The sequence below is a fragment of the Rutilus rutilus genome, assembly GCF_951802725.1.
Source record: "Rutilus rutilus genome assembly, chromosome: 1".
Taxonomy (NCBI): domain Eukaryota; kingdom Metazoa; phylum Chordata; class Actinopteri; order Cypriniformes; family Leuciscidae; genus Rutilus; species Rutilus rutilus.
Window position 1 is genome coordinate 59,086,883 of NC_140209.1, and position 72,089 is coordinate 59,158,971.

Here is a 72,089-nt window from a genome sequence, read left to right on the forward strand (position 1 = left end):
GCAAAAGAGCCCCATGACAAAGCCATTTCCTGCTGTTTGGACGGCTCATTGTAATCAGCTCTAATAACGCTGTTTAACATGTTGCTCATGAGATGCGTTTCAAATTAAGGACTTCCAAAGTCTTAAATCTGTGAAATTAAAGTAAAATTTAAGGTAAAAAAAATGGCAGCTGTGGTTGCCAGAAATGTACAGAAAAAACATATTTCATTATCTGGTATAATGTTAATTTACTGACCTATTGAAGTACTAATATCTGTTTTGTACCATTGTAATACACGGACATCCACCAATCACAGTGGTGATGAGAGTCACATGATGAATCAAAGCTCATCCACAAGCAGCTTTTACACAAGAAAGTTAATACTAGTCTATAGAAGCTGCACAGTGTCCTTCACACAAACACTAAACACACATGCAATGTTAAAAATGCAATAAACATTAATTTAACATTAAATGTAACATAAAACCCTAATGTACATTACTGATTAGAAAAAAAAAAGAAAACCTATGAAGAAACAGTTATTTCAACAACAAAAATACATCAAATGTGAAATGTCAATTTACGTTTTTTCACTGTAAATTATACAATGACTTGTTCTTTTTCACTTAATTTAACAGTATTTTACTGTACAATGTATTAAATGTACAGTTAGATCTATCACAGTTATTTACCGTATATATTATGGAAACTAACCAATTAGTATTTTTTCACCGTAGCATTTTTTCAGTCTTTTACTGTTAAAATCACGATAATTTTTAAAGGGTGTCGGTAAGCCCAATTTGATTTAAGTTTTTATTTCTGTTTTAATTCATAACAATCTATAAAGAAATAAGTAATAAGTAGAAACATTGATCATTGGAAACAGCATGGATCATTAGACACATACGAACTAAAGTGTAGTTTACACTAACTACAACAATTAAACTTCAAGGTTTTTTTAAAATGACTGACAATTAAAAATTTCCATTTTTTCCCATTTCTAAACATGACCAAGTTTTTTTTTTTTATATAAGCATAAATAAATAAACAAACAGCTATAGCTAAAAGTTTCTCCATTTCTTCACAAACTTATGAAACTTATGAAATTGCTTTTCTGGGTCGCACTAAAAATATGCACCAATTACAAGACATTAAAATGGTGAATTTGGCCTGTCCCTCCAACTCAGATCTTGAATCATTTCAATGTATTTTAATAAAAATCATTAAACAATCTCAGAATTTTGGCACAATCTATTGAAGTGATATTGAATTACATGTTCCAAAAGCTATTGTCACTGTTGCAAGGAAGCACATGACGGAGGAGAATTTAATCTTTAATCCAACAATGAAACACAGGAAACAACCTCTTAATACTGACGAGACAGGACAAAGAACTGAACAAAACAGGGAGCACTTACACCAGAACTAAAGGAGGGAACTAATGAGTTAATTAACCAACAACAGGTGAACTGAATGAAACTGAACTATCAAGACAGGAACAAACACAATGAAACAGAGCATATACTCCTGACAATTATTAGCAGTTTAGTTTCAGTAAACTTATCCAAGAATGTTCTGCATAATATAAAGTAACATCATGGACTTGCCATGGGTTAAGTTTTGGTTTAGGCTTAGTATCTAGTTATTAAGCAGTTATTACTATAGTAATGTAGAATACGACTGTAAAATTGTGGTCACACTAGGGTCCAATTCTCACTATTAACTAATTATTAACTATGACTTTTGCCTAATTACTGCATATTACAGTTTTTATCAATAAATCCTCCCTCATAGTCATCTAATGCCAGACTAGTTGTAACACCCTTGTTTTAAATACTTCCACACATTCCAGCATGACGAAACTTAGTGTATTTACTATTTGCCATAAAAACACTATATAGAGAAAAAATTGCGCCAAAAGTCGGAAATCTTTGGAAGATGTCACTGAACATTTATTTAACCGTATAGCAAAAGTAAATTTCTTACTTATGTTAATCTTCCATCTCTATTTTTGGTGTTTATTTAAAATTAGACAAATCTGATATTATTTTAATCTCCAATATGTTATTTAACAGTTCTTTAATGCTGATCTAACCAGCAGAAGACACTGGCCGGGTTTAAATCCCAGTTGTGCAGGTGGGAAACGTTGTAACACCATATGCTCCTATTAGAACTATATATTCTATTCTATACTTTTATGAATTCTATTGAGAAACCATGAGAAAAAAGGGTGAATAAAGACAGAGTCGATGTTCAGAAATTATTATTATGTTTTGAACTATGTTGTGTAGTTGTGTTTTCCGGTGTGTTTAATATGAAACAGTTAATAATTGTATTTTATTGAGAAATTTGTAATTTGTATTTTATTGAGAAAATATTTTAATTTGTCTTGATTAGATCAGATAGCATTTTAAGCTGTCATATGGTCATGTTACAATGTACCCTACATATGGGGCATGTTGTCACATTTCATTTCCATTCTTTCGGGGTATATCAAGAAAAAAGTATACACTGTATTAATGAAACAACACCACATAATTGTTTCCACTTGGGTAATTGTGTGCTAACTGAGCTGAAGCTGTGCTGACTTGAGTGAAGAATATTGAATGCCAGTGCTTTCTAAATGACAACATGGTGTAGGCAATGAGAAATGAAACATTTGTGTGTAAAGTTTGGCAGTGACAGTTCAACAAATCTGACTCATGTGTCAAAACAGGGGAATAGTGTTTATAGTTTAGGGAAATTGGTGTGCTTTTTGATAAACGGCGTTATAGTAATAAAACCTGTAGTTCAAAAGTCTGGTTATAGTGTAAAAAAGCAATCGAGAAAACCTGTAATAGTTAGTAAGGTAGTTTTAAGGGATGCAGAATAAGGCATTAATGTGTGCTTTATGAGTAGTAATAAACAGCCAATATCCTAGTAATATACATGCTAATAAGCAACTAGATAATAGGGATAATTGAACTGCAATTGATCAATAACTAAACACTTGGTCATTGCTAGTACATTGAGTAACTGCCTAATATATTTTAAAAAGCAAATAAACATGATTTTATAAGTACGAATAGCATAACAGTTTATGGGGAAAGAGGCATTTCTGCATAAACCACTGTTGTTTGGATTTTATTATTTGTGTGTGTGTGTGTGTGTGTGTGTGTGTGTGTGTTTTGTAAGTTGTGTATACTAAAAATAAATAACATTTTGAAATAAAGGATCTTTATTAGCATTGATGGTCTCATGAAGAACCTTTAACACCCATGTAATCTTTCCAATCCATATAGTGGAAAAGTGTTATTTGGATTATTAAAATGTTCTCACACTAAGAAAATAAATAAATAACTGTTCACTGAAAGGTTCTTTGGGGAACCAAAAATGCCATTGCTTTGGGAACCTTTATTTGTAAAGACATTGGAGTGTTTATGCTACATTTTGTGTTGTTAAGTTAATATTAATTGCTTGATTTTAATGTCATGTATGTTATTTGGACAGTAAATGAGAATTATGTCTTATTAACTTATAACTGGGATTATGAAGTAATCAAATGCGTTGTAAAGCTAAATTAGCCTGTAGGGTATTGTTTTCTAAGGACATTTCTAGCCTGTGCGTCTACCGTAGTCACAAAGGCACCATAATTTTCTTCAAGAGAACTATACATCTCATTCATTTTGCATTATACTAGCCTAACCTTCCATTGCAAGATCACGACAATAGCAACAATCAGACCTGTCGCACGTAAGCAGCGGGTAGCCTATACTTTCAGGAACAGTTCATGGCAGTTCGTGCTCTGAATGGCACCTTCAGGTACAGGTTCGGCGGCTCAAGGTTATTCAATCTCGAAGGTGTCAAGGATAGAAGCTTCTGTTGTGGCGACCATGAAACAATGCAGCCGCTAAACGGGACACGTTTATCACATACAAAAGCAGGAAGAGAAGAGCTCACCTGACACCTGATCTCAAGAGAGACCTGAAGACTGTCCCTGAGAGAGGGAATTACAGTGACAGCGAGAAAAAAACAAACATAAACAAGGCCCACGGTAGCCAGGGAAAGACTGGCGGACGCGGCTCGACCTTGAACTGGCAAGTCCGGACCTGCCTTTGAATGCTGGGTGGGAGACGCACCAAGCCGACTGCAGGACTTGGCTACACTCAATGAAAAGAAAAAAAAAAGCCTACTTTAAGCAAACAAGAGCATAGTAAACTCTTTCACCCTACTCCATTTTTGCATTTACTTCTTTTCTTTCGCTGTCGCCTCCTCATTGCCAGGGCCTTTTACTATGGCTACTCATGGAAGATGTCCCCTTCTGTTGTTTTCCCGAATAAACCTTGATTTGATTTCTTTATTTCTTTGTTTGTTTCCCAGTGGAGCAAAGACTTGAAAATGACGCTGCTTTACATATCTGAGGCGCAGCCTTCAATAGGTGAGCTGCCGTGGTGACAAAAACCTGACAAAAGCCCCAATGCTGGATCCAAATTGGGACCCCCTCATAGACTGGCTCGGCCAAGGCATTCTCCGATGCCACTCTCAGTTTTCCACCCCCAGCAATAGGACCCGCTGTTAGTGGCGGCTTCTCCCATTAAATGACTTGATTGGAACAGATGGGGGATGAAGTGAAACACAGACTTCTCAAGCAATTTCCCACAGCCCCTTCCCTTTCCAATCAACACTGATACTGTTTTTGAAAGGCGAAGTGTGTAATTCCTTTGCCACTAGTGGCACTAAACGGGATTTTTAGAGAAGCCAGTAGTTTGTTTGAGTAGCCAGACTGGGTCAGACATAACAACACTGGGACGTGCTTAGAATAGCTCACTATTTCTGCAATATATAATGTGTATACTGTGTATATCCGTGTTGGGGAAAGTTACTTTTGAAGAAAAAAAGTGTTATAGTATTGCGTTACTCCCTAAAAAGTGCTTAGTTACTTTTAATGGAAAGTAATGGGTTACATTAACACCCAACAACCAGCCAAATGCGTGTGTATTTCAGCAGTGTAACGCAGTAACTCCTACTAGCCACTTTGGTGGGTTAATATATCATTTTTTTATATTAAATAACATCTGAATAATGAACTAAGTGCAATGTAGTGTTGTCAAAAATATAGATTTTTCAATACATATCAATACTGAAATATCTGAAAGGCTTCCAATACTCGAAACAAGATACCAGCTGCACTTCTCTCTCTCTCTCTCTCTCTCTCTCTCTCTCTCTCTCATCTCTCTCTCTCTCTCTCTCTCTCTCATCTCTCTCTCTCTCTCTCTCTCTCTCTCTCTCTCTCTCTCTCTCTCTCTCTCTCTCATCTCTCCGACAGCGAGTGACACACAAACCCGCCTCTCCTCACTCACTCGCTTCATTTGATCCGGATGATTATTGTTGCTGTTACAAGGCTTGAATTTCGCGTATTGCACATCATTTTACTCATTCCTGCAGATTTTGTGCTCACACCCAAAGTGCACTAACATAAAGCCGCCTCTCAGCACTAAACTGAGTTCTTTTTCGCTGCTTATTGACATTAAACAGTTCAAATACACACAAAATAATGTCAAAATGCCAGTCTTGGTGAGTATTCACGTAAACACAGTCAGTTATGTTTTATGTGAACGTAAACCGTTGAGAAAGAAAACGCATGTGTAACAGAGTAATGGATCAGTGTGTCGGCTCTTAAAGTGACAGCAGCCAATTAAACCTGCTGCCAAATCATGAGATAATAATACAAATATCAATATGCCAGTTTTTCCCCATGTTATCAATGTCAAAGCGAAAATGCTGACTGGAAAACCACTAGCCACAGCGGCTGGTGAGCAAAAAAGGTTAATGTCAAGCCCTGGTTATGTTACTTTTGCGTGAATTTTTTCTCACCTGGGCTGGGCTTGCTTGTTTATTTTTTAATAACAAAAAAGTTCTACTTTTGGCACATGTAAGGGGTCTTTTACACCAAAAGTGAAATGAATAAGCCTCAGGCTGAAGTAAATGCAAATTCACGTCTGTACAGTAGAGGGCGCTGCTCAAACAAGCCGTTTAGCTGTGCTGCTGTTCTGGATTGCAGAAGAATAGGAGCCAATCAATAAATAGGGGGGAAAAGTAACTTGCGTTACTTAATTGAAGAGGTAACTCAGATATTTTGTTGTAAATTTAAAAGTAATGCATTACTTTACTTGTTACTTTAAAAAAAGGTAATTTGATTACGTAACGCAAGTTACTTGTAATGCATTACCCCCAGAACTAGTGTACACTACAGCATGCAAATGTTCTGTAAATACCCTGTAACTTTTAGCAAAATGTGCAGTTTATAACATGTGAGGATTATGTGAGTATCTATCCCACAATGCAATGCACTGTGAAATGAACGAACCAGAAGATCTGGGCTGTCAAACGTAAAAGTCCAACATGAAAAGTCTGCTATCATGTATTCTCTCTCATGTCATTCCAAACCTGTACAACTACATGGATGCCAAATTAATGAATTAAACATGCAAATGATGAGGTCATGTGACAAATGTAGTCACAACAATGTGTCATACTTTTTTTTTATTGTTGGCAGTGTATACTCTACATTGTGCTTTATGCTTGTTTGGTGCTGGTCTAGGAGGCAAAGTTTTTTTTTAGTTACGCAAGTTAAGAAACCAAAACACAACATATACAGTAAGCTGGCCTTTTGAACCGGGTTGAAAGCTAAACGTACCGTCAAAGTGAACGTATGTGTGTGTGCTGGCATGCAGACAGGTCACGTGACCCACTGCGGTAGATCTGATCTGTGCTGGTCCCCCGGATATTATCATGGTTAATGGATGAGCTGAAGGCCCATGAAATTTATGACACTCATTAGCTTAGCGTCCCTCTCGCTGGCTCTTTCACAGCGAGGCGTGGGAGGGGCCGTGTGTTTGCGTGGGGTGATCTTTAGCCCCTGCTCTGGGATCAGACAAACACTTATTAACTGAGAGGAATGCAAACACACCGGAGAGAGAGAGAGAGAGAGGGGAAGAATCTACCCCCATCCACACACACACACACACACACACACACACACACACACAACAAAATTAGCCATGCAGGGAATCAGCTAGAACATTCTAGAAGCGTGGAATCTCCCCGAGGGTGAATAGACTAGGACACTGTGACCTTGAGGAGGAAAGTAAGCTGCCCGTATGCCATATGCACACATTAATCAGCTCATATCTGGAGTCACTGGAAGTTTATGAACACTGAATACAACAATAATTGTTCTGCCTTGACAAAGCCTTCAATATGTTGCTGCACAGACTTGACATTCTGACTCTAACTCTTGCTAGAGTGTTCAAGTTTTATCAACCAATCGGTTGATGGTGTTCCTGTAATGGATGATCACATATTTACATTTAGAACTCAGTTCTTCAGATGGTTTGACTTATGATGTATTGTTTCTGACTGGACTCTCCCATAACAATCCAATCCAAAATCTCAAAAATGACAGACTTTTTATTGTGAAAAAACGTATTTCCACTTTAGACATTCTACTAACTATAAGTATCTTTGCAACTACATGTCAACTAGCAGTCATTAGAGTATTAGACTGTCTGCTTAATATCTGCTTACACTTTATTTTGATGCTCCACAACAGACATTCTACTGACTGCTAATATGTTTAATAATTATGTTTTCAACTAAATGCTTATGCATTTTGGCCGTTCGTTTACACGACAACGGCGTTTTGGGTGCCTGAAAACGCAAACTTTTGAAAACGGGGTTCAAAGTGCAAGTTTTTGAAAACGGTGTCCGTGTAAACGACAAAAACGCGAATCTCGAAGACGATGACGTCTTGCACATGCATATTTCGTGTTCAGTCTATAGTGTATCATCGCCATGACGCCATCTAATGGCCTGGCAGCAGAATACAGCGTTTTTAGTCGTTTTCGCGGATCCGTGTGAATGGGGATCATTTTGATAACGGTGACGTCTATACGCGGAAAACTCGAAGGAAAAACTTCTCCTTTTTAAGCGTATTGTTGTCGTGTAAACGTACCCTAAGTAACTTTACAACTACGTCAACTTATTCTACTAACCCAAACTTCTACTACAGTGTACTAATACTCTAATGAGAGACATGTAGCTGCAAAGTTCCTTATAGTTAGTAGAGTCTCCAAAGTGGACCAATGATATAAAGCGTAACACTTTAAAATAACATAAGGAAACACTTTATTTTTGTGTCCTTGTTACACATGTAGTAACTGTAGTAATAACTATGAAGAATTGCATGCATCATTACATGCAACTAACCCTAAACCAAACCTTAATCCTAACCCTACAGTAAGTGCATTTAGTTAATTAATGTTACGCAGCACTTAAATGTATAATTACACCGTAACGAGGTGTGTGAGGGGCCGTGTGTTTGCGTGAGGTGATTTTTAGTCCTATTTTTCACAGTTGATTCAACTGATACAATGTTTAGAGTCTGTCTCAAAGTGTCCTTGATTTTGAATCTGTCTGTCATGCTCAAACAGCCAGCCCAGGACACCAACGCAAAAGTAACCTCAAAACATCACAAAGCTTATAACCGCAAATATTCTGTCCAATTGTTCAAACTAACAGACTTACAAGGCCGTCAAACTAGCCTTGTTTAAACCTTCTAAATGAGTCTTTATGAAGGAAGTCTGCCTTTGTTTAGTAGACTTGATCAGCTGGACTGAAACGTTAATGCCATTAGCATACAGTAGCAGCCTAGAGGCTCTGGACATGTTTAGGACTACAGGCTACATGTGGCAGTGTTGCGTCGAGTGGCATCGCTGACTGAATGTGCAGGAGTGTAAACAAAGCGGGCCGATTAACAGATTAGTGCTGAAGGAAGCAAAACTACCGGATGAGTCTGTGATGCTATGAAGGTAAATGATTTGTCCTTAGCGTGGCTTTGTTTGCTAATAGTTTCAATGGTGTCAGCTTCTGCACCGCAGACCTGTTTGCACAGGATCGACCCTTTAAAGGGACTGAGAGCCCTTTGATTTTCAGAATACTAAGAGGTTTCCTTTGCGTTGAAACTCACTGAAATAAACTGAAATTGATTCTATCAGATGGCAGCAGTACTTGAACCACCAACTGTTTGTTTTTGTAACCAGAGAGCTTGCAAAAAAATGGCCAAATCCATAATGAAGTGGATATTTTAACATCATATGTGATGCGATCTGGGAAAACCCACCACATGGTGAAATTTTACCTATTACAGGTTTTGATATCATATTTTTTTGTTTTTTTATTTATATCTGTTTTTCTGCACTAAACAAGGGAATTTTGCCAAGATATTTTCAGAGATAAGAGAAAAGATGTTATAGAATAATAATTTAATGGAAAAAAAAATTTGACAAAAAAACTGACATTCAAACTATTTTGGAATTTACTGAAAACGGCCCAGCGCGACATCCGACGGGTTTTCCCAGATCGCATCACATATGTATTTATATTCTGTATCTTTTTGAATAAAATCATAACATTTTATGCAAGGCATCAGGCATTTCCATCACACGAAAAGATCGACGCTACACTCGTTTAGGTGACTCACATCACACCTGCCCTGTATGTTGCTTTGTATAAAATTAAACAATATACAGCACAACAACGAATTTATATGAAATAAAAGCCCGCGATAAATAACTCAATCCCTGGGTTGTTACGTCTGATCCAGGATCTGGGTAACACAAGAAAACTACCCAAACACTGGGTTGTTACGTCTGACCCAGGATCTGGGTAACTCAAGAAAACTACCCAAACACTGGTTGTTATGTCTGACCCAGGATCTGGGTAACTCAAGAAAACTACCCAAACACTGGGTTGTTACATCTGACCCAGGATCTGGGTAACACAAGAAAACTACCCAAACACTGGGTTGTTACGTCTGACCCAGGATCTGGGTAACTCAAGAAAACTACCCAAACACTGGTTGTTACGTCTGACCCAGGATCTGGGTAACTCAAGAAAACTACCCAAACACTGGTTGTTACGTCTGACCCAGGATCTGGGTAACTCAAGAAAACTACCTAAACACTGGGTTGTTACGTCTGACCCAGGATCTGGGCAACACAAAAACTACCCAAATACTGAAAAATAACCGCAAAAATATGACCCAAAAGGCTCAACCCATGATTTGGGTAGAAAAAATAACCCAAGATTTTTTTAGAGTGAAGAAAAATGACACAAGATGTGCTTGAATGGGAAAGGATTTAAAATAACAAAGTAAGTCTGAGAAACACAAATTTACCCAAACTCTTTTCTTAATAAGACTAGAGTTGATAATCAAGTTAACCTTTTAATATGACCTCTCTGGCAGTCTGTTTCACCACAGTGTTTTGCACATCAACGGTCTACACAAAAAGCGGGAAAAAAACCAACAGCTCTGCTGATTTTAGATGAGACAGACCCAATTCAGTGCATTAACCAGCGGATTAGAGAGTCACATACTATGAAAGACCTTCACACATCCCAGGACCCGGCAGTTAAGCGTTCCTGAATGGGCTGAAGAGAATCACACACAAAGCTTCAGCGTCACTTTTGGATCGGCGCAGGCGTTGTTTGACGTAACTGACCACAAATCTGTAAAGAACTGTATAAAGAACCATGTAAAATCTTTACACTGCCCATATTGCCTAAGTATTTCATGCAGCTGTAAATGATTAGATATCATAGGTTTTGCTTTGACACAACATTAACTCTGGGGCTCTTTTTCAAAAATTTTACCTCATCGGAATGGTATGAAACTTGGAAAAGATTTTGGCACTTGCTATGTGAACACACACACACACACACACACAAAATCATGGACATGATTCGAAAAAGTTAAATGGTCCTGAAAAAAAAATATTAAAAATGTCTTATCAAAAATGACGGCATTGGAAATGAATGGGAGTATATATATATATATATATATAAATATATATATATATATATATGTTTTTTTTTTTTTTTTTTGGACACGTGAAGAGCACCAGAGGGTTAAAACTATTCTTGCGCAGTAACACTGTTTTAAAGTGACACAAACATAATTCATCAAATGCATTGTTAATGAGTACTGATATTTTCCAACCGTAAATGTGATGAATCACTTTCTGGAAGATGATGTCATTAAGGAAGGGGACATTACAAAAGACTAAAGTGAAAAACTGATTATTTAAAACAAAACCGAGATAAACATTTCAAACAGACCCTTAAGCGCACTTTAGCATACTTTTTTACAGAAATATTATACTTTAAAAGAATATACTTAAAGCTGCAGTCCGCAGTTTTTCCTCTTTGTCGCCATCTCTGTTCGGAATCTGCAATTGCATTTATTTGCGGAACTATCAACTTTACATGGGTTGTGCCTTGGCACGGCACAGCGCGGATGAATACAATGTTTTGAGGAGAATGTGCGGCTGTCAGTCACCGCCGGTCTGGATCCTGTCTTTCTCAATCACAGATTCTACTTTTTGGAAGTATGACCAACATAAGAATTTTCACCGGAAAATGTCGTCTAAACAAGTAACATCCACTTTTGTTCTGACCAACTAAGGGAAAAAAAGCATTGCAGTAAATCGCGCCGATTAAATCTAACGATCGCTTATCATATCACGTCAAACCGTGCACATTATACTTTGTTCTCAAATGGTTAATGTTCACAACATCAGCATTGCGTGACTATACATTTAATGCCCTTCCGATATTTGTCCGTGTTTTCGCATGGGCCGGTTGCAGTCTCTTTTTTTCTCCGAAGTCCGAAGTCTTTTGCATTTTACAACGGGTGAATCTCCAGTTGTCACTGATGATTGTCGTTTGAACCTTTCTGGATCCGCCATCAAATTGCTAAGTTTAATCATATCAAGTGCTGTGAGAAAAGGCTATAAATCTCCTCCTCCAACATCCTCACACTCATAGCCTACTCGCCAAGACTCCTCCTTTATGTGGACTGATGTGACGTAATGACGCAAAGACATGCTCGAATTTCCAGCTTTAAGTGCGAACTGAATGTAATGTTTTCGGACACAAATAACTGCATGTTAATTGCCATTAAATGAAAATGGGTTATAGTTTCGCTTTTATAAGTCAATTAGTTGAACTTAAGAGTGCTTATTTGACCCACTTAAGTACATCATTACATGTGTTTTCATAATTACATGTCTTTGAAATATGGTTAAGTTACTGCTGAATGACAATCATTTATGGTAAACTAAAATATACTTAAATGCAATTTCTGTTGAAACTTGTAAGTCATGTAACTGTATGACAATTTAGTACATTTAAAATATATTAACTTCAAATGTAATATCAAATAACATCTGATTCTGACAAACAATATCTTTAGTATGTTTGCCAAGACATCAGAATAAGTGCACTTCTTTATAATGATTTAAAATGTACTGTAATGTGAAACGTTTAATTTGACATTATTTAAAAGTGTGTTAGTCATGAAAGTGTCTCTCTCTTTAAGTGCACTCCTTTTATTTCACTAAAAGCCTATTATATAAACCGCAAGTTGTTTAAAAATATACTTTTAAGATTTGAAGAACACGACGAGTGCACACTAAATGCTTCTTTTTCACAAGAGGAGACCAGGAAAAATGAAGAAGCAACTTGAATACTTATTGATAAATATTCTTTATCTAAAGCAGTTTTTCATGAAATGAAGTTTTCTCAACTTAAATTATCACGTTTTATCGTGAAAAACGTGATAATTTAAGTTGAGAAAACTTCATTTCTTTAGGTGTTACCAAATTAAGTAATTTTTTTAAGTTGATCCAACTGTTCACTTTTTACATTGTATATGACCCTGGATCACGAAACCAGTCACAAGTCGCACAGATATATTTGTGGCAATAGCCAACAATAGATATGGGTCAAAATTATCGTTTTGTTTTTTTAGTAAGTAAAGATCATGTTCCATGAAGATATTTTGTACATTTCTTACTGTAAATATAAAAAACATGTATTTTTGTGAGTGAATGCAGCACAATCGCCAACATACATGGACAAATTTAAAGGCGATTTTCTCAACGTTTCTATTTTTTTGCACCCTCAGATTCCAGATTTGTAGTTTTATCTCGGCCAAATATTGTCCTATCCTAACAATTTATTTGTTTGAATCATTTTTCTATTAAGCTTTCAGATGATGTATAGATCTCAATTAAAAAAAATTTACGCATGTGACTGGTTTTGTGGTCCATGGTCACATTTCATATATATATATATATACGTACAGAAAGTGTCATGCTGAGCCATGCATTTCTCTGCATGGGTGGCCTCGTTTGGTCAAGAGAGACACCACTGTCAGCTCAAGGCGTTTGTTTCCATGGCGAAGGGTAGGACTTGGGGAGCTATCTGGCTTACTGGAAGCGTGGTTTATTGTTGACTTTCAGGAAGGGGGTGGAGGAGCTGTGGTGGTGGTGGTGGCGGCAGTGTTTTGGTTTGTGAGGTGTCTATCTCAGGTGCCTGAGCTGTGTGTGCCATTCAGGTCAAACAAAAGACAGCTGGATGTGTGATACGGACAAACACACGTCACCCTTCACACCTTTCACCTGATACCCCTGACAGCACTTCAGAGACCAGCCATAGCCAGTGCGCTTCATCAAAGAGTCAGGCACTGTGAACAGGCCAACAGAAATCAAGTGATGAAATAGTTAGTCTAAAAAATAGTTCACTCTCTTGTTGCATCATTGTTGTGGGCCATAGAAAGATAACTTTTACAGCTTTTTTCCACAAAAGTTGATCTGTTAAACTAAGGATTAGTTTACTTCAGAATTCAAATGTTCCTGATAATTTACTCACCCCCACGTCATCCAAGATGTTCATGTCTTTCTTTCTTCAGTCAAAAAAGAAATTAAGGTTTTTGAGGAAAACATTCCAGGATTTTTCTCCATATAGTGGACTTCAATGGGGTCCAACGGGTTGAAGGTCCAAATCTCAGTTTCAGTGCAGCTTCAAAGCCTCGACATGATCCCAGTCGAGAAATATGGGTCTTAGTGAAACGATCGGTCATTTTCTAAAATAAAATAAAATTTGTGGTTAGAATTCGTATATAAATGTTTTTTATTTTTTAAGAAAATGTTCAGAGAACATTCAGAAATGGGATTACCTTAATGGGAACGTTTTTTTTTTTGTTAGCTGGGTTTTTGAACTGTAGGACTTCAGTGGCTTACTTCTTTATATGTCATTTCATAATTACTTCTATTGTCTGTCGTTTCCAGGTTTTGGACTAAATAATAGCACAGCAGCATCCCTGCAGCACTCTCATGTGTCATTTAATATGTTAATACTGTACTTTAACCGTCTGTTTCTGTTTGTAACTTTCATCTGATTCTTTAACAAAACAAAACACCACGAACAAATATGTAGCAGTCTATATAGTAGCTATATGTGCTGTGCTGCCATCTATTGGTAAAGGCGCACAATCGCATGTATAATCTACATTGATTGTATTCCTTGCGCACTAGGACCCCGAAACAACACAGGCAGCAGTAAACATGGCAGACAGAGACACATCCACAGATGCTCACAAACTCAATGTTTACCAGGAGCTGCTCAGGTAACTGTCATCGTTTATTCATTGTAAAAACAGTTGTTTATTGTTTGTGCCGATATAGTTCATTTATTTGTTCGTGATCTGCAGTAACACAAGTGATGATTACCTCGCCTCGCGTCAATGTGCTGAAACCGAAGCACAGAACATGCGCTAGACAGCAGCAAACACCAGTGAAGCTTTCTAAACACACACACACACACACACACACACTTCGTGAAGCTTTGAAAACATTGCGAATCATTTATTTCGAATCAGTGATTCGTAGCAGCTAAGTCACGTGATTTCAGTAAACGAGGCTTCCTTTCATCATACATGTTTCAAAGTTTCAATTGGCTCTCCATAAAACAAACAAAACAAGCCCTACAATTTAATAAAATGACTCATAGGCTTATTATAATGCCTTTATAATTAATGGTATTTCATGATGAATTGATCGTTCGTATGTCATAGAACACCTTCCATAAAACAAAAACATATGCAATTAGTTTGAGTTTTAGTGAGAGTTTTCCTTGCATTTACACCGTTTTTTTTTTTTTTTTAAGAAATGTTTGTTTGCTATTTTGGGAGAAACGAAACTGTTCAAAACTTTGAGACCAGCATGTGGCGCTTGGAGTTCTTCGAAACAGCGAATCATTATGAATCATCACTATTGATTCAAAGTTTCGAACAGTTTCGTTTCTCCCAAAACGAGCAAACAAACATGCAAAAGTTAGATCATGTGACACCTGGATATGACAGAAGATGTTCTCAGTTTAGAGACATTTCTTTGTTTGCAGAATTTTACTATGACTCTGAATATATGAGGAACTCACATTTGTTTTCGTCCGATCACATGTTATGTCGCCCATATTCATGGGTGTTTCAGCTATGAACATTAAAATCCCTTAAAAGACATATTAAACATTACACTATTTATTAAAAAAAAAAAATCCAATAGTGGATATATGCATTACAGTAGAATTATGTCTTTCTTCTGAACCACGATGAACGAATGTCATTTCCCCAACGCCTCAGATAATGCATGCGATGTAATCATTGTGGTGTAAATTACATTGCTAACATTTAGAAATGAAGGCAGTACAAGTTATCACTCTGTAGTCTTGTTAAGGCTAATTGCATTGCTATAATAGGTGCATATCTTAAATGTGCACAAATAATATTTTCACCTTTAATTACTGCTTGATTGAAAATGATGCACAATAAAAATATTCTGATCTGAAATATTAACCTTATTTGTCTCATATTTCATTTTAAGCATGTTCTGGTGGAAATTACAGACATGGTAGTCATAATTTTTACGCAATCAGTATTGAAGTGTTTTTATTGTTTCAGTTTCAGTCTTTACTGTTTTATTTTTTATTTTTATAAAGTAAACAAAAGATTAACATTTATATTGTTAGTGATACTCAAAGATGAACACTTATTGTACCTGAAAAAAATGAGATTTACTTGACTATCCCTAAAACATTTGGTGAAAAAATCATGTTCAGATATGAGTATCAAATATGATCCCTCAGGCTTTTGAGGAACGTTTATCTGTTCATCTCTCAATCTCAATGTTCTAAAACCATAGAGCTTTGCCTTTGGACAAACTAAACATTAAATATCATCTTACTAAGATTGAGAGATATAGAGTGACAACTGATATTTATATCCATTTTATGTAAGTAGTCACTATACTGTAATAGAAATCTCATTGATTTACATGCTATTGATTTATAAGCTATCAGAATTTCATCTTACTTTTTGACCCTATAAATATCAGCAACTGCACCAAACTGCGTATTTTTTCTCAGTTTGGGCCTCTGAATAAAAGTGAGGTGTTTTGTTCTTCCTCTAGTGTGAGCTTCAAACTCTCCCTATATCATACTATATGAGCCATAAAAGCCTGATGTGTCATATATGACATAAAACATAAAACACTTTTGCATTTATTTCTTTTATACTTTGTCTAAAGGTTCAATAAATCGTTTCATTTCAAATAATGTTCTTTCAGACTATTATGTCATATGTCAGGTTTACATGGTTCCGATTGTTAAGTCTGGATTTATGTTCTGTTACACATGCATTAGTTATATTTGCATATACATTTTTTTTGCATTTCTTTATATTTGTGTTGGCTTTGAATGCAGTCCATCAGAGCTGTTTGAGGCGAGGTCCCGGAGCCATAAGATACCAGTGAGGGGTCAGAAAGACTTCCTGCCCGATGGGTCCGAGAAGCAGGCGGCCCGTCTGCAGCAGAGTCTGGACGAGCACTGGACGCTCCTGGCCGAGGAGAGGGTGGAGAGACTGTGAGTGATGTCTTAAAAACACACGCTCACTTACTGCACAGAAGAGCTAAGCTAAAGCTGATGCGCTTGTGTTTCCGCACAGAGGGAATCTAGTGAAAGCTGTCTGGACCCCTGAGGAAAGACTAGTGGAATTGCAGTCACCAGCAGTGAGTCCATGTCAAACATCAAATGAAACATCATCTCCATCTGTTCATTGTCAACTGTTTACACCTGGCGTTAAGATACGTTTTGGTCGATCGGATCACAAGTGGATGACACTAAATACAGGTGTAAACGGGGTCTAAAACGTTTTGAGCTTGTCCACTTTCGACCACTTACTGGTTTGCTTTTGTAGCGTAAACGCTCATGTGGTCAGATGCGTTTGAACCATAGACTGTAAAAAAAGATGGACGATGCCCCTTCGCTCTCTTCCATTGGTGAAAACTGAAGCCGCCAGTGTCCCGATATGGCGCTGACATCTTGGGACTTGAGTCTGCGCAGTAGCGATCTCGGGACCAGAACTGCGCAGTAGTGAGAAGGAAGTAAAGCCACGAAATCAAGGCCCCGCCCTCACTCTCGCAGAATGCACTCTCCCTGCACTTTTTTAAGTGGCCTATGTGTGCTCTGTTCCTCCGTTCTGCTCCAATTTTGATGTCTATTGATTGCAGTACAACAAGAGGCTTAAAATAAAGTTAAGAGGGTTAAAATAAAGTAAATACAATCTCCTCAGTCCCCCGAAGATCCCGAAAAATAGTCTGTTGGTGCTTCAGTGACTACTTCGCTCAGAGAACCTGTCAATCACAGCTGTCAATCATGACGTTACACCACCGTTTTTATAGCATCACGTAACTAACTAAAAACAAACTTATTTTAAAAACAGACACTTGAACTTACATCAGCGTGATAAAAACTAAAAGACAGAAACCACCTTTGGAAAAAAGTTATTTGAAGTGTAATTTAATTGTTTAGTTGGTCTCAAGTCCCGTTGAATAACACGGGGAGGCGTGGCTTATGACCTATACTAGGACCAGTCACCGGGGGGCGATCGAGACGCTTTGGCGACACGCTTGGTTTGAACAGCCACAAAAGACCGTTTACTATCCGCCTACTGACCTAATGAGTAAACATTATGGAAAGATATTTCATGTGTTCTAGCTCAAGCACACCTGGTGCAACTAATGAAGCCCTTGATTAGTTGAATCAGGTATGCTTGAGACTACACCTGTTTTGATTTGTGCTTTTGTGAGGGATTCTGTTCAGGGGTTGAATAATTTTTAGACTGCAGAAGTCATTAAAAGGTTGCATTTTCAGTTGAAATTTTGCCAATAAACCTGATTTGCAATGGGAGTTTTGATTACAACTGTAAATTGCGTGAGCTTATTATTTTGTCCATTAGATTAGAGATCTGAAAAAAACAACAACATTTACCCGCTCATAGACCCTCCCCTCGAAGAAATCAGGACAGAAGTGGTTGAAAGTGGACTAAAAAGAAATGATCATGTATGTTTGCAGGGGAAATTTTGGCAGACGATGGGTTTTTCAGAGAGAGGCAAGCAGTACCTGCGTCCTGAAGAGGCTCTCTACCTCATGGAATGTGTGAGTGGACATATCAAGCTATTATCTTTTATTATGGGAACTGTATATTTATGCAGTCTTCAGTGTCACATGATCCTTCAGAAATCATTCTAATATGCTAATTTGCTGATCAAGAAACATTTCTGATTATCATCAATGTTGAAAACGGCTTAGTATTTTTGTGTAAACTGTATCTTTGCAATGTTTTCTTCCTAATTCAGGGCAATGTGCAGGTGTTTTACCGGGACCTTCCGTTGTCCATTCAGGAGGGATATGAGCGCTTTCTCTCTAGTGAGACTGTGACTCTTCATCAGTATCAGGTTTGTCTCCTGATGAGAAAACGCTCTTCTTAAAGGTGCACTCAGTATTTTTTGCTGTTAAAAATATTTTGCACTTTTGACAAATGTTTAAAATAATATACATAGTCACCGTCAGAAGAAAATTCCAAACCACTGGAACAAAGAAGAGCGAAACGTACCATAAACTTATACTGATTCATAAGTGTAATTTGTCTTCTTCATTTAGGTTTTTGGACATTTGAAAAGGCTTGGGTATGTTGTGAACAGATTTGACCCCAGGTAAAAATCACGTACTTATCCTCAGCACAATCAATTGCGTTGGCGTGTACCGAAATGATATCATCAGATATTTCACTACAGTGTCCAATTAAAGTCATCTTTCACACAGTTCAGTCCCATCCACATATGAGAGACAGCTGAATCTGCCGGCATCATCGTGGGACAAGCAGAGAAAACAGCTGAAGAGGAAACGCTCTCAAAGTCCTGTATCCAGGTACACCTCATGTCTTCTTCAGCTCCTGGATGCTCATGTTGCACATTAACCATTACATAGTTAACATTTTGGATTATGATTTTTATTTTTAGCTGTGTATAGTAGGAGCGGTAATACATACATACAATTTACATACTCTATAGGTACTCAAGATTAACATGAGATTAGCAGAAACTGTGTGTGTTATGTGCCCTTTAAACGAATTGGTGTGACGTCATTTAGAACAAAATCAAGGCAAAACAAAGTTTGTTTAGTGTTCATTTCGGGAGTTTGAAACAGCTTGCCAACACCTTCGAACTACCGATGGTCTGCGGCGATGATGTAATTGGTGGGTGTGGCTCTGAAACTTCAATTATAAATGTATTGTTTATAAAAAATCCGAACGAGTTTAGCCCACAGGGAAAACAGTCGAACCGTGGCAACAATTTAAAAGCAGCCTAACTTGGTAACGCTGGCCGCAATCAACACTTTTCATTCATGTTCACGGTTTGCTTTAATCGTCGTTATGGATTCTGTTTAATTGTGCAGGAGCATTTTTTTAATTTGAGGGGCATTTTTGTTTATTTTGGTGGCATTTTTACCTCAAGCCTCTGTTCATTTTCCAACTACTCTACTTAGCCTTCTGGTGCTCTTCGCATGTCGGTCAAAAATTACAGAATTTCTGTTTTATTTCAATGAAATTTATGTACTATATTTTAGTTCGATAATGTTTTTTATTTAACATTTTGTATTTTAGGGGATTTTATATTACTAAATTATATTTACGATTTATTTATAATGCATTTATTCATGTTTTGAGCATAGACCTGAAAATTAAATTTGCAATTTAAACTGTTATGAAAAATGCACAAAAATACTATTTTCAATTTTGATATGAAATATATATTTTCAAAAACACATTTTACTCTAAAACTGCAAGAAAATCCAAGCCATAAATCGAAACGATTGAGCTTGATATCTAAAAAAAAGAAAGAAAGAGCGTTCAGTCAGATTTTGTTCAGGCCGCAGTACCAAACGTTACCACTAGATGAAATTCGTCTCCCATTAATTTCCAATGCCGTAATTTTGATCACAAGTACCACAAGTGTGACTATTTTTTTCAGGACCATTTAACTTCTTCGAATCATGTCCATGATTTTTTTTTCTGTTCACATAGCAAATGCCAAAACCTTTTCCAAGTTTCGAAACCAGTAGGTTTCTGAAGAGCATTTTTGAAGCCCAAAGTGGGCAGAGCTGGCCGTCGCCATCTTGTCAGGTTTGTCTCCTGATGAGAAAACTCTCTTCTTAAAGGTGCACTCAGTTTTTTTTGCTGTTAAAAATATTTTGCACTTTTGACAAATGTTTAAAATAATATACATAGTCACAGTCAGTCACCTTACGTCACTCTCGGATAAACGAAAATGAGCAAAGAGGCGGATTATCTGAGGTAACTTGACGGCTAACAGACAGCAGACGGAACGGCTAATGACAGCAGCGGCAATCCACCTGTCACTCAAGTGGCCACGCCCTTAATTATGCAGAACTTTAAGGCTTAATATAATTTAAACGGATGAGTTATAAAAGAATTCACCGCCCTCGCAGTTGTCATGAAAGGCAAAATTAGCTATATAGACCAAAACCACCTTTTGTACCAGCCTGTAAACATACTTTTTTCTGCTGTAAAGTTGATAATTTTAACATGGAGGATATATGGGATTGACTCTCTTTTGGAGCCTTCCTCTAGCGGCCAGTCGATGAATTGCAGTTTAAGTCACTTCCGTGTTGGTTTCAAGAGAGAGACTGGAAGGTTGCCGCTTGGTTCTTACTCACTATTCTCATCTCTGTCTTGATCGGCCTCACTGACAGAGAAGACGACAAACAGAACACGTCACCAGTGGAGAAGACGACAGCTGAAGACCAAAGTGACGAGCTAGTTAAGAGCAGTGAATCGCCCCTAGAGTCCGCCGATGCCTCTGACAGGACGTGGTGGATGGAGAGGGATGTCCAGCCTCCACCTCCTCAAGCCCAGAGCGCAGCTCCTCGCTGGGACTTCAGCAGCATCTCTTTCCCAGACCTGGGCTCTCGCAGGAGCCGCTCCGTGTGCCTGGCGTCCCCAGACCGTAGCCTATTACCCGGCGCTCTGGAGGTGGGCGACTGTGACGTGGCTCCATGGCTCAGCAGACTCAACATGAAGCAGGAGAAGCTGTCACGCCGGGACAGGGAGCGGCAGAGAGAGCACGATCGCTACCGCAGGGATGTTAACAGCGACCGAGAGGTGCGGTGCTGCAGGAACTGGGTGGAGTATTTCCAGCTGCTGGAGGACAGGAGGAGACGGCGACAGAAGGACAGACCCGCGCATCTGTGGGAGAGGGAGGTGACGCCGCTCACTCAGCCCGGCCAGTGCGCCTCGCACCGTAAGAAAACACTTGTTCAGTAGACATGCAATGACTAGATTCCTAAACGACAGTGTCAGAACGAACCTTGACCTCCATTGTTTGGTCAAACAGATATCCTGTCTCAAACTCACAAGACCTGATGGAGCCACTCAAACTCACAGACGCCGTTCTGTTTGGTAGGGCTGTGAAACGATTAATGTGTGTGTGTGTGTGTATATATATATATATATATATTATACATGCAAATATTTCTTAAATATATACATGCATGTGTGTGTATTTATATTTACAAAATAATTATACACAGTGCACACACATATACGACGATGAATCGTTTCACAGCCCTACTTGGTTTAGAAAATTCACATCACTTTAATGTGTTAGTTTTTTTGTTCTCCGTGATTAAATGCATCAGCAGTCTGTGCATAATATCTGGTGAAGCTGACATAAGAATAAAGAAGCATTTGGTTATTCTTTCTAATAAGGTTTATTACATGACTGTATCAAAATAATAATAATAAAAAAAAAAAAGTTTCAATTTGTTAATATTAGTTAGTGAATATGATTTCACAATAAACAATAATTGTTTATAGTATTTATTAATCTAGTTTAATAATAAATGTATATTACTTTTCTAAATGGAAAAAAAGAAAGAAATGTAAATACATTTAGCAATAAATTTATAAAATAAATTGGTATTAACAGGTATTTTAGTATTGTTTATACACTATCATATCACAGCTTTTATTTTATTTTTATTTAATTTGTTTAATTTCAGTATTTTAATTATATGCTTTATTTTTACATTTTTTATGTTGTTTTTTTGCCATTTCTATATATCCTTAATTTATTTTTATTTCTGCTTCAGTTTTAGTAATTTGTGTACTTCTTTATTTCAGTTAACTGCAAAGGTTACATTATTAGTTACGTTTTTTTTTTTTTTATAGCTGTAGTTTTAGACAACAACAACAACAACAACAACAACAACCAAACAAGTAATAAATTGTTAAATGAAGAAATATAATATAATATAATATAATATAATATAATAACAGTGATAATATAATGTTAGTTCATAATACATTGAGTAATAGTAATTTATAGTTTAAATGCTAAAAAATGTATTTGTTTATAAATTAACCAAGATTGATATTTATTGTTCATTGTAAGTTCATGATACCGGATGCATTAAGCAATTGTATTGTTAATGTTATTTAAAGGGTTAGTTTCAATGTAATTTATTTATACTATGTACAAATTATAATTTAATTATTATGTAAAAAATGAGATATGTGTGAAATGCATTTAAAATAGGTTTGCAATGATGTTTTTAATTATTCTACGGTGAGGTTTCAGTGTCAAACAGATCAAAACTAGATGATTAGGTTTAATATATGATCTTGGTTTTTGTGCTTAGAAAATGTAATGTTTGTGAAAGATGCGTATCATTGCCTCACTCTCATGTGACATTTATCTGTTTTGTATTATCATGGTGCAGGTGAACTGCTGGACCAGATCAGCATTGTCAAGTCTTCGAGCTGGTCTGAGGGAGTTTCCAGGTGAATAAGCCCACATTTACTGTCCTGTAGCCATATCATATTCAGGGATGAAATTAAACACTGTCAGAGTAAACCTGGTAGCTTTCTCCCGAAATTGACAGAGAAGTCAAATAAGCCTTTGAGATGATTGAACTGCTGTTTTAAACAAACTGTATTTTTTTGTCAGATTGTCCCCGTCAGACCAGTGGAAGATTAGTTTTGATGTTTACCAGCCGGACACGGTGGCGGAGTTTAAAAAGAGCCATCCTGGAAAGCCGTACAGCCGCATGTGTGTCTGCAGGTAAACATACACTGATACACAATACACTGAAATTAGTCCAGCCATTCATTACGTGCTTTAATGGTCGTCTTTTTCCTGCTGTGTTGGTTTTGTTATTTTGCCTTAGTTATACAGTGTCTGGAACACACAGACTGCTGATTCATGCTGGAAAACTGGTTTTCATGATTTTGCAGGACTTAGCAATGACATGGAATAAGCATAAAGTCATAAAAATGTTTGAAATGTGCTATTTGGCCTCATAATATGACCCGTCTGTGATGTTTTTACCCTTTACAATTTTTTTTAGGATTAGACATAACAAATTTAGTAATAACCGGATTTACTGATTTTTTTCAAATAAAAAAAAATGTTTTAAAGTCCCCCTGGGGCAAAAATCAAGCTTTTAATGTTGTTTATATGTCTATGTTTAAATGTCATTTTGGTGATCAAAGATGGATTGTAAATGGATATAATTATAGACTACAGGGGGACCCTTAACAGAAGAAATAATGTAAATGCTAAATGCTAATTATTAGCTTCACAGTTTTGCTCTTAAATCCTCTCAAATATTATAGTGGTGGTCATGAATAGTAATTTAACTATAAGGCCAAATCTATAGCAAAAAAATCACTTTTGAAATGGCTATAACGTTTGAAGAATGCTACAGTTTAGCGGGTAGAAGTTTGATACGGTTAGACTTTGTGTGAGAGCACTTTGTGGACAACAACTCTTCGCTGCTTTCGACGCGTTTGAAACGTCACCACCACTCGCACACGGACACTAGCTCACGGATCCCGCTAAACATGACTGTGTCTTTGGTGCACTTCACCGCCTTCTTTCAGGGAGAGGACAAAATCGTTGAGCGTGGCGAAAACCACGGGTAAGTCAACTTTATGGGGTGACGTCACATAGGCGACATGTAGTCTTTCTCGTTATGTCTTTTCCACAACTGCTAGCCGAAGAATCATACCATATACTGTCGAACTCGTAACATGAAAAATTATATAAAAAATTCACAGACAACATATGTTCACATTCATGGCACAATTCAAACGGGACCAGAAAATAATGATTTTCTGCCATTCACTTGCATTGACGATTTTTCAACCTAGAGGTCCAGCGGAGGTTTTACGGATGGGCGGGACTTACCAGCTCTATATCCTGGCCAAACTTTGATCAATCGAAACAAACTTGGTACACTTTGTCAGCACCCATATCTGAGGGTATATCCGTAAGTTGGGAAAACCAAGCACATTACGAACATTTTTTCACATAAATTTTGAAATCTTTATCAGAAAGTCAAGATCTTGGTGTCTGCAGATTCGAATCCCTCTACCAAATTTGCCAAGATCAGACAAATTGCCTGTCCACCATTTTGAAATTTGGCATAAATTGCAATATCTTTTAAACGATTTGACATTATTGGCAACAAATTAGGTAGGGATCATTGACAGCGTGTCCTTAAGGTACCTGAGGAGTTTGATCACAGCGCCACCTAGTGTTCCAGAGATATAAGGATTTTTGCAAAAAAGGCATAACTTTTGAAAACATTGTTCAACTTTTGTTTTCTGAACCTTGACAGCTGGGGGAAAGCATGTCTTCCTTGTGCCGCCCAGTGTCAAGCGACAAGCACAAAGTAAAATAACACTTTTTCATGTAAAAAATGCTCCACTTTTAAATTAAGCAAACCAGGGTGTATGAGTGGCATGCTGTGTAAAGCAACAGGTTAGCGGTTTAAAGACTGTTTGATCAAATCCAGTCTAAAGCAAGTGTTAAGCCTTGTGAATTTTGCAAGGTTCATAAAGTTCCTTAAATAAAGTATATGTCCATCAATATCAGTAATGGCCTTATTAAGTGCTTGGCCCCGTAATTGCTGCTTTCAGCTATATTTATTATTATTAACATGTGACAAGAAATTTGTACAGTCTGAAAAGGTCCTGATCTGAGCATGCCAACTGATTTATGTCTTCGTTCATTGACAGTTTTGACGGTCCCGTGCCTGATCTGCATGTCATGAAGCAGCTGTCCTTCCAAAGTGGAGATGTCCCAGTAACGTTTGCAGTGGTGGATCATGGTGACATCTCTTTTTACTGCTTCAAGGATTTCAAACTTCCAACAGATGTGTATTAAAGGAGCATTTCTAAAACTGAACTGAAAAAAAAAGGGTATTTATCTCAGGGTATTAAAAGTTAGTTCACTCAAAAATGAAAATTCTGTCATCTTTTGCTCACCCTCATGTCACTCCAAGAATGTGGGTAATCAAACGGTTCCCATTGACTTTCATTGTATTTTTTGATTTCCACTGGACAATGGGAATCCATGGGAACAAAAAATGGTTTGATTAACAACATTCTTCAAAATATCTTCTTTTGTGTTTCACAGAAGAAAGAAAGCCATATAGGTTTGAACGACATGAGGGTGAGTAAATGGTGGCAGAATTTACATTTTTGGGTGAACTAACCCTTTAATTACATTTTAATAAAAAACTGTTGAGTTTTTCAGGTGCAAGTTAAGCCAAAACACTACACCAGCATTTATGTCATGAAAATGTCTATTGTTTGGACAGAAAACATTAAAGCCTACTTTGGTAGGTTAATTATGTATTGTCTTCAGGACCATCTCTACTGGTTGGATTTCATTAAAATTGTTTTTTATTGAAGAAACATTTCATTGAAAAAGCTTTCAGGGTATCATGTTTAATTTTTGTTTTTGGCTTTGTTTGTGTACTCCATATTGGCAATAATATATGGATATCTTGGTTCACAGATATTGGTGATGGTGGTTCTTCATCATTCTCTGCTTATTCATTACTGTACTTCAGTGGAAAGGCCACCACAATACACATATCCTGTTAAGAATGGGATAGATAGATGCGCATTTCAAATGGTCAAAGTTTGGCATTGTAATTAAACGAATAACACAATAGAACAATCTGTTTTATCTGATGTTTATCAGTAACAGTGTATATCTGGGTCCTGCCATGTTTGGGAATCCACACACCCACATCTCTGCATCTGCATTCTTGGATGAGTTTCCAAGTTAAAATTGCATTTTGAGTTTGATCTGTTTATTTAGCTAGAGCCGTCAATCAATAAAAAATTGGGACCCACTTTATATTAAGTGTCTTAAACTATGTATGTACTAAACTACTCATTTGACACAATGCACTTATTGTGTAAATACTAGTGCTGTCAAACCGATTAATCGTATCAACATAAAAGTTTGTAAATATCTATAAATAATTTGTGTGTGTGTATATACAGTGGGTACGGAAAGTATTCAGACCCCCTTACATTTTTCACTCTTTGTTATATTGCAGCCATTTGCTAAAATCATTTGTTCATTTTTTTTCCTCATTATTGTACACACAGCACCCCATATTGACAGAAAAACACAGAATTGTTGACATTTTTGCACATTTGTTAAAAAAGAAAAACTGAAATATCACATGGTCCTAAGTATTCAGACCCTTTGCTGTGACACTCATATATTTAACTCAGGTGCTGTCCATTTCTTCTGATCATCCTTGAGATGGTTCTACACCTTCATTTGAGTCCAGCTGTGTTTGATTATACTGACTGGACTTGATTAGGAAAGCCACACACCTGTCTATATAAGACCTTACAGCTCACAGTGCTGTCAGAGCAAATGAGAATCATGAGGTCAAAGGAACTGCCTGAAGAGCTGCCTGAAGAGACAGAATTGTGGCAAGGCACAGATCTGGCCAAGGTTACAAAAAATGTCTGCTGCACTTAAGGTTCATAAGAGCACAGTGGCCTCCATAATCCTTAAATGGAAGACGTTTGGGACGACCAGAACCCTTCCTAGAGCTGGTCGTCCGGCCAAACTGAGCTATCGGGGGAGAAGAGCCTTGGTGAGAGAGGTAAAGAAGAACCCAAAGATCACTGTGGCTGAGCTCCAGAGATGCAGTCGGGAGATGGGAGAAAGTTGTAGTAAGTCAGCCATCACTGCAGCCATCCACCAGTCGGGGCTTTATGGCAGAGTGGCCCGACGGAAGCCTCTCCTCAGTGCAAGACACATGAAAGCACACCTGAAGGACTCCAAGATGGTGATAAATAAGATTCTCTGGTCTGATGAGACCAAGATAGAACTTTTTGGCCTTAATTCTAAGCGGTATGTGTGGAGAAAACCAGGCACTGCTCATCACCTGTCCAATACAGTCTCAACAGTGAAGCATGGTGGTGGCAGCATCATGCTGTGGGGGTGTTTTGCAGCTGCAGGGACAGGACGACTGGTTGCAATCGAGGGAAAGATGAATGCGGCCAAGTACAGGGATATCCTGGACGAAAACCTTCTCCAGAGTGCTCTGGACCTCAGACTGGGCCGAAGGTTCACCTTCCAACAAGACAATGACCCTAAGCACACAGGTAAAATAACGAAGGAGTGGCTTCACAACAACTCCGTGACTGTTCTTGAATGGTCCAGCCAGAGCCCTGACTTAAACCCAATTGAGCATCTCTGGAGAGACCTGAAAATGGCTGTCCACCAACGTTTACCATCCAACCTGACAGAACTGGAGAGGATCTGCAAGGAAGAATGGCAGAGGATACCCAAATCCAGGTGTCAAAAACTTGTTGCATCTTTCCCAAAAAGACTCATGGCTGTATTAGATCAATAGCAGCACAAGTGTTTAACAAAACAACATCAACACTATAAGTGCATTGTACCCAACAATAATTATTATGTAAGTCCATAGTAGTTAAAGACACCTGATACAAATTGGGGCCAAAAACGATAATCAATTTAATTTTGTTAAATGTTGTTTAATTAAATTACCCACATATACACTCATAATAGTTTAAACTGACATAGTAAAGCGCTATTAGCGTTGAAGCCCCAGTGAAACTGCACACCACCTTATCTGACACTTCTACCCTAGTTATTCGCTCCGTCTGTATGCCTTTGGAAAGCTATACTGAGTCAATAAAGCATTACCCACTACACCAACAGCTGAAGTGGTGATATAAGATAGAATTCAATTACAGTTGTGTACATTTTGATGTCACTGCATGGACAGAGTCATACAGGTGAATATGAATCACAGTAGATCTACATCATGATTGTATATGAATGGCTGATTAGGTTGTCAGTAAGCAGACTTCTCATTTCACATTCATCTGTCAGTGTCATGAACTGCTGTTTCAGAGGAATCAGGCATTAGATTACACTCATAATCCTCGTAAACGCTGGCACAATAGACTGACCACATGTGTCTGTGATTCTTATGTCACATAATGCATAATTCAATAAGATTTTTAATAATAAAAAAAATCATTTGTATTTTGTTGTTTCTTAATAAAAACAAAACAACTGTTTTTTTTTTTTTGTACAGCAGTGGTATTTTAGTATCATTGATATACTATTATAGTTTTTTTTCTATTATAGTACTATTATAGTGGCAACTAGCTGAAATAAAGTAAGTTTAAGTGTCTTTATACACTGCTCAAAAAAATTAAGGGAACACTTAAACAACACAATGTAACTCCAAGTCAATCACACTTCTGTGAAATGAAACTGTCCACTTAGGAAGCAACAATGATTGACAATCAATTTCACATGCTGTTGTGCGAATGGAATAGACGACCGGTGGAAATTATAGGCAATTAGCAAGACACCCCCAATAAAGGAGTGGTTCTGCAGGTGGTGACCACAGACCACTTCTCAGTTCCTATGCTTTCTGGCTGATGTTTTGGTCACTTTTGAATGCTGGCGGTGCTTTCACTCTAGTGGTAGCATGAGATGGAGTCTACAACCCACACAAGTGGCTCAGGTAGTGCAGCTCATCCAGGATGGCACATCAATGCGAGCTGTGGCAAGAAGGTTTGCTGTGTCTGTCAGGATAGTGTCCAGAGCATGGAGGCGCTACCAGGAGACAGGCCAGTACATCAGGAGACGTGGAGGAGGCCGTAGGAGGGCAACAACCCAGCAGCAGGACCGCTACCTCCGCCTTTTTGCAAGGAGGAGCAGGAGGAACACTGCCAGAGCCCTGCAAAATGACCTCCAGTAGGCCACAAATGTGCATGTGTCTGCTCAAACGGTCAGAAACAGACTCCATGAGGGTGGTATGAGGGCCCGACGTCCACAGGTGGGGGTTGTGCTTACAGCCCAACACCGTGCAGGACGTTTGGCATTTGCCAGAGAACGCCAAGATTGGCAAATTCGCCACTGGCGCCCTGTGCTCTTCACAGATGAAAGCAGGCAGCAGAACGTTGTCCATGGCGTCTCCAGACTCTGTCACGTCTGTCACATGTGCTCAGTGTGAACCTGCTTTCATGAGGGGTTTATGTACATTTTAGGGTTTTTGATGTCACCAACCCGGGAAGAAGCTCGTTGTAGTCCCTATCAGCGGCTTGTTGGAGTCCTTAAAAAGCGACTTCTGTAAAAGAAAATATCTCCCTTTGCATTGAACTTTGCAGATTTTGTTGATGCTCAAAAATTACACACTAACTAAAGTTAAAAACGTGAAATCATAATCAAGGACCGCTTTAAGATAAATCGCTTGTGGTATTCCTCAATTGTAAGTCGTTTAGGATAAAGCATCTGCTAAATGAATAAAACAACACTGTACGGTACAAGGGCTCTGAATGAAGTATTGAACAAAGGTCTAGACTCACTCACTGCGGTTTGTTTGCATTTGCACCAGTGGGTTTTGTTGCATCTCTTATATGTCTGTTTGATGTTACATGCACAGGTGAATATAGCATATAAATCATGGTTGACAATTAACTTTATTTAAATCTGATCAAGTTCTGTTCAAGCAAACTAAATAATAATGGTCTGGAAAAGAATAGTGTCAAAATGATTCTGTTTAGAACAAAGACCCCTTATAAATCCACAACACAAAGCATGTATATTAATGACATATAGGTATGACATCAGCAGTTTGAATAGGTTTTTGAATTTTTTTTCTGCCACACACTAAGAACACGAGAGGAGGTTGGACATGCTTTTCATTTACACTATATAAATGTGACCTAATGACAGCCATCTGTTCAATACTGCATCTCTATTCGACTATTTGCCATGGATCTCCAGTGGCTAATATTTTATCTTGCCTCAGTCGGTAAGTCGGTTCTTAAATGTCTAACTGTTTCTGTTGTTGTGTTGTGCAGTTTTGCCCCTGGTGTTTGAGGATGAGTGTATGTCATGTAGTCACATGACAGATGAATTTGCACAAAAATACTGCAGTTTGGTTTGATCCAGAGCCTTTTGATTTGATATGTATATTTAATTTTGCTATCTACACTTATGAAAAATAAGTGAGCTTAATTGCATTCACTTGTAGTGTATGTCAGATCTTAAGTATATTTTAAAAAACTACTTGCTGATAATATGAATAAAATAAAAGGCCACTTAAGTGCACTTAAAGAGAGACTCATATGTTTCTTAACACACTTAAAGTAACACTAAGTAACTTTTCAACCTTCATAATATATTTCCAAAACCCTTGTGATGGTACATCGACTTAAATTAGATTGAATGACACATCTGCCATAGCCTGACGGGGTTTGTATAGTTTTTAATCGTACTTTTAAACTTCGGGGTTCGGGTAGTAACACCCGCGAGAACAAAAAGAACTACAAAATTCGACTGCTTTACGGCATAGGCTACCTCACTTCCCCCAACACGTCCTCACATGCTGTTGGACTTGTAAGTATTGCTTATATTGTATATCACTCGGACAAGCTTTCACTCGTTGGTGTGAGCTAAAAAGCACCTGGCGTTCTTGTTGATGGATTAGTAGACATCTTCGGAGGCTAGCTGTGCTTGTTCGATGTCCGACGATTTGTAACGCGTTGTGTTTATTCCCCAATCGAACTCGTGTAACTGTCTGTCACACGTTATACCGTCCACAGCATTACTTGATAGACAAAAATAGTACAAGAATGAGCATCAAACAGAAACAACCCGCTTACGGGTTTTTGTTCGAGGCGCACATACAATACAGACTGCCGACAGTTAAACAGGGCGCGCGCAGCTCTTAAAGGGGCCACACCTTATTTCCACTCGTTACAGCTTCTATCCGACTGAACGGGGACCGGTATACAGGGGGGAGGGGATCAGGCCGTGAGTGAAGAGACTGCTCTGCGTGAGTGGTATTTACGACAGTAACGTTAAATACAAGTAGTCCACAGCGACTCTAGGGGTCATACGCTGATTTCACGCAGCCGTTATTTTGAAATCGAAAGCGAGGCTCCGGTGGGAAGAAAACCGGAAGTGTCGCCTTTAATCACAGGAGAGTCGTGAATGCGAAGGCGTTGTTGTGTTTAATGATGTTTTGTCAATTCTAAAACTGTACATACATTTATTTCATACTTTAGACTATATACATTGAAATTCATTTATAAATAATTTTTTTTTTTAATATAATTCAGAAAGTAAAAAAAGAAGCAGGAATGAACTATATACATATCCTATATTGGATATTAACATCCAATAGTGTAAATCGTGGCAGCAGCTTCAGGTTGGTAGTCCAAAGGCATTGTTGTTTGTCTTTACTTCCGGGGTTTTTCCCACCGGAGCCTCACTTTCGATTTCAAAATGGCGGCTGCGTGAAATCAGCGTATTGTTTGACCAAAACGGAAATCCTACATAATGGGGCTTTAAAGGAGAACTCCGGTCATTTTTTTGTAAATTTGGAGTGCTGTGTCAGTACAGAGAACAACGACAAAAATCGGTGTTGCCTACACCGTGTTATCCTCTTTTTAAAATTTGCACCCTGTTGACTTAAATGGGGCAATGTTTAAACCTGCTTTTAGCCTCTTAACATCCTTGATGTGTCATTACAAGTGCCCAGCCATGTGAGTGATTCCTTTCAGAGTGAACATGGTGAATCTGACTGCAGTAGATGTGAAAGATATTAATATTAAAAATATTAATAAAATTGATGTTAATTCAGCCAGCGCACATACCTGTATTTACTTCCTGTTTTTTGTCGAGTTCATGCGCGTGATGATAGGTATCTAAGCAACAGCATGATAAATACATGACATAAATAGAATAGAATAGAAATTACATTATTTTAGTTTATCATATGCTTGTCAGTACATTTAGCTGTGACTTTATTTATATATTAAAGGCACACTATGCATTTTTCCATTGCAGAGACGGCTCTGCGCGAGTGGTATTTACGACAGTAACGTTAAATACAAGCACTCCACAGCGACTCTAGGGGTCGTTGTTTGACAAAAATGGAAAAATGCATAGTGTGCCTTTAAAGACAGTAGATGTAATTATGCAATTACATATAAGGATGTACTTAAGTCCTACTTAAGTGGGTCAAAACACTTTAAGTTCAGCTAACTGCTTAAAGTATAATGCGTTTTCATTTAATTTTCAGTTAGCATGCATTTAAGTTTTTGAAAAACATTACATTCAGTTTGCACTTAAGTATATTCTTTGAAAGTATTATTTCTGCAATCAGTACTCTTTAAAAAGTATGCTAAAGTGTATACCTCTTTTTTTTTTTTTTTACAAGGGTAACATCAACAGTTAAGAACAGTTATGGTCACTGTGATTTTGCCGAGTTAGACATGTTCAGTTCAACATATTTTATTGATCCTGGAACAACATTCCTGTCCGAAAATGTACTCATAACCCTATCCCTACCCCTCGACCTAACTCTACCCATAACTTATCCCTAAAACCATCATTTCCGATGGTGAATAACACTGATGTTGAAGCACCTAACCCTGGCTGTAAGCCTAAACTTGACATAAACTGTAAACTCGACCCTCAAATCTGATTGTTTGATTGGATTATTGTTCCAGAATCAACAAAGATGTTGATGCAAAAACATGTTTTACTTGGAGAAACCACGTTCACCGAACAGGTTATAAGCATAGTTGCCTTTTATATCTTCCTTTTAGCATTGTTATTATTGGAACAAACACACTAGTGGAGAAGTATATTTATGGAAGGATGAATGTTGAACAGAGAAAAAGGTGTAAATGAAGGACATGAAGTGTCATCTGTGCAGGGTGTGTGTCTGCTGCTGAAAACTGTAGTTATAGGGCACTTATCGAGCATCTCGGCTTGGACAACAGTGACGAGATGACGTCCCTACGGCCCGTGCATAACTGGACAACTCCTACCAATATTTATATGAACCTGCTTGTGACCTCCATCACAGAAGTGGTATAAATCCAGCATGATTTACTTGAATGTCAATGACACAGGACGTCACGCCGTTGTATTATCATCACTCAACATTTCTTTCTTTCTAAAGGATGAAAAAGCCCAGAGCATCTCAACACAAATCACAGTTATAATTGTAAGTGTTTTCAGAACCCTTTTCACACAGTTTTACTCAACTTATAAAACCATGACATGTGTAATCAGATGTTTTATCTGGAAACAATGATGATAATATTTGTTGATACACTGTCAAGCTATAATTAACAGGCCATCTGAACATAATTTTTGGCGTCGCCCAATAACTATTTGACTGATGAACCAAAGCGAGACATTGAAAGGTCTAATTTATTTTAAGTCACATAATATATATGTAGATATTAATAAATACAAACAAAGTTACACTTTAATTCTTTTTTTTTTTTTTTAAGCCACTTATTAAACTTGTTTCATTGGACCAAGTCGGTTTACCACAAGTTATAATTACTGTTAATGTTATACCCAAAACTTTGCAGGGTTGGAACAGTGAGTTCACCGTATGGAATCCTCATGACTTTTGTGGGATCAATGTCTCTTCAGTTAAAAAAGATATGGTTTGGATTCCAGACATCAACATAATTGAAAGGTATGACAATTTTTTTGCAATTCAGCATGATTTGCTAAGTGAGTAACTAAGGAATGAAGGAAAGAAGGGTTTTACAAAAACTTTCAGAACTGACAACTTTCCAGCATTTAGTGAAACCAAGCACTTTCTGGCTGCATGTAGCACCTACTGCTCTGCAGATCCCAAAGTTAGGAAATAAAGATCTCCTAGTCTGTTTTTATCAAGATCCATTACATAATATTATAAGTGAAAAAAAGCTCTGAATCTCCATAGTCTTTAAAGGGTTGATTAGTTCATCCAAAGATGAAAATTCAGACATCATTTTCTCACCCTCATTTTGTCTTAAACCCACAATACTTTCATTCCCTTAGAGTGAATATATGTGAATAAAAGCCTAAATTAAACCTGCTTATCATTGTTGTATTCCTTCAGAAGACTTGGATTAAACCGCTCAAATCAAATGGATTACTTTTACGATGTCTTTATGAACTTAATGAAGCTTGAACATTTTGTTTGAATGGACTTTTAATGGAGGGACAGAAATCTCAAATTCTATAAAAACAGATTCTTCATTTATGTTTCGAAGATGAATGAAAGCATTTGGAACAACATGAGGTTGAGTAATGGATGACCGCATTTTTATTTTTTGGTTGATCTGTACCTTTTAAAGTTTGCATTTGATTTTATTGAACTACTTTTCTTCTTTTTCTTTCTATTTAGCATCAAGACAGAGTTTGCGACACTAGAGAATCAACATGTGCAGTTGCTTTGTCAAGGCATTGTTCTCACATCTAACACTTTAGCTCTGACCTCGGCCTGCAAGATGGACCTTCACCGGTTTCCCTTTGACGTCCAAAGCTGCAATTTTACCCTTCAGTCTCCAATACATTCAAGTACATCTGAAACTCCGAAATCAATGATGATCAGGATTGGGCAAAATTCAAAAATGATGAATTCAGTTAATGAACGTGAAATTGAGTGGAATTTGCCCCACACACAGGATGTTGAATTGGCATTTGAATTGAAATAAAGGAAGAGAAATATATTAAATTACAATCCAGGAGAAATTAAACAATCAAAAACATCATTAATTTGGACAAAAACTGCATTTTGGTGCACAACCCTGATGTTGGCAAACATGATTTTTAACCCTAGAATGCATGAACCAAAAAAGTACACAAATGCATAAAGGGGGTCAAAATGACCCGTATTCAAATGAATGGTTTTCTTTGAAAATAGGTGTCCTATTAATTAAATAACTGATGATACACAAATGTTTTCATATATTAAACATGTTTATTTGTCCACTGTCCTTGTAGGCTATATATGCATTACAAAAGCTGAACTTTATTCTTTATAAAATTCAGTTGTTCTTTTTCTTAACAAACTCATTTAGATTTAACTTTACAAACATTTAAACTTTACTTCCCACGATTCCCTCAGACCATGTGAAAATGATCTTTTCAGAAAGAGACAGAACATTTTAAATAAAATGTGCACATTTCTAAGCAAACTTTTGGGAAGTTTTTTTATAGCCTTTTCTGTAGCCTTTCTCTAGTCTACTCATATACTGTCTGAGTAGGTTTTACATTTGATGAAGAACTATTACAAAATATACATGTGTATAGTATGAATATTATCAAGCATGAATGTGTGTGGTATGAATGCAGTCTGAATGTACTACATCCGCCACGATGTTAGCATTGTCATGTGAGGTAAAATGATTTATGTAATTTCCATAAATTTTACCACTCCTCTCCCATGGTTTATGGATAGTAAAGTGTCCATTGTATGTGACCTTCAGAATCATGGCAGAAATAGAAGGTCAACTGGTGAATACGGTTCAGTTTGACCCCCTTTATGCATTCATGTGGTAGTGAGACAAACAAACAAATCCCATCCTATGCATATTTGAAATTAAAGTAATTGAAATGTCTGTTGTTGATTTTCTCTCAGGCATGGAGCTCCTAATTAACCCTTTCTCTGATGCATCATTCCTGACCCTCAGCTCCAAGAAGGCCTTTCAGACTCAGGGAGAGTGGGAACTCCTCAGTATAAATATTTCTAAAAGCAGTGCCAATCCTATAGGACCAGACCAGGATCAGCTGATATATACGGTACAGAGCAGAACGATAAGAATCACATAATTATAGATTATCATTAACGTGAATGGTGCACTTCAAATTAAACTAACTTTAGCTGGAAAATATCTTTATTCAAGAACCGCTATAAAGCCAAAACAACCCTTTGAAACAATCTACATTGTTAAAAGCGCTATATAAATGAAGAAGACTTGACTTGACTTCAAGTCACTTCAGTATAAGTCTCAACAGAAAAACAATGATGTAACTGTGACGATTAGGCTTGGACACAAAGACACTTGTACTGCTCAATAAACCTGTGTTGTCTTCTCACCTGATACCTGAGTCTGGTATATTCCCTGACAACATTGTCATTTAACTGTTAAATAACACGCAGTTAAGTGTCCAAAATCATTACATTCAGATCACACTTAAGTATATTCTTTCAAAGTATATTATTTCCATAATAAGTACTCTTTTTAAAAGTATGCTAAAGTATTCTTTTTCACCTTTCAGATAAAAATTTCCTTCATTATATAGTTCATTTATATAATGTATAAATTGTATACATTATACATTATATATGTGTAATGTGTAAGTGTGAATATTTTGTATAACTTCGTAGCATGCATTTAACAGCTATTACGACACAATTTCACACAGTATTCTCTTGAATCGTTTATCTGATATTGGTATCACTGGTATTCCTTATGCCTGGTTTACTTCATACCTTTCAAACCGCACACAGTTTGTACAACTAAAACAATTTCATTCCCAACCTTCTTCTGTTAGCTGTGGTGTCCCCCAAGGCTCTGTCCTAGGCCCCCTATTGTTCCTAATTTACCTTCTCCCACTCTGCAATATCTTTTCAAAATTCGGTATTAAATTTCACTGTTACGCTGATGATACACAGCTTTACATATCTACAAACCCTGATTCAATTCTCCCCCCTGCCTGTCTTACCAACTGCCTTCACGAAATAAATGTTTGGTTTTCTGCCAATTTTCTGCCACTTAATGGCAGTAAGACTGAAGTACTCCTCATTGGTACTAATTCTACTCTCTCTAAGTCATGAAGTTTTTCATTATCCATTGACGGTTCTTCCACTTCTCCCTCCCGCCAGGTTAGGAACTTGGGGGTCATCTTTGACAGTACCCTTTAATTCGAAGCTCACATTAATAACATAACCAGGTCTTGTTATTTTAATCTCCGCAATATTGCTCGCCTCCATCCATTTCTCACTCCGCATAGTCCCTCTATTCTTGTTCATTCGCTTGTCACCTCCCGCATTGATTATTGTAACTCTCTATTATCTGGTTTACCACACAAATCTCTTCATGAACTCCAGCTGATTCAGAATTCTGCAGCTCGTATCATAACCCGGACTTCACCTATTCAACACATCACCCCATCACTTCAACAGCTACATTGGCTTCCTATCAACTTTCGGATTGAATTTAAAATTCTCCTCCTCACATACAAATCTCTTCATAACCTCGCTCCACCTTACCTTTCAGACCTCTTACAGCCCTAAACTCTCCGTTCCTCTTCATTGGGTCTCCTCCATACACCTTCTGCTCGCCTAACCACCATGGGTCATAGGGCCTTTAGTCGTGTTTCTCCTTGTCTTTGGAATTCTCTCCCAGTCAACATCCGTAATTCAGACTCGTTAGCTCAATTTAAAGTCAAACTTAAAACTCATTTATTCAGAACTGCGTATTACTTTGTGCACTCAAGTCCAGTACTTTTTTTTTATTGCTGTTTTTTATTGACATTGTTATTTACTGTTATTTTCTGTTTTAATATTGTTACTGTTGCTACTTGTTGTATGGTGACCTTGAGTGGTTTGAAAGGCGCCTTAAATAAAATGCATTATTATTATTATTACAAAATACGAAAACCACTGCTAGAGAAAACAAGTTTTTCAGTAATATAACTTTTGACTTAAAACCTTACAGATAAGATACAGACCTTGTAACAACTAGCTCCGGTCTCCCATGTTAATGTAAAGCTGCTCTGATAAAGCATTTAAAGAAGTTTCTGTTCTTGCAGATCACCATGCAGAGGAGACCTGTACTGTATGTCATTATTTTTCTGATGCCAGTATTGTACTTCCTTGTGCTGGATTTGGCCTCCTTCTTCATCGATTCAAGTGGAGGAGAGAAGCTTAGTTTTAAAGTAACTTTGCTTCTGGCTATTTCTGTGTTACTGCTGCTTCTTAAAGACATGCTGCCCTCGACTGCCAGTAATATCCCTCTGATTGGTGAGTTCATTAGAGTAGAGAGTGTGTGTAGCAAATCAGCATATTCTAATTATTTCTGAAGGATCATGTGACACTGACTGTAGTAATGATGTTGAAAAGTCAGTATATCTATAACAGAATAGATTATTATTCCCCCCCAAAAAACTTTTTTTTTATATATATTATAATAATTTTTTTTAAATGTTTTTTTTTTTCAGGGATGTATTGTGTTGTCATCTTCACTCTCATGGGCATCAGTGTTCTGGAGACTATTTTTGTGAATTTTCTGATGGCTAAAGGAAATCAGACCGTTTCAGTAGCAGCAATGGAAAGCACATCTGCTCTTTCTGGTAAATATTCACCCAACATCTAATAACGAGGGGCATTTTATTAGTTAGTTATCCATGCACATTCCCATTATTCATCTTAATGTGATTTGGAGGTTGGCATCTTTGCTCCATGAACTTATTGTTCAAGAGCTGTAAATGCTATCTGAGCTTTCTATATCTGAACTTTTTGCATCAGGCAGGGAAAAATGAAAATTAATTTCACTCTTTTATGGGTTCTTCAAAAGAAATTGATCCTTGATAAAACATCTTATATTTCAAATAAATACATGTATAATTCCCTCACAGAGAGCGTAAAGGACACAACGGGCCCTTCAGACTCAGTAGCAGACAGCAGTGAAGAGCGGCTGTACACTCTTAACGTTCTGAAGCAGATCCTCATGGAGTTTCAGGCTCATCAAAACCATCAAGAGAGGAAACCCCTGTGCTGGACCAGAGTGGCAACAATAATACATGTTATCTTCTTTCTTCTGTACGTAACCTCTGTTATTGTGTTTCTGATATCACTGTCTATGGCTTGGTTCACATGAGTAAATATCCTCTTATAGGCCTGTACATGAGATGCAGGCTTTCGTAACTTACGCATGTTTCATTAGAAATATTAAAATATAGATAAGTCAATAGTTTTCCTTTTTAGTTACTGTACTGTACATTCTACTGAAGTACATTAACTTGAAAATTAGCTTCAGAAGGGGATTTTTGCAGCAATGCCATTTTCTTAGTGTGAAGATCATTTTAATAATTTGAAGAACCTTTTTTTCCGCTATATAAAGAAACTGGGAAATGGAAAGATTCCATGGATGTTAAAGGTTCTTCATGGACCCACAGGTGCAAGAGTTCAAGACTGTGATATGTAATTTGTGAAAATAAAAATTCAAATACAACATAAATTGCAATCCATTGCTAAATGCAAATTTTAAGTACATGATAAAAATGATAGTTATATAATATCTTTGATAACACAGTTTTGGTAAATTTATCTGACTTTTATTTAGGTTTATTTTTACCAATTGCATTTTTGGATGTCACATTTAAACAAGATAATAATACTATTTTGACATAAAAAATAGAAAAAGGATGAAAATATTCCATTCTTTATTATCAAGTTTCACAAAACCAGCTTCTTAAAACATTTGCTGCATTTTTTTTGGGCTAGGCAACAGTTAATCACATCTAAAATAAAAGTTTGTTTTTACGTGTGTACTGTGTATAATTAAATACACACTCATGTATATATTTAAGAAATATGGGCATGTATTTACTGTATATTTATACATAATTTATATTATATATAAATAGTTTATATATTAATAACATATTTTTCTTAAATATATGCATGTGTGTGTATTTATATATACAAATTAATTATACACAGTACACACACATATGTATTGTAAACACAAACTTTTATGCTGGATGTGATTAATCGTTGCCCAGCCCTAATTGTTTTTATTGTTGTAACAAGTTGAGCAAGCCTGAATCTGCACGGGGACACAAGGCTCAAAATTCATTTTTGCACTTTCTGTGCAGCACAGAGACTGAAGACAGACAATAATTTCCTTCTTCAGCACGGCATAATCATTTGCCTGGTCCTTTGGGAGGAATAAATAGATCCGCTGTGGCTCTCCCATCCCGGTTTGATCTCAGTCCTCTCGGGTAGCTATAACCTTGAAAGTATGGAGGAACGTTTATGTTTTTGGACATTGCGATGATGCCATAATCATTCTGGACATGCCTAATTCTTTGATCTTATCATGTGTATAAGATTTTAACTTATGATTATTTAATATTTATCATATATCTGTGAAGCTACAACATGAAATCCAGCAATATTTCTGTAATCAGTTATTCTGAAGGATATTGAAATCACATTTGCATAATAACATTTTGAACTCCTGCTTGACTTAGACACACACAGACATCAACACTCAGCATATGAATCTCAACAATGGTGACAATCAAAAGTTAATGTCGCAATGCATGCTGGGTTCAGTATAAAACTCCCAGCGTGCACTGCTGCATGAATAAAAAAATAAAAAAATGATTGCCACCATTGTTGAGAGACGTGATGATTTTTTGAATCTCTGTGTTTCTACAAGACAGTGTAGCTCTGTTTCGTTAAAAAAACCATCATTGTAACTCATTGCTGTAGTTTCACAGTGGTGGTAATGTAACACTTTTGATAAAGGATTGAACTCTGATTGAGATTAATGAATGAACGGGCTATATGATGATTTTTTCATCATAATCTGTATAACCGCAATCATTCACAAACCGTGTGTGTGCACAAGTGTGGCTTGCAAAAACACTGTTCAAGCAGCAAGAGAATCAGCATCCCAACTAAAGCAAACACTGATCTCCATAATGGTAACTTCAACCCAAACATTTTGAATAAAAAATCTCAATAACAACTTCTGTAGATGTATGACAGAAATAAAGTTATACTTGTGTAATAATGATGTGATAATGTAATAATGTGTAATGGCTGGAAGTCATTTGTAGTTCTTGTGTTTCCCTATTTCCTGTGTTCCTCTTTCCTTCAGTGATTCTGCTTGTTAACAGCAGGTGTTCATCACTAATGCTCAACAATCACTTACATATTCACTTAATTATCTCACTGCAACACTGTGTCAATGTTACTTTTTACTCTTTGCAGTGTGGATTTTCCTGTGGGGTTGAAAGGGTTAACAGTGTAAGATAAAAAGACACCCACAAAACATTTTAACAGTAATAAACGGTAAGTTATAAAACAGGTTTATACTGGCAACACTGTTGCTAGTAGTTTACTGTAAAATCTAGTTCTGTGGGTCACCATTGTGCTGAAGAGTAGAGCCTGTGCTTCAGTCCAGGAGAACATCTAGAAACATTGATGATTTGCTGCATGTTGCTTTATTTAACAGGCGGTGACTGTGTAGTTGCTGGTCCAGTAGAAATCTCTTTATTTACAATATTTTTTTGTGGTTTCAGATGAAATAAGTTCACATTAATACTTTTCCCACATTATTAGTGCATTGTAAATGCTAATACATTTAAGTTGGTCAGTTTAAGGCAGTCGGTTTCTGCAAGTGAAATTAGTTAACTCGAGTTCTAATTTAGTGCATTTTTACAGTAACATACTGTAGATTACAGTAAAGAACTGTACAATTAACAGTAAATTATTGGCAACAGTGTTGCCAGTATTTTACTGTAAAAAAAAAAAACCTGGTAAGGTCTAACTGTCACGGTGTGGTGCAGGCAGAAGAAGGCGAAGAAGAGTCAAAAGTTCCAATGCAAACTTTGACTCACAATATAAATCAAACATCTACAATGACATAGATCGGACAATGAACAAGGTAACACATAGGGCTTAAATTAGCGGTCGACCGATATATCGCCAAGGCCGAAGTTTAAGTTTAAGTTTAAGTTTTTCTACAGAAGATCAGCCTCACAGGAGACGCGATTGAAAAACTTTAAATCCTTCATTTTAAAATATGCTGGGATATATCCAGATGCCCACTGTCATATTCATATCATTTTCACTGTGTGCTGTATCATGAATCATTTTCTATAAAGGTGCTTTGAAACAATATCTATTGTTAAAAGCGCTATATAAATAACTGTAAATTTTTTAAAAATAATTAAAAATGCTGTAGTCTTAAAGGGATAGTTCACCCAAAAATGAAAATGTCACAGTGTCTGTTGTGTTCCACTGGGTGTCACTAGAGGTCCCTTCTTTCCAGTCTCCATTCTTCCTGGAACCACATTTCCCATGATTCCTTGGTTGTTCCCATCACTTGTGATTACACCCAGCTGTTTCCATTTATGTTGTTAGTGTCTGTGCATAAATACCCTGTTGTGTTAGTTCATGTCATGGAGTCATTATTGTATGTCACTCGTCTACACTAAGGTCTGTTTCTAGTCTTTTCTCGTTTTTGGCCTTGCTTGTTTTGTTTTATTGTTATTCTGACGGATTAAATGGTTTTCGACACTGGCGTGGATGACTACGATTCTGATTATTATAACTTAGACACTTGCATGGATGACGATGATTTGGACTGCCCTGAGTACTGTGTTGCTGCATTTGGATCCACCCATTTCTCCGCTAGCAATCATGACAGAAAATTCTGTCAGTAATTACTCACCATCATGTTGTTCCAACCCTGTAAGACCTTTGTTCATCGGAACACAAATTAAGATATTTTTGATTAAATCTGAGAGCTGGTTCACTCCTCCATAGGCTTCTAAAGACGTTATAACTTGCTGGCCCAGAAAATGCATTAAAGACATCATTAATATAGTCCAAGTGACTCCAGTGGCTCAATCTTAAGTTTATAAAGCGACGAGAATACTTTTTGTGCGCAAAAAAATAATAAAAATAACGACTTTATTCCACTATTCATTTCCTTCTCTCTGGACCTCGAGTTTTTTCACGTAGTGTTTTAGCGCAGCGCGTCTGTGTTGCACGTCACCACGTACAGTAGGCTCACTATTGGCTGACGCTGGTCATGTGTGTGAGAGTTTAGAATTTTGAGTTTGTCATTCATAAATAAAACTTCTCTCTGTTATTCATGTGCTTTGAACTCGTAATTCAATGTTTTTGACTCCACTAGGGCACATAAACACAGCAGTAAAGTGACTCTCCTTCACCAGGAATGAGGAAGCTGCTTTACAGACACTCCTGTTTTACACACGTCACTCAAACACAGAAGCAGGAAACTATTTCAACTCCTCAGTTCAGAGAAACAGAAACTGAAGTATTGTTGAGCTGTTGTGTGTTTGTGTCTCTCTGTATTCATGCAGTAAAATGGCAGAAGCCAGAATATCTCAGGATGAGTTCACGTGTCCAGTGTGTCTGGATCTCCTGAAGGATCCAGTGACTATCCACTGTGGACACAGTTACTGTAAGATCTGTATTACAGGCTGCTGGGATCAGGAGGATGAGAAGAGAGTCTACAGCTGCCCTCAGTGCAGACAGACCTTCAGTCCAAGACCTGCTTTAGCTAAAAACACCATTCTGGCTGAACTGGTGGAGAAACTGAAGAAGACTAAACTTCCTGCTGACTGTTACGCTGGATCTGGAGACGTGCAGTGTGACGTCTGTACTGGAAGAAAATACAAAGCCGTCAAGTCCTGTCTGGTGTGTCAGGAATCTTACTGTCAAACTCATTTAGACCGTCATGAGGAATTTCTCTCTCGTAAGCCACACAAAGTGATTGATGCCACTGAACGACTGCAGGACATGATCTGCCGTAAACATGATAAAGAGCTAGAAATGTTCTGTATCACTGATCAACAGTGCATCTGTGTTTTGTGTAAAGAGTATGAACATAAAAACCACAACACTGTATCAACTGCAGCACAGAGGACAGAGAAACAGGTATGAACTGAGAGGGATTGATCACACAGAAATGAAAGTGTCTTCATTTACTCACTCATTTACTCATGTTGTTCCAAACCGGTTTGACTGAGTTTCTTCTGTTGATTGTAAATATGACATTTTGAAGAATGTCTTGTCTATTTTGTTTATTTTTCTATTTCAATGGAGTAAAAAAGTTTCAAGCTCCAAAAAGGAGAAAAAGCATAAAAGTAATCTAAACAACTAGTGGTTAAAGAAAGAAGTACGCTTACTGTAAGTGTATTGACATGCACTTGTAGTGTACTTCAAATTAAAAGTATATACAAATAAATAAATAAATAAATAAAAACTGTACTTGCAGAAAATATAATATTAATGAAATGAAAGGCCACTTAAGTGCACTTAAAAAGAGTCAACTTTCATGAGTGTTTCATAAGTACACTTTATAAAGTACACTTTTTTATTAGGTAAAATTAAATGTTTTTCTTTAAAGTACAATTTAATAATATTTAATTATATTTAATAATATTTAAATATATTTAAATTTCAATTTAACTCAATAGAATTATGAAATTACATTATATACTTAAATCTTAAGTGGGTCAAAAAGGCACTCTTGAAGGTCCCGTTCTGCGTGATCCCATGTTTCAAACTTTAGTTAGTGTGTAATGTTGCTGTTAGAGCATAAATAATATCTGTAAAATTATAAAGCTCAAAGTTCAATGCCAAGCGAGATATTTTATTTAACAGAAGTTGACTACAAAAAACGGCTCGATTGGACTACATCCCTCTACTTCCTTCTTTAATGATGTCACTAGAACCGTTTCTTGATTAACCTCCGCCCACAGGAATGCTCCCTCAACTCTACTGGCTAACGTTACTTGCGCACTTCTTATAACTTAGGCTACTGTGTTTCCCTATCAAGGCTACGGAACTCGACATTACGGATGTCGTATATGGGAACTCCTCTCATCCTTCACTTCCGCTGAAATCTTATAGGCTAACGCCAGCAGAGCTGGCCAATTGACGCAAATATGCAAATACTGAAACACCGTTGCAGTTATAATGCAAGTGCAGCGTCAATTCCCTTAGAATCTCTCTCTTCACGCTTAAATCGTGTGCTAGAAAGCTGATACTACAAACTTGGATTATTCGCCGTCGTTGAAGTTGCGTCGGAGATACTCGCACTGTCTCCTGCATCCGATGGCAACTACTTGCAACTTATGCTCGGGCCCCATCGCCCCCCCCCGACACGCACCTGTTCTGCATCGCGTGCTTGGGGCTGGCCCACGCTGAGTCAGCCCTCGGGGACGGAGGGTCCTGCGACCACTGCGCGGATTTATCCCTTCGAGCCCTCAGAGCCAGGAGGGACGAGGCTCGCGCAGCAGCGGGAATTGGGCCTACCGCCGCCTCTGAGCCGCTGGTAGCCCCCCCCCAACCGCAGAGTCGAGGTTCGCTCCCCGGTGAGCTTCCCCGACCCCACCTTTCATCCCCCTCGCGACGTCGCTGACTTCGTTTCCTTCGGGGTGAGTGAGGGGGACGACTCCATGTCGCTGTCAGCCTCCGAGAACGACTGGGGTGCGGAGCAGGCCGCACCGCTGGCGGCCGCAGAGCAGGACACCCCTGCGGACCTGCAGGACGAGCTCTTCCGTGTCCTCCCTAAGGCCGTCGAGGAGCTGGACCTCGACTGGAAAGCTCCTGATGAACCATCTAAGAGCAAATTGGATACGTGGTTCCTACAATCGAGCCGCCGTCAGGCCGCTTCGAAAAGGGGAACACCGTTTTTTCCCGACGTGCATGAGCACGTGGTGAAGTCGTGGGCGGCCCCGCAATCGGCGCGCACCCTCACTTCCACCCAGGCTATGTTTGCCCCCGTGGACGAGGCGGGGGACCACGGCTACCTCGGCATCCCTCCCGTCGAGGAGACCGTCGCCGCTCATCTCTGCCCGTCGGCTCCCGCCCTGGGCTCGGACCGCAGCCTGCCGTCCCGAGCCTGCAGATTTACGGCCCACCAGGCCAACAAGGCCTTCGGTGCCGCGGGGGAGGCGGTATCCGCGCTGCACGCTATGGCCCTTCTCCAAGTGCTCCAGGCAAAGCAGCTGAAGTCTCTGGATGGCGCCGCCTCTATTGACGCTGACGCCATCCGGGATCTCCGTTCGGCCACGGACCTCGCGCTCCTGGCCACGAAGCGCTCGGCCCAGGCGATCGGCCGTTCTATGGGTTTCCTCGTGGTCCTCCACAGGCATCTGTGGCTCACCCTGTCGGACGTGCAGGAAGCCGACAGGAAGACGCTCTTGAACGCGCCCATTTCCCCTGCAGGCCTGTTCGGAGACGCCATGGAGAAAGTAACCGAGCGTTACTCCGAGACGCAGAAAAAGGCCAAAGCTATGAGCCACGTCATTCCGCGAAGGGCGCCGCCGCCGCCGCCGCAGCCGCAGCCGCAGCCGCGCTCTCGTTCGTCCTCAGCCTCAGGCCGCCAACCCCAGGCTGCGGCCAGAAGACAGACAGCGCCCCGCCCGGGACAGGATGCCCGTAAAGGCCGCAGCGGTCCGTGGCAAGGGGCGGGTAACAGGAGGACGCAGAGGAGCCCGCGCAGAAAGCCCACCGCGTCCCCTGCCAGGCCCAAGCAGTCGTCCTGACCGCTCGGGCAAGAGGAGGAAAAAGCGCCAGGCCGGCCCCGCGTGCAAGCGGCGCGCTCTAGTGCACTTCGTCCCTCAGAGTTCTGTGAGCGACGCGTGCAGTTGTTCTGTGTGTGTAAATGTTGTGAATGTTGTTCAAATGAAGCAAATTACTACTTCACAAACAGAGCTTTTTTCTCCTCTTGCACCACACACTGTGTTACCCGCCCTGCCCTCGAGCAGCGCAGAGTCACGGTCAATAACTACCCCCAACACTCACATAGCGGCCATGACCGCAGCGGCGATGACCGCAGGTTTAGATCAGCCCTCGCTCAGTCGTTTCCAGGCAGCGTGGGAAGCTATTCCGGGCATTTCGCCGTGGGTGTTGAATATAATTCGGCGCGGGTACACACTTCAGTTCAAACGCAGACCACCCCGCTTTCGCGGCGTAATTCAGTCATTAACTTTGCCCCAAAACGCTCACGTGCTGAGGCAGGAAGTGTGCAGCTTGCTCGAGAAAAAGGCTATAGAACCAGTTCCCCCGAGCGAACGGGACAGCGGGTTCTACAGCCGCTACTTCGTTGTGCCGAAGAAGGGAGGGGGTCTCCGCCCCATTCTGGATCTGAGACCTGTCAACAGAGCGCTTCACAAACGCGCCTTCAGGATGACAACACTGAAGCAAATCCTGGCGCAAATTCGCCCCGGGGATTGGTTCGCTTCAGTGGATTTAAAGGACGCTTACTTTCACATTCAGATAGTGAAACGTCACAGACGATTCCTGAGGTTTGCGTTCGAGGATTCGGCGTACCAATATACGGTGCTTCCGTTTGGACTGGCCCTAGCCCCCCGAACGTTTTCAAAATGTGTAGACGCGGCACTTTCACCCCTCAGATCGAGCGGAATGCGCGTCTTGAACTATCTGGACGACTGGCTAGTTCTCGCTCAGTCGAGAGAAACGCTGGTCAGCCACGTGAATGCCCTCCTTCGACACTTGGAGATGCTCGGGTTGAGGGTGAACGTCCAGAAAAGTGTGCTCACACCGAGCCAGACGATAACATTCCTGGGAGTGTGCTTGGATTCGGTGAGAATGAGAGCGCGCCTCTCCCCCGAGCGAGCGGAGGCTCTGAGTTCTTCTCTCGGTCTCTTCAGACCTGGCAGGCTCGTCCCACTGAAAGAGTTTCAGAGACTACTGGGACGGATGGCAGCGGCTTCTTCGGTGTGTCATCTGGGGCTGCTGCATATGAGACCGCTTCAACACTGGCTGAAAGCGCGCGTTCCCCCGAGTGCGTGGTATTCTGGCCACAGGCGCGTTATGGTCACCAGCGGATGCGCCCGCGCCCTGGCCCCGTGGAGGAACCCAGATCTCTTCAGCTCAGGTGTCCCTATGGGCTTAGTGACGCAGCGAGTGGAGGTCCTGACGGACGCTTCATCCACCGGATGGGGAGCGGTCTGCTTGGGCAAGCCCGCCTCGGGTCGGTGGTCAGAGAAGCAGATGGAGTGGCACATAAATCGCTTGGAACTGGAAGCGGTCTCTCTAGCTCTAAAAACCTTCCGGTCTCAGCTGGAGCAGCGGCATGTGTTGATTCGGACAGACAACACCTCCGTGGTTTCGTACATAAATCGCCAAGGCGGTGTACATTCCAAAGCCCTATTCAGGCAGGCGGAATCCCTTCTGCTATGGGCGGACCGGTTTTTCCTCTCGGTGAGAGCGGCGCACATCCCCGGTGTTCTAAATCGCGGGGCGGATATGCTCTCGAGAAGCGGGATTCCCCAGGGGGAGTGGAGGCTTCACCCCGGGACGGTTCAGCTGATATGGAATCGTTTCGGCAGGGCGGAGGTCGACCTCTTTGCAACGAGCGAGAACGCGCACTGTCAGATGTTCTTCTCGCTGTCCCGTTCCCCCCGGGAGGTGGACGCGCTGACTGCGCGATGGCCGAGAGTCTGTCTCTATGCCTTTCCTCCGGTGAAAATTTTGCCCATGGTGTTGTGCAAAATCAGGGAGGAGAAGGCGGCGGTGACTCTGGTAGCCCCGAACTGGCCGAATCAGCCCTGGTTCGCGGATTTGGTAGAGTTGCTAGCAGGGCAGCCATGGGAGATCCCGCTCAGGAAGGACCTTCTGTCTCAGGCGAGCGGAACGATCTGGCATCCCAGCCCCGCGCTGTGGAGCCTCCATGTGTGGCCGCTACAGGGTCGCTGAGCGGGCGGGACGCGCTGCACTCGCGGGTTTTGAATACCATCGCGGAGGCGCGAGCTCCGTCCACCAGGCGCCTGTATGCTCTGAAGTGGGGTGTGTTCTCTAAATGGTGTCAGGATGTCGGTATAGACCCAGCGGACTGTTCTGTGTCGGATATTCTACGCTTCCTTCAGTATAGGATGGATGAAGGGAGCCTGCCATCCACTCTGAAGGTTTATGTGGCCGCTATTGCCGCGTTTCACCCCCCTGTTGACGGACAGTCTATCGGTAGACATGCGTCGGTGACACGGTTCCTCAAGGGAGCTAGGAGATTGTGCCCTGCACGGCCGCCTTCTGTGCCGCCGTGGGATATAGCTTTGGTCTTGGAGGCTTTGTCACGACCGCCTTTTGAGCCCCTAGCCTCGATTGCCATTAAGGAGCTATCGATTAAAACGGCTCTGCTTCTCGCTCTCGCCTCGGCGAAGCGGGTTGGGGATTTACAGGCTTTCTCTGTAAGTGAAGATTGTATTCGCTTTGGACCGGGAAACTGTAATGTTACTCTCAGACCGAGACCGGGTTACGTTCCTAAGTCGCTCAATACCCCGTTCAGAGCGCAGATCGTTTCTCTGCCTGCCCTGTCCGCTGAGCCATCAACCTCTCAGGGTTTGGATGCTCAGAGTGCTATTTGCCCAGTCAGAGCGCTCCGAGAATACATTTCTCGCTCGGCAGCGTTTCGACAATCGGACCAGCTGTTTGTGTGCTTTGGTGGATGCAACAAGGGACGGGGGGTCTCAAAACAGAGGCTTGCTCACTGGATCGTGGACGCTATTGTTTTGGCTTATGATTGCCTGGGACAGGAATGTCCCCTGAACATCAAGGCCCATTCGACTAGGGCGATTGCCTCCTCGTGGGCCTGGACTAAGGGTATGTCTATTCAGGATTTATGTCTTGCGGCTGGCTGGTCTTCTCAGAACACGTTTGCCAGATTTTATAAGTTGGATTTACCCTCTGTAGCGTCTCGAGTGCTTTCGGTGAGTTGATCGCTTACACAGCATTAAGAGAGCAGCTCTGCGCTTTGCTCATGAGTTGTTCTGTGTGCTATTTGTGTGTTATACTATTGTCACCGCTATGCGTTGGCTTCTCTGTTGTTGTTGTTGCCCTGTTGGTCTACAGTGCAACCTTCCCCCAGTTATACTGCTCGGGATATGCAAATTCCGGTAGTGTTGGTGTGTTCCTGTGATTGGTCCCTTTGGACCTATCAGAGGTTAGAGGTTCGCTATTTGTCAATCTCGGCCTATCAGGCACTTCCATTCTGGGGGCGAGGTTTGTATTGGGTCTGTTCAGTAGTTTGCTGCCACGGCGGGATTCTATACAGTTCCCATATACGACATCCGTAATGTCGAGTTCCGTAGCCTTGATAGGGAACGTCTCCGGTTACTTTCGTAACCTCGGTTCCCTGAAAGGCAAGGAACGAGACATTACGCTCGCCGCCGTGTTCGCTATTAATTTAGCGTTGTTCGATTCTAAGGGAATTGACGCTGCACTTGCATTATAACTGCAACGGTGTTTCAGTATTTGCATATTTGCGTCAATTGGCCAGCTCTGCTGGCGTTAGCCTATAAGATTTCAGCGGAAGTGAAGGATGAGAGGAGTTCCCATATACGACATCCGTAATGTCTCGTTCCTTGCCTTTCAGGGAACCGAGGTTACGAAAGTAACCGGAGACGTTACTCAGCTCTTACGGTGATTTTTTGAAGTAAAACTGACGCTTCATCTTTTGTGTGATGTACAATAAACTTTATTAAACTCATCAGTACATGTTTGATCATCATTCAGACAGCAGACTTGTAGGCTATTAATAAATAATGGATACATACAGTAGCCTACAAGCAGATGACAAACACGTTATAATAACCGTAATTAAACTACTAAACCATACCTGTTTCATCTCTATACAGCACTCTGACTCTGTAGGCATTATTGTCCGACTCGAAATGAACGCCGTTACTGAGAGTTTCTGATATTATCATCATTCCGTGAGATGAAATTGTCCTGAGAGACTGAGCGCGAGCTCATGAAGCTCCGCCCCCTGGGTCGTCCAGCAGCAGCTCATTTGCATTTAAAGGGCACACACTGAAACAGCTCGTTTTTCTGAGCCCCCAAAAATGTCAATTTAAACATGCTGTAAAAAATGATCTGTTGGGTATTTTGAGCTCAAACTTCACATACACACTCTGGGGACATCAGAGACTTATTTTACATCTTGTGAAAAGGGGCATAATACGGGACCTTTAAGTTCAGCTAATTGCTTTATATTTACATTTAAACTAAAATACATTTTCATTTAATAGCAATTAACATGCAATTGCGTCGTGTCTGAAAACATTATGTTCAGTTCACACTTATTTCACAATTATATTCTTTTAAAGTATATAATTTCACTTTTTAAAATATGCTATTAGTTTTTAGACAGTAGTTTTATGTGTCATTCCCTGTCATTGGTTTGTCCTCCAGAAACAGCTGAAGGAGACGCAGATGAAGATCCGTCAGAGAATCCAGCAGAGACAGAAAGATCTTCAGCATCTGAGAGAGGCTGTGAAGTCTCATAAGGTGAGTCTGGAGAAGAAGAGAATTTTGAGACGTCTCAGTTTGGACTCTGTCAGTCGTGCTGAAGCCACTGTGTGATTGTGATGTGTGTGTAACAGCGCTCTGCACAGACAGCAGTGGAGGACAGTGAGAGGATCTTCACTGAGATCATCCGCTCCATTGAGAGAAGCCGCTCTGAGGTCACACAGCGGATCAGAGATCAGGAAAAGACTGCAGTGAGTCGAGCTGAAGGACGACTGGAGCGACTGGAGCAGGAGATCAATGATCTGAGGAGGAGAGACGCTGAGCTGGAGCAGCTTTCACACACACAAGATCACATCCAGTTCCTGCAGGTAACAGAGATCTAGAAGAACAGGATCATAGTGGACTTGAGCAAGATCCTGCTATGACAGAGAAACATTTCATGAGAGCAGAATGAGCCGTTGACTGAGATGTTGTCAGGAATTCAGTCAGATTCAGTCAAGTGTTGTGTTATCATATAATCATCAGTCAGACTCTCATCTGATCATCTTCTGTTTAAAGAGACACACTTACAAAGCCCTGGGTAATTTACCATTAAATATTAACTCATTTTTCCTTCTGGTTTCTTCTGTCTTGATGAAATCAGTGAACTTGATGGTATCAATATCCAGCCAACTAGATTTTTCATCCTCTTTTTAATTAAATATTTTAAATAATTTCAGTAATTGGCACCAAACTTGGGTCATATAAGACTATAAACTAATTTAGACTATAAGACATTAATTTAATTAAAATAATTATTTAAAAAATAATTGAAAATAATTAAGTGTCTGAAAGCATTACATTCAGTCTGCTCTTAAGTATATATATATATACCTTTCAATTTCAACCACCTTTCAATTCATATCCACTTCATACTTATTTACTGCTGGGCTTAAAGAAATGAATGTGTTGTGCCATTGTCAATCCACTGATGTTCATCCTAACAAACTCTTCCTGGAAATTTTAAATATATATATATATATATATATATATATATAATATGAAAGTGCTGGATTGAAGCGAGTCACTGAAGAGAAGTCAAGTCAACAAGAGCCGCTCAGATCTGATATAGTGCAGGTTATTGGCTGAAGTGTGGAGATGATGAGTTTTGATTTCTGTTTTCTGTAGAGTTTCCAGTCTCTCTCAGCACCTCCTGAATCTACAGACGAACCCGACGTTTCCTTCAGTTCTCTCTCCTCTTTTGATGGCATGAGAGAATCTGTCCATCAGCTGAGAGACAAACTGGAGGATTTCTGCAAAGAGGAGATCAAGAAGATCTCAGACGGAGGTAAAGTCCTGCGCCTCGTTTATACAGACATGTGGAGAAAGATCCCAAATCTGAACGTACAACAGTTTCTGAAATGCTCCTATGATTGTTAAAACGTCCATTTTGACAAAAATGTCCTTTAATGCATCCCAGTTTTAAATCACAGTTATTATTACATTAAATTCAAGTCCATCAAATCCTCCTACAGAACGGCCACAAATATCTCTTGATGGTTCAGAAATACGGACTCATCATCGTGGACAAGCGTTTATATACACATGACGGAGGATGAAATCCATGGAATTTAGGATCAATCCGATGTGTGTGTTTTATAAATGAAGCCCCTGGAGATTATTAATCTGCTCTCAGAAATGAGTCCATCATCTAATATTATAGAGCATCATATTAAAAATGTCTTAGAAATGAATGTATTTTATCTCGTCATTTCTCTTCACACTGTTCATGTCTGTTTATTTCCACAGTCACTTTCACCAACATGAATCCCAAGACCAGGAACGACTTCCTACAATGTGAGTCACTAGAAAACAAGCAGAAAAACTCACTGAATGTGTTCATGTTCTTCCTGTAGAAGGAGAAATAAATCATGATAGAAGAGTTTTATAATTGATCATGTAAATGATGATTTGCACAGGATATTTGGTCAGCTGTACTGAGACACTGATGATACACTGAACATTGATTCATGAAGAGTTCAGATACAGTAAAAGATCAGACAGATTCATAATTCCTGTTTCTGATGTGTTTTCTCTCCATCAGATTCCCATCAGCTCACTCTGGATCTGAACACAGTGAATAAACACCTCAGTCTCTCTGAGAGGAACAGAGTGATTACTGGCACTAACACAGAGCAGCCGTATCCTGATCATCCAGACAGATTTGATCATTGGTGGCAGGTGTTGTGTAGAGAGAGTGTGTGTGGACGCTGTTACTGGGAGATTGAGTGGACTGGGAATGGTGTGTGTATATCAGTGTCATATAAGAGCATCAGCAGGAAGGGACGGGATATTGAGTGTGTGTTTGGACGTAATGATCAGTCCTGGAGTTTGAACTGCTATTCCTCCAGTTACTCATTCAGTCACAATAAGATACGCACTGATCTCCCTGTAAAGTCCATCAGCAGAAGAATAGGAGTGTATGTGGATCACAGTGCAGGAACTCTGTCCTTCTACAGCGTCTCTGACACAATGAGCCTCATCCACACAGTCCAGACCACATTCACTCAGACGCTCTACCCTGGGTTTTGGGTTAATTCTGGATCATCAGTGAAACTGTGTTGATGTTTCAGAACAGATTGTAGAGAGATTTTACCCATAATGCTTTGAGCTGCACGATAAATCATAACAGTGAGATACATTTTAATTTTCTTTAATATCTTAACTTCTGCCACAGAAAGCACAGAATAAATGTGTGTATTAAATCCCGACAGTAAGAATGGTGTGTGAGAATTTGTGTGTGTGTGTTTGTTTGTTTGTGTGTGTGTGTGTGTGTGTGTGTGTGTGTGCGTGCGTGTGTGTGTTTGTGTGTGTGTTTATAAAGCTATAATTGCATTAATGGAAATCATATTCATTTAGTTTTTATTGTAGCGACACATAATAATATTAATATTAAAAGTACCTTTCATTTGAAATTATTAAACACAAACAAAATTAACAGATTGAGGATAGTGTGGTTTTGAATAATGAATAATTAAAGGAGAAGTTCACTTTCAAAAAAACTTTTGCTGATAATTTACTCACCCCCATGTCATCCAAGATGTCCATGTCTTTCTTTCTTCAGTCGCAAAGAAATTAAGGTTTTTGATGAAAACATTCCAGGATTTCCCCCCATGTAATGGATTCTATTGGGACCCAAACGGTAGAAGGTCCAAATGACAGTTTAAGTGCAGCTTCAAAGGGCTTTAAACGATACCAGACGATGAATAAGGGTCTTATCTAGCGAAACGATCGGTCATTTCCAAAATAAATAAAAAAGTTTAAGTTTTATAAGCACAAACGCTCGCCTTGCTCTGTTCTGTGATGCGCGTTCGTGACGTCACGTAATACGCAATTACGTTGAAAAGGTCACGCTTGACGTGTTTACAAATGTGCAGGAGGAGGACCATATACACATTTTCAAATGTATTTGTGTCAGTTTATCGTTTAAAATGCCCATTTCGTGTGCGTATCCTGGGTGTTTTAATATTAAAAAGCCAAAAAGAACATTTTCTTCAGGACAGAAATTTTTCAAGCGTGACCTTTTCAACGTAATTGCGTATTACGTGACGTCACGAACGCGCATCACAGAACAGAGCAAGGCGAACATTTGTGCTTATAAAACTTAAACTTTTTTATTTATTTTGGAAATGACCGATCGTTTCGCTAGATAAGACCCTTATTCATCATCTGGTATCGTTTAAAGCCCTTTGAAGCTGCACTTAAACTGTCATTTGGACCTTCTACCGTTTGGGTCCCAATAGAATCCATTACATGGGGGGAAATCCTGGAATGTTTTCATCAAAAACCTTAATTTCTTTGCGACTGAAGAAAGAAAGACATGGACATCTTGGATGACATGGGGGTGAGTAAATTATCAGCAAAAGTTTTTTTGAAAGTGAACTTCTCCTTTAAATAACAGAACTGGTTGTGAACAATGTAAGGAGTGAAGATGTGGAAAATGACATTAGTAGTGGAGAAAATAGTGCTGGAAAACAATCACAGTTCAAAATGTGAGGAAAATTGTGATGCAGAAGATGAGGGATGAAGAAGCACTTTCTGAGATTTCAGATATTGGGTCACAAGGGATGGAAATCATGAACTCTTTACAAGAAATAAATGACTTTCACAACGTTTGATAAAGTTGTTGATGTAAAATAGTTCTGTCCAGATATGGAGAAATGTATGAGTGGATAAAAAGAAAAGATTCCAGCTGAAAAAGATAATGAAATTAAGGAAAAGAAAAGTGCAGCTTCACGGAAATATTTACTCTGTGCTTTTTCTTTTCTCTCTCTGTCTTCTTCTTGCTTATTTATATTTGCTTGACTCAAACAAACAATACATAGACAGAGATAATTTCACACAGAGCTCTTGCTGAAGGCACAGAAGCTGACATTGTTTTTTTTAAAAGTCTTTTTAGTTTTTTTTTTTTACATTTATTTATTTAGTTAAATTATAGACAAGTACAATGCAACAAAAAACAAGACAAATACAAGGCATTGTAAATACAGTTCAGAATGTATAAAACAAAGAATAACAACAACAACTAAAGTATAAAATGAACATGTAAAATAATAATAATACAAAATAATAAAAACTCTCTCAGAAAAAAAAGGTACAAAAGCTGTCGCTGGGTACAGCTTTTTACCTAAAAAGTGCATTTTAGTCCCTCCAAGGTACATATTGGTACCTAAATGAAGCGTACTGCTTTTGTACCTTTTTTCTGAAAGTGAATAATAATAATAATAATAATAATAATAATAATAAAAAGTTTAGTAATAAAATACAGAAATAAAAGTGCTTTATAATATCAGGGCAGTTATATGAATTTGAAAAGGTTTAAATATTTTATTGTTTTTAATAAGCTTATTGTTTTGTGATCTCATGTTTGGAAGAGTTTCAAAGTATATTGTGAGATCGGTATTATAAAAGATAATATACGAGGGTTTCTTTTGAGTTATTTTTGTCTTATGAATATAAAACTTCTCCAAAATAATTAAAAGATTAATAATATAATTTTGTTTTTCAGAAAAATATGGGTTTTGAAAACAAAGTAAAATGTCATGAGGTTCTAAATTAAGATTTCTGTTTAATTTGTTTGCCATGTCTATTTTAAAGTCAGTCCAGAAAGAAATAGAAAAAGGGCAAAACAAAAATAAATGTTCAATATCTTCAAGTGATACGCTACAAAAAGTACATTTATCACAAACAGTATGAATATATCTAATGGCTGCATTTACAGGATATGAGTAATTTTGTACATTACTTCTTTTACTTTATTAGAAATAACTTATTTACAGGGTAATGTCCAATTGCTGTGCCAAGATATACAATAAGGTTTAAGCCATTTTGATTTACATGGAGGACTGGATCCGACATTAAAGGAATTTCTTATAAAATTGTTATTAAAACCTTTATCAAATAAGGAGAGACCATTTGTTTATTTGTAAATGAAAAATAATTTAATAAAGTAATTAAGTAATTAATGGCATAATAATCTGAACCAAATTCTCAGACGTAGATATTAATAATACAACCTTACAAAATCCTCAACTTTTGGGGGGTCTATATATATATATATTTTTTTTTTTTAATAAACGTTTGTTGGACGAAATATTATTTTTGATAACATTTTACGTTTTATAAACGATATATAATTGATTTACATTATACCTAAATGTTTCGGATTGAATGTCGTAGTGTGTTGGCATGTCAATCAAAGTTCCTAACGCAGGTCATTGGCTCCACTGGGTTTTGTTAGAAGCGTTTCTAGGATACGAGCGGACGGGACGGTTGCTCTTACTGATGTGTACTGAAAGGTTTTAATATAATTCTGCTTTAAATACGATTAAAATGTCTGATAACGAGGGAGAACAAGCCGGGCCAAAGAGTACCTTTACCACCTATATGTCTGAAGGTGACCAGCTGTTTCAGAAGAGCGAGTATGTCAAAGCTATCGAGTGCTTTTCCACGGTGAGCTAATAACTAACTTATGCGAAACACATATTGCATTGCTTACGTTCAGACGAAATTAAATGGATTGCTTTATTTTACATTTTATAAGCGTCTTCTCTGCTATCCAACAGGCTTTAAGTTTACAGCCGGATGATAAGAGCTGTCTGGTCGCCAGATCCAGGTGTTATGTGAAATTAGGTGATGCAGAGAGCGCGCTGAAAGACGCCGAGACCTCCCTCAAAGACAACAAAAACTACTTCAAGGTGTTCATCCCTCCTAGCTTCCTTTTTTCCTTTTGTCTCATCGTTTGTTCCAAAAGTTCCCAGCAGCCACAGCTCTGAGTCACTGTATGTGTACCTGTAGTGAGACACTTGTCCTGAAGGGGGCGAATTTACTGATACTTTATCAGATGACGATTCGGTCTCAGAAAAAGTGACCTTTACATTACAAGCTTTATATATAACACAAAATATTACAAATATAACTTTGTGAATGAATATACTGTTTAGGATTAACACTAAAAATGTTAAAGATTATCATTAAACATTTTAAGGTAAAAATGACACTAAGTGAAACAAAATCCACTAAAATGCTAAATAGCCAAGAACAGAGAGGTTCCTTCTGTGGAAAGTGTACCGTTAGCTTTTCACATGACACTTAAATTGGTATTTTGTATGTAATCCACTGAAATTCATTAATTTTTAACTGTAGAGTTTTTGGAGCCACTATATAAGCTCTCTAAAAAGCACAGTAAAAGCACATCTGAATTATCTGATGTTTAGCAAAGGTTTGGGGTCACAAAGGATTTGGCTGACGATGGGGATTATTCATTCACAAAGGATGCATTAAATTGATCAAAAGTGATAGTAAATACTTAATTTTTACACACACACACAAAAAAATGTGTCCGACGTTGTAAAGTCAAGAGCGATATCATTGTGCAGCGTTTACCTCAGTAAGTTGACTGAGTGGGTCTCTGAGCTGGTGTGAGTGACTGGAGGCGGGGCTAATCTGAAATATTCATGAATCCGCATATACTAAATGAAGCGAGGATGTAGAGTTAAAAAAAACTTGTTCATTTTGGTGATCAGAGATGAGTTTTCAGCAATAAAATGATTGACTACAGGGGGACTTTAAGCAGCACAACTGTTTTCAACATTGATCATAAAAAATGCTTGAGCACCAAAGCAGCATCTCAGAATATCAGAATGATTTCTGAAGGATCATGTGACAATGAATGAAGACTGGATTTATAATAGTTCACAATATTCCTGTTTTTACTGTATTTCTGATGTGCTAACAAGTAACCTGATTCTCTCTGGTTCTCCATCCTGTGTCCTGCAGGGTCTGTATCAGAAGGCTGAAGCCCTCTACACTATGGGAGATTTTGAGTTTGCATTGGTCTACTATCACAGAGGCCATAAGCTACGTCCAGAGCTACAGGAGTTCAGACTGGGAATCCAGAAAGCTCAAGAGGCAATCGAGAACTCAGTGGGCAGTAAGTCCTTAGACACAACATGATGAGAAATGAGGAGTTCATGTTTTGGTTACACAACAAAGTGACTTAAGTTAGTAACCCTCATCTGCCTCTCTCTCCCTGACCTAAAAGGTCCTTCCTCTGTGAAGTTGGAAAATAAAGGAGACCTGTCTTTCTTCTACAACGGGGTGAGCTATCTCTTGCTCGTTCTCTCTCTTCCTTTATACCACCTACCCCGTCACTCATACCACACCGTCACACCATTGTTTATAATGTACGTTTATGTTCATTTTAGCAGTTAGTAATGCATATTTGTTTGTTTGATGCGTTCCCAAAGGTTCGTCCCAAGCATTTGAGTCATTCTCATAAGAAGGAATCCAAAAAGCATGGCCAGAAGACGAGCAAATATGAAAAAGCAGCCAAGCAACTTCTGGGAGAACTGTACAGTGACAGAGAATTCTTAGATAAACTTCTACAAGATGAAGGTGTGTGTTTTCATGTTTTTTTAGGCCTTGTTTGATGTTAGTTTGCATCTATGATGGTGTATATTCTATATAAAGTATGGCAATCTGCTCCCATACAGATCTTATAAAAGGTAAGATTGGAACTGGAGAGCGTGTGCAAGATCTGATCGTGGGCTGTATCTCCTATCTGGACACGCGGACAGCATTCTGGCAGCAGCAGAAGCCCATCTATGCTCGTCAACAAGACCGAACACTAACGCAGCAGCGGTGGAGCCGGGTTCAACACAAGCCACCCTCAGACCCAACCCGATATGTCCTCGCCAGTCTGGAGGATATTGACAAAGGTGAACCTCTGCAGAGTTCAAAGTTCACAGCATTAGGTTCCTAACAACAAAGTTTAGCATTAGTTGCATACTCATGTTGCACATGCAAAATCATAAACTACTGTCAGAGTTGGGGATCAGTAAGATTTTTTTAATGTTTTTGAAATAAATATTTGATGCTCATCAAGGCTGCATTTGTTCGATCATGTTGGCAAATATTATTACGGTTTAAAATAATTTCAGCATCATTACTCCAGTCTTCAGTGTCACATGATCCTTCAGAAATCATTATGATATGCTAATTTGATGCTCAAGAAATTTTTCTTATTGTTATCAATGTTGTAAACAGTTGTACTGCTTAATATTCTTGTGGAAAATTTGATACTTTCTTTTGTAACATTATAAATGTCTGTACTGTCACTTTTGATTAATTTAATGCATCCTTGCTGAATAAAAGATTAATTTATTTATCTTATCTAAAAACAATCTTACCGACCCCAATCTTTTGAACTGCAGTGTATGCCTATGATTATTAGCTAACTGAAGAGTGACTGACCTACGACACCTTGGAGATAATGTTGGAATTATGATCCTAATTATTCTCTAGGTCACTCCACAATGTGTGTGTTAGCAGACCAGATACATAACACACCCAGCTGATTATTTAAATTTTATTAATGTAAGTTAATAGTGCTTGCTAAGGACATTTGAACAAACCCCTAAATATAACTATGAAACTTTGGCACATAACTGTGAACCATTTGTGCCATGGACATGAACAATACATCAAATTCTGCTACTTGTTGAGAAGTGTTATTACTTTTATAAAGCTGCTGCAGATTTACTGTTCAGCGGATTTTCGTTGGCGAAATCCAGTCTTTTCAATGGGAATCCAGTTCACACATTCTGGAATTTCACATGAGGGCGAAACAAATTTCACAGGAGATTCACATTTGTCACGTGGGTTCACCATGTTGACCAACAGAAAACTGCTTGATTTGAAAATGACTTTGAATTGAAATTTGACAATAATTACCAAATGTTAAGAGATTTTTTAGGTGACACATGATTTTTTTTCCTGGTGGACAATAAAACAGGCCAAAAAATCCTATAGACTCATAGAAACAATCTTAGCAACACTCTGGTATCGCATGACATTTGGATTGGCAAACATTTTCAGAAAAAGTTCTGTATGTCATTGGGTTTATTGAGAATTATTTGTTGAATTGGCAGCCTTGAGTGCCGGCGATGCAGAAAGCGGCCTGAAGAAGGCCCGTGAGCTCATGAAGGCGGTGAAGGAATGGTCTGAGCAGGTGCTGCCCAATAAGAGAGAAGTGCTTGGGAACCTGCACAGCTGCATTGGTAGAGTCTGGGAATCTCATCAGCCCAATACTTAAATATATAATATCAATAGCTCAAGAATCAGAGATACAACATTTTCTTTTATGTCCTGTGTAGGCAATGCATTGATGGATCTTGGGAATATGGACAAGGCTCTGCATCATCATGAGAAAGATCTGGAGCTGGCCAAGAAAGGGTGAGCGCTCATGAGAGCAGGAAAACTACCTTTTGTTTTTCTTGGTTGGTTAATTTGGCCTAGCTTTGGCCTAGCATACACATAACACATTATAGACTTCTATAATTCAATGTTAGGCTGCATAGTTTAGGTCAAACAGAACCGGGAACACTCCCCATAAATCCTGATGTACTTGTTACATCATAAGAAGGATGGCGTCTACGCTAATATTAGTCTCTCAGTGTATCGGAGGTTTACCGCAGTCTGATGTATCTAGGCCGTATCCAGATCTGATGAAGGACCTGCGCCTGGACATGACGATAACGCAGTCCTGAAGTGTCAACCAGTCCCCAGATAAAATGTTTCGGATCGGATTTACTACGCAGACATGACCAAAAAATTCTGTATTATAAATGTTTAAGGCCAGACAAGTAGTTTATTAAGGGTTGATTTGTAAAGAAGGACTGCACGCTTACGCACATATATATTCAAACGCGCATACCTTTGGACTGAACATGTAATGCACATGTGCGTGACGTCTGCATTTACGCGGGTTTGCACAGAGATAACGGATAATCGTTTGCACCTTCGAACCTATTTCAGGGAGTGCGTTCTCGAGACACCAGCCACTGTTTTGTGCGGATGGGCGGCCGGAGCGCGTTAAGGGTCTTCTGTTAGAGCGGTGTTGTGTTAGCGGCCCCTAAGTTAATAACTAGTGATCTTCGCAACGGAAGTGAATCAATCAATCAAAACTAACTTTATCTGGACAATAACTTTATCCTAGAGCTGTTGTAGAGCCTAAACAATCTGTTACGGTAATTTCCTATTATCACTGTAAAGCTGCTTTGAAACAATCCATATTGTTAAAGCGCTATATAAATGAAGGTGACTTGACTTAATAAACTACTATTCATCAGGTGTGTGTGGTTTGTGCTTCGTGTCATAGCGACCTGACGGACAGTAAATCCAGGGCTCTGGACAACATTGGCCGTGTGTACGCACGGATTGGCAAGTTCCAACAAGCTATAGAAGTGTAAGTGCATTTGCCTTTAATTAATGTTTACTTTGGTGTTGATGTATACAGACAAGTCTATTGTAATAGTGATTTTGTTCTGTGTGTGTTTATGTGTGTGTTTGCATAGCTGGGAGGAGAAGGTGCCTCTAGCATGTGGCGGGTTAGAGAAAGCCTGGTTGTTCCATGAGATCGGCCGCTGTTACCTTGAGCTGAAGCGCTATGGCGAAGCACGTGACTATGGCTCCCGCTCGCTCACGGCAGCGGATGACATCACTGATGAGAAATGGCAGCTCAATGCCAGTGTGCTCATGGCGCAGGCCGAATGTGAGTCCAAACTACATCGCCCAGAATCCGATTAATCTGATAATAATCTGATTTCCCACAATGCTCAGAATCAATAGGACGTTAATTTGGTCGTTATGTATATTTGATCTACACCATGCTGTGCGATTACATCACTTTACATCCTCTTTCTCTCTTACATAGTGAAGCTGGGTAACTACAAGGCCAGTGTGTTACACTTTGAGAGAGCACTGGACCAGGCAAAACTGCTGCAGGACGACTCTGCCAGCGAAGCCATCCAGAAGGTCTCACTCTCTCTCCCTCATCCCTCTCACCATCCATCTCGCTCGCGGCCTTTTCTATAGTCCCCTTCAAACTACATTAAAAGGACTGAGATTCTGAATCACACAGGATGCGCGCTATTGTTTCTGTGTATGTCACAGAGGACCAATATGGAAGTTATTGTCAGTTTGACTAAAGGTGCGGTCACATTTATCATTGTTCGGCAAATGTTTGCAGGCAAAGTCCAGTCATTTCAATTAGAATCCATGCGATCAGAAATTTTGCAAGGGCAAAATTTGAAAGGCTTGGTTTGAAAGTGTGAGCCTTTGCTTCATACATTGCTACTGACAATGTATAACTGTGTATAACTGAAATATTACCTTAAATTATATGACAAAACCACCGTGACTTCCGTAAGGAAAGCAATGACAAAGATTGGAGAAGCATTTTAGAAATCATGGAAATAAAAAGTTACGAAAACGTCTTAATTTTATGGCAGGAAAACAGGTGTTCTGATGTTACATTGCGCGCATTACATCTCTTGAATCTTGTTCTTCATAGTTAGTACATGGTGACAGAATACTCATCAATACTAGTTGTTTTGTCATAATATGAACTGATAATTGTAATATTTACATTTTCATTTTTTCCATGTTACCTGATTCTTGACTATCCCGTTGCTCTAATATCATATTTCTTTATCATATTATTTGACTCATTTTAATCAACTCCTCAATTTCTCGCCCTGCAGGCTCTTCGTGAAGCAAGACACAGAGTGAGCCAGTAAGACGAGGAACCCATCTGAATAAAATGTCTGCAATCAAAGTCAGAACTAATGCATCCTTATTAGTGGAATAAAATCTGCCTGAGGAACATTGTGTTGGATTGCATTCGGGTGTCATTGTTTAAGGATTACTTTATGACTGCCTTCTCTGTGCTTGTTTGCATATGGTTAAAATATGTTTTGCATAGTTTTACATAAACAGACTGTCACAGTTTCAGAGTTCAATGCCCAGTCCCAAAACAAATCATGTCCAAGCGATGTTGCCCAGATACTGTTAATGTTTTGCTATAGACACACACTTGTGCTGTTACCTTCTGTTGATAAAGAGAAATACTCATAATCCCAACATGTCTGGATTGAAAATCATTCAAATGAGTTTAGGTTTGACCTCTAATTAAGTTTACACTCCATCTATTGAGTCGATATTGACTTTGCGTATGTGCTCAACAAAAATGAACACAAGTATATGCCCTGACAGATTGCGTATACAAATTGCGGCCAATTTCTTTGTGTGAGAGAGTACGTTTTAGATTTGAATCCGATCGCTCAAACCACATCAGGAGGTGATCTGGGCCGCATTCCAGACAAAACTGCCTACGTGCATCTGGTTGTTGAAACTACATATGTAAATTTTACTCCTCCCAACAATGCTAAAAAATAAACGTGTAATAGCGTGTTATATGACATGTTGTTATAGCCAGATATGACGCGCTTCTGCAACACGCATCACATCAGATGATCAGCTGAGAACCTCTTCATCAAGCCAATGCACAAACTACCGCAAATTAAACAAAGTAAGGCCCAACACGGACGGCATTGAGTCATAAAAACTGAATGGCGGAGAGCGGGGTATGTTGTCACACTTTTCACACTGTCTAACATTTACTGAGCATCACAATGGTATTCACAAGTTCACACTTACATACAATTAGAGGGGGTAAAGTTTAATGCATATTTGGCGTGCTGTTCGGGGGGAGGGCTCCGAGCTCGGAGTTTGGCCCGAACCCAGACTACTCCCCCCGTATATAAGTGTTTAGGACTAGAAGCATGGAGAAGGGTTGGTGGGGGGATGCTGCAAAACTGTCAATGGATTGAGGTGAGACTGCTGAGTGTATATATACCTCTTCTTACCATTGATTGCTGAATGCTCTCCACTTGTGTTAGTTATCTGAACGTGCTCCTCCAGAACTTTATTAATAAAACATCATTTCACAAGTTCACACTTATAAACAATTTGAGGGGGTTTAATGCCTATTTGGCGTGCTGTCCGGGGGTAGGGCTCCGAGTTCAGGCCGAACCCAAAGTACTCCCCCCAAAAGGCTAAAGAGCAGAGGACAGCCGCCGGACTAGAGACCCCCCCAAATGAGTGCCGAGTTTGGCGGGCTGGCATCTCGAGAAGGGGCCTGGATGTTTGGCCAGGAGGGCTCGTGATGGTGGCTCACTGCGCCGGACTGACGGGCCCTGCTGGCCTGCGAATGGGGAGCAGTTGTAATTTGTAACGACCGATCGGGACCTTTCTTTCTCTGCTGTGAGACCAATGCTCACTGGACAGAAAGAGAAAATAGGGAAGAGGAAGATGAGTATTTGACCGGAAGATTTTCTCAGATTTTTTTGGATTCGTCTATGAACAGAGGTTCCAGAGGAGATTTAGCCTGAGAGCTTCTCCATTGCAGATATGCCAGAATTGACTGGTATGATTGGATTGGCGATGAGAGGTTAAAAATGTAGATGAAATTACCTTTTTTGGTTTGGTCGGTCTTACTTTGTTTAATAAAATATGAGATTGTTTCACCATCTAGTACTGACAAGTCTGAGATGGTGGGGTGGATTTTTGGGTCAAATTTGGAAGTGATGGTGAGTTCTGAGCATCTAAGAAAACCAAAAAAGGCTAGGATAAACATGTCGTTGATTGTGCGAGCGGTACTGAGGGGCTGGTAGCCTGTGCGGAGGGCGTGAATGCATTTGGTGAGAATGTCTAGCGTTATGGGTTGTCGCTAGATGCATCAAGCAGGGGTTTTAACGGGTGGGTTACAGGAATATTAGTTCTGAATAGCGAGGTACTGGAGTTGGGTATTGATCCGCCTCAGCATCCTGAATTTCTGAAACAGAAAACGAGACAGGGAGTCAGCGATTTGGTTTTCTGACCCATGGATGTTTAGCAATTATGATGAATTGGTTGCAAGCTGAAATCCAGGTGAGACGCCTTAAGAGTGGCATCAGAGCAGGTGAATGGGAACGGCCTTTGTTAATTCAATGCACTGATGCGTCGTTGTCGCAATGCACTAAAATGCTACTAGCGGCCCATTCTTTCCCCCACAGAAAGGCTGCTACTACGAGACGGTAAATTGAGATATGTCCTGGAGCTGCGGTGGCCACGGAGACGCGAACCAACGACCTTGAAAAAATCCCTTGAAACCCATCGAGGAGGCGGCGTCTGTGAACAGCTGGATATCGTGGGGAACGAAACAAGGTTGTTATAGAAAAAGGATAGGCCATTCCACTGGTTTAGAAATGTTAACCATAGCCTGAGTTCGTTGCGACATGCTTGAGTTATGGAAATGAGGTCCTCTAGCGAGTGGACGGAGGAAGTGAGAGGAGATGTGATATGACGGGGCGGCCCTGCGGAATGATGCGCATTGCGAAGTTTAAATGTCCGAGCAGGGATAGGAGTTCGCGTTTTGAACAATTAGATTTTTCAAGGAGAGTAGAAGAGACGAGAATTATTCGGTCGATTTTCTCTTTGGACAGGGATGCTTGGAATTTGTCTGAATCCAAATTAATTCGTAGGAACTCGATGGATGTTGCAGGGCCCATGGTTTTTTCCTGTGCGATGGGAATTCCTAGCTCAGAAAAAAAACGTTTTGTACTGTGAGGATGTGCGCGGCTGGGATAGCATTGGGAGGCGAGATTATTAAGAAATCGTCTAGCAGGTGAATGAGGTGGGGAATGGCGTAGTTGTTCGACAAAATCCAGCAAACGGCTTCTGATAGCATGTCGAATATTTTAGGGCTGCTTTTGCATCCGGAAGTTAAACGCACTGCGAAATAATATTTCCCGAGCCAGCGAACTCCGAATAGGTGCCATGAATCTGGATGGATAGGCATTACTTTGAAAGCAGACGTACTGTCAATTTTGGCAAGCCAAGCGCCCCGACCTGCGATTTTGATCATGTCGATAGCCTGATCTATATTGTGGTATTTAAACGAAAATTCATTGAGAGGGATCAAGCTGTTTATGCTTGGGAACGGGGAATTGTGCTGGGGCTGACAGGTCGATTATTAGGCGTTTTTTACCCGAGAATTTTCTTGTAGCCACTCCAATGGGGCTGATACGAAACATTAAATGGAAGATTGTCAAACGGGCCGATCATGAAGCCTGACTCAACTTTTTTTTTTATCAGTTTGTCTAGAACTTCAGGTTCTATGAAGGCGGATTGAAGATTATTACATATGATGTTTTGGGAGAGCGGGCATTCTAGGCCGGGTTTAAAGCCGTTTTTTAGGCCTGACAGCAGATAATGAGTAAATTCAGCGTCCGGGTGATGAGCTAGTTCGAAGTGCATGCGCGAAATATTTACAGATAATTTTTACATTTTTTATTCATAGATTTGTAAACTGGACATACAATGCGGGCATGAGCTCCATCACAGAAGCTACAGATGTGCATGAACCGGCAGTGCACTCTGTTACATTTACCCGAGTTAAAATGATTACAGGGCTGTCTGCTTTCGTCAAAAGAGGAGTCCTGGTTTGCGCTGGGGGTTGCTGCACGAGGCACGTAGCTGGTGGATTTAGCTGTGCTTGTTCTCGGGTAGGGAAGAGAGGAAGGGTTAACCTGCGGGCACGATTCAGTTGAGTACGCCACTGACCTGCAGACCGCGCAAGTAATGTTTTTGCAACCTAAAAACACCCTGCTGTGGAGATCTGGGTCGAGTGCGCCCCAGTATGTGCACTGGTTCCACTGTGCGACTCGCACGGCACTTTTGGCTGAAAAAAGTTTATGGTACGTGTAGAAGTGCCCACCCCCATAAGACAGCGTGAGCTCGGCTATGATTGCTTGATAATCGTTCAGTTCGCGCCGCCTGTGGGGGAAAACTGAACAGATGATTTCTGTGAAACGGGAAAAAGCATTTAAAAATTCAGAAGATGAAAGAACACGAGATGAGTGAGTGTTTGTGGTTTTCAGTGTAACGGAGAAATCCCGCAATCTTTTTGCTGGTCTGGTTCGGCTGCGGGGAGTAGAGAGAGAAGAGAAGAAAGGTCTACATCCGCACCTGAGACGATCTGTGCGCGGATGTTTTGGGATACTGGTGGTGGTTCCATGGCGACGGCATTGGACGGAACGGGCATCTGTGTTGCTGGGAAGAGAGAATATGGTGATTTAGGTTGTATTAGAGAGCTGGGAAGGGTATAAGCCGGGGCTGTGAATGTCAGTAGCGGCCTCACACTTGGATGACCCACTGTGGCTTGAAAAGGAAAGTTAGTTGCAGGATATGAAGGAAAGGAAGGAGGATAGGATGAAGTGTGGGCTTGAGCTGCAAGCGGAGGCGGGTCCATGCTTGTTTGAGCTACTGGAGCTGCAGGCCACTGGAAGTGGGCGGGGTTGTAACCTGTTGGGTAAAATTGATGAAATGCTTGGGCCTGCGCTCCTAGTGGCAATAGCCTCGCGCTAGTGTCTGTGACGGGAGCTGGAGGCCACTGAAAAGAAAAAGGGTTATGAACAGCGGGAGTATAAAAATGAGTGGCTGTGGGGAGGCCTCTGTGCCCGGCTGCATGCACCGCTGTGGCAGCAGAAGCCGTGGTGGAGGGCTGGGCCTCATCGAGAGGTGGGAATGGACCTTCATGGCAGAATCTGGGGCGCGGCCCAAGCTCGCTGAAGGCCTGTTGCTGCGGCTCGATGGGCGAAGCGAGCCAGATCCTGTGCGGGAAAACAAAGGTGGTGACTGGGCAGGTGACTTTTGGGCCCTGCGGGTTTTGCTCGTCTTGGGAGTTGACTGTAAGGAAACGTACAGATCATACAGCTCCGCTTTGTTGATTTTTCGCGAAGCCTGTATGTCTGAATTACCCAGCGCTTTCCTCAATCCAGCTATGATCCATTTCCCGATAGGTGGGATCGTCGGGACGGCCGAACGGTAGGAGGAGGCCGGGGAAGAAGATGGAAGTCTTGCCGTGGGTGGTGAAGACTGGCCTCGGCGTCTTGGTGAGCGCAGGGCTGTTCCGGCCGGTGTGCGGCCACGTGAAGAAGCCTGGGGCTCAGGTGTGACGTCCGGCATAGGAGGAATGGTCGCTGGACCGGCGGAATGCGAAGGTGCATCCCTGGTGATGTTTGCTTCTTCGTCAGATGAAGAGCTTAGTCATTGAGACATGGTAGCAGACCGGCGAACCAAGAAGCTACTAAACTGCAGCAAAACTGTCAATGGATTGAGGTGAGACTGCTGAGTGTATATATACCTCTTACTATTGATTGCTGAGTGCTCTCCACTTGTGTTAATTATCTGAACGTGTTCCTCCCTTAAACTTTGTTAATAAAACATCATCAAATGTCATACATGAAAAAAGGAAGTCTTGGGCACATGTTTTATTCATAACATCATATCTCATTACGGAGCTGTAGACTGTTGAATGAGAGTTTGCTTGCACATAGATCCATGATAACAGAATGAAATGCTGCAGATAACTCGCTTAACATGTTTAACCTCTGAACAAAACAGATGCCCTGTATCTGACTAATCAGACTCATCTTCAGAGTCACAATTCTGACACACATAAATTGCCTGGCCCGAGGAGCAGGTATCATGAGCCCAATTGTTGTATTTGACACATTTTACCCAGGTCTCCTTTGTACGACTGTTTAAAATTGGCTATATACAGACGAGGCAGAAGCACTCTTCATCATCTTATGATGACTCTCATAACTGGGCATGCTAGGCAGAGCAGAGTTGGTGCTGGGGCCTCCCTTACGAAAAAAAAGTATACTTCAAGTTCATTTTATGAAGTATACTTGAGTAATGTTCAAGTATATTTTTAAGTATACTTTATGTAGTAAGTATACTAATGTCAATATGTACTAGTAGTAAACTTGTAAATGTACTATTTTAATACCGCTTGGGACTAAATTGGCCCACTTGAAGTATATAAAAGTATATGTTTAAGTGTAACAGTAGTAAACTTTAAGTGCACAACTAGTTCAAAATTATGTTTCTCATTTGTACTGCAAGTTAACTTATGAGTGTACTAGTAGTTTACTATTTTAATACTTGTAGCAACTTTGAAGTATACTCTCAGTAAACTACTAGTTTAGTAGTTTTATACTACAAGTTTTCTTTAAAGGTGCTGTATGTAACTTTTTTTATAAAATAAATCCTTTTTTATTGCCCGTCTGTGAAGGGGTTGTAATCACACATTACAATGATCCACTTTTCGCGTTTTGCTATTACCTCTGAAGGCCAGTATTCCTATTTTTATGTGAAGTCTCCGGGTCGGATTTTCTGCGAAATCCACCGGATGTGACGTGCATGTGCGCTCCCGAGCCTCTCCGTTTTATATACAGTCTATTGCGACCAAGCGTGCCGCACAAGCCCTCAAAAGTGAAGCTAAAACGTCTCGATCGCCCCCCGGTGACTGGTCCTAGTATAGGTTATAAGTCCCGCCTCCCCGTGTTATTCAACGGGACGTGAGACCAACTAAACAATTAAATTACACTTCAAATATCTTTTTTCCAAAGGTGGTTTATTTCATTTGCTGTAATTTTTATCACGCTGATGTAAGTTCAAGTGTCCGTTTCAAAAATAAGTTGGCTTTTAGTTAGTTACGTGATGCGGTGGTGTAACGTCATGATTGACAGCTGTGATTGACAGGTCCTCTGAGCGAAGTAGTCACTGAAGCACCAACGGACATTTTTTCGGGATCTTCGGAGGACTGAGGAGATTGTATTTACTATATTTTAACAAGCCTCTTGTCTAACTGCAATCAATTTGTAAAAAAGTGTGCAGAATCCACTCTCCCTGCGTGCGTTCTTCGAGAGTGAGGGCGGAGCGTTGATCTCGTGGCTTTACTTCCTGCTCACTACTGCGCAGGTCTGGTCCCGAGATCGCTACTGCGCAGACTCAAGTTCCAATATGTCAGCGCCATATCAGGACTCTGGCGGCTTCAGTTCTCATCAATGGAAGAGAGCGAAGGGGCGTCGTCCATATTTTTTTACAGTCTATGATTGCGACCGATTGCGACGGCACTGCAGCTAACGACATGGAGTCTGATAACACCAAAAAACGACCTGCCTCCAGCACAACACAGACTCAAAAAAAAAAAAAAAAAAAAAAATTATCTGCTGAAGCTCGTCAGGTCAAACGTCAATCGGATCGACTCAGGACGAAAACACGGATCAACATTGGCAGAGCGTTTGAATTATGGAGAGACCTCCGCTTTGTTTTAGGTATAAAAACAGACCCTGAGTTGGCTTCCTTTTGGACAGGTAAGCTAACAATACTTCAAAGCATGTAAAATATATTGTGATTTTGTGCTTTAGTTGGCTCAAGTTAGACATCATTAGTTCGCCAGCTAACGCCGACCATTTGCTAACGTTATCTGATGTGAAAGACTACAGTTGTAACTTTATTGCTTTTCACGAGCACGAGCGCTGTTGTTGCAATCTGAAACATCACCGCTAGAGGCCGCTGGATCCTACATACAGCACCTTTAAGTGAACTTAACATTATACTTATAGTTTACTATTTTTATACAATTTTTGCAGTTGCAGTAGGCCTATATACTACTATGTTCAAATGTTATTTTTTATACTTGAAAAATACCTTTAACTGTACTTTAATTTTAAAAACATTTTATTAGCTTCATGCATCCTTTTTATCAACACTTGAATGTTGGTAAGTTTCTTAAAGAAAGGCAACATTGTAAACAAAATAGTTGAGAAAATCACATTTTTGTCAAAGACTACGCCTTGATCAGATTCAGAACGATGATCAAACACAGATGGAGTAGATCGAGTCCAACACCCCCACAGCTTCAGTCGTTTTCTCTTCATGGGTTAGGCCTACGCTTCATTTCATTTGGAAACATTAAGTAGTTTTGATTTACAAGCTGTTTAATGTTTGATGATTACATTATTTTACATTTGAGAGAGCAATCTTCTATCACTTGTTTCAGCTTGTTCGGAGATTCTGCACTAGAAGATGTCATAGCGCCCCCTACCGTATAATGGATAGCTGGAAAATTCAGTCAATGGTGGGGAAAGAGTAAAGTAGAATTAGAGTAAATTCCTATACACTACCAGTGGACTAGCCTATCCAAAAATTCAGATATGCAGAATTAGAAACATATCTGTTTTATTTAATTATTTTAATCAATATTTTCAAACAAAGTTTCATAAGATTGTATATGAAAAACTATGTAAAAAAAAAAGTATATTTAATAGGCTACTCGATCAAAAGAGTTAACACAACTACAAGCGAAGTATACTTTGAATAATTAAACTTTTAAGTATATCTCGATCAAAAGATTGAGTACAAGTATAGGCCA

The 72,089-nt window shown here is 39.6% G+C and overlaps 4 protein-coding genes across 5 annotated transcripts; all 4 read left to right on the top strand.

Annotated features, from left to right (window-relative positions):
- Positions 1–8,808: 8,808 nt before the first annotated feature.
- tsen54 (TSEN54 tRNA splicing endonuclease subunit) lies at positions 8,809–26,430 on the top strand. Its single transcript, XM_084415524.1, has 12 exons — positions 8,809–8,829; positions 14,398–14,489; positions 16,619–16,777; positions 16,860–16,923; positions 18,269–18,352; positions 18,553–18,651; positions 18,857–18,909; positions 19,019–19,123; positions 20,969–21,516; positions 22,997–23,057; positions 23,224–23,337; positions 25,299–26,430. Exons 1-12 carry the CDS (start codon positions 8,824–8,826, stop codon positions 25,444–25,446), a joined length of 1,533 nt encoding a protein of 510 aa, XP_084271650.1. The 5' UTR covers positions 8,809–8,823; the 3' UTR covers positions 25,447–26,430.
- Positions 26,431–33,923: 7,493 nt separating this feature from the next.
- LOC311306244 (5-hydroxytryptamine receptor 3C) lies at positions 33,924–39,439 on the top strand. Its single transcript, XM_084434542.1, has 6 exons — positions 33,924–34,096; positions 34,796–34,968; positions 36,032–36,192; positions 38,209–38,419; positions 38,617–38,748; positions 39,034–39,439. The coding sequence occupies exons 1-6, from the start codon at positions 34,062–34,064 to the stop codon at positions 39,273–39,275; spliced, it is 954 nt and encodes a 317-aa protein (XP_084290668.1). The 5' UTR covers positions 33,924–34,061; the 3' UTR covers positions 39,276–39,439.
- Positions 39,440–43,388: 3,949 nt separating this feature from the next.
- Positions 43,389–55,716, top strand: LOC311294598 (tripartite motif-containing protein 16-like). The gene is made up of 6 exons (XM_084415555.1): positions 43,389–44,101; positions 51,386–51,481; positions 51,577–51,810; positions 52,610–52,769; positions 53,231–53,278; positions 53,526–55,716. Exons 1-6 carry the CDS (start codon positions 43,529–43,531, stop codon positions 54,044–54,046), a joined length of 1,632 nt encoding a protein of 543 aa, XP_084271681.1. The 5' UTR covers positions 43,389–43,528; the 3' UTR covers positions 54,047–55,716.
- Positions 55,717–57,228: 1,512 nt separating this feature from the next.
- LOC311294618 (outer dynein arm-docking complex subunit 4-like) lies at positions 57,229–63,936 on the top strand. 2 transcript variants are annotated; one of them, XM_084415573.1, is made up of 12 exons: positions 57,229–57,433; positions 57,547–57,678; positions 58,760–58,913; positions 59,025–59,080; positions 59,230–59,377; positions 59,476–59,700; positions 60,913–61,041; positions 61,138–61,216; positions 62,142–62,228; positions 62,338–62,534; positions 62,697–62,797; positions 63,526–63,936. In XM_084415573.1, exons 1-12 carry the CDS (start codon positions 57,314–57,316, stop codon positions 63,559–63,561), a joined length of 1,464 nt encoding a protein of 487 aa, XP_084271699.1. In that variant the 5' UTR covers positions 57,229–57,313; the 3' UTR covers positions 63,562–63,936. The 2 variants fall into 2 exon arrangements, with proteins under 2 accessions (XP_084271699.1, XP_084271698.1); XM_084415572.1 differs by lacking the exon at positions 63,526–63,936 and having other exon boundaries at positions 62,697–62,904.
- The last annotated feature ends 8,153 nt before the right edge of the window (positions 63,937–72,089 follow it).

Bases quoted from the DNA above. Each gene is read 5' to 3' on its own strand.
- tsen54 (XM_084415524.1), top strand. The intron at 14,490-16,618 runs GTAACTGTCATC...CTTTGAATGCAG, and splicing joins GTTTACCAGGAGCTGCTCAG to TCCATCAGAGCTGTTTGAGG. The intron at 18,353-18,552 runs GTGAGTGGACAT...TTCCTAATTCAG, and splicing joins CTCTCTACCTCATGGAATGT to GGCAATGTGCAGGTGTTTTA.
- LOC311306244 (XM_084434542.1), top strand. From the start codon at position 34,062: ATGGTTTGGATTCCAGACATCAACATAATTGAAAG. The intron at 34,097-34,795 runs GTATGACAATTT...CTTTCTATTTAG, and splicing joins GACATCAACATAATTGAAAG to CATCAAGACAGAGTTTGCGA. The intron at 36,193-38,208 runs GTACAGAGCAGA...CTGTTCTTGCAG, and splicing joins AGGATCAGCTGATATATACG to ATCACCATGCAGAGGAGACC.
- LOC311294598 (XM_084415555.1), top strand. From the start codon at position 43,529: ATGGCAGAAGCCAGAATATCTCAGGATGAGTTCACGTGTCCAGTGTGT. The intron at 51,482-51,576 runs GTGAGTCTGGAG...TGTGTGTAACAG, and splicing joins AGGCTGTGAAGTCTCATAAG to CGCTCTGCACAGACAGCAGT. The intron at 52,770-53,230 runs GTAAAGTCCTGC...TTATTTCCACAG, and splicing joins CAAGAAGATCTCAGACGGAG to TCACTTTCACCAACATGAAT.
- LOC311294618 (XM_084415572.1), top strand. From the start codon at position 57,314: ATGTCTGATAACGAGGGAGAACAAGCCGGGCCAAAGAGTACCTTTACC. The intron at 59,081-59,229 runs GTGAGCTATCTC...GCGTTCCCAAAG, and splicing joins TGTCTTTCTTCTACAACGGG to GTTCGTCCCAAGCATTTGAG. The intron at 59,378-59,475 runs GTGTGTGTTTTC...GCTCCCATACAG, and splicing joins TAAACTTCTACAAGATGAAG to ATCTTATAAAAGGTAAGATT.